Below are 72,089 nucleotides of genomic sequence, written 5' to 3' on the forward strand. Positions count from 1 at the left end.
GCCAGCCCTTTATCTCACTATAATGATGCGTGTAACAATAGATATTCATTAATTACGAAGAAGAATTAGGAATTAAACCAGAAGGCCACAGGAACTACCTTGGTGTTATCATACTGTAGAAGGATTTGAAAGTCAAGAAGATCAATACCTGTAGTTCATCCCCCATATAAATAATAATAAAAATTAAAATTACAGGTAAGCAAATATCTAATTCCATTATTTGGTTAAGCCACATGTCCAGATCATATAACCTAAAAATATAAAATATATTTGGAAAATAAAAGTTCTTTGTAGGGTTCCTAAATCCACATTGAACAGAGCTTAGGGCTCTCCCAAAGGATATCACAGTGAAATGAGAATTTTTCTTTAGTCACTAGAAATTAAAAGCCTTGCAGAGTAAGCTGAGTGATAATAATTGTTGACGATATGACGATTTGAATGTAGGTCTCACCATTATGCTTAAAATAGAAGTATGTGACTGGCTTGCAGCTATGCGTTACTTTGCTAGGAAGGCCAGTCCTTTGCCTGATGCATAGCTTGAGGTGATTATGCAAAAAACCTCCAGTTAGCTCTAACACCACTCAACTAGCCCTGCGGGATGGGGCCTAAAGGCTACTGCTCTGGACAGTTTGATGGGACTCTAGTTTATGCCTTGGTGTTGGAGAGCTGACCACCCATCCCCATACGATGAGGCTGATGCAGTTCCATTAAAACACTAACGGCTCCCTCCAACCCGACCTTCCTCTCCAGTCACCATGTGTCATTCCCTGCCTGGAGCTGTGAGAAACCACACTGCTAACCTCCCTGCTACGGAAAGGGGTAGTCCATTTCTGCCTCAAATTAATCCTACAAATGTAAGAAGATGACATTAAAACATTTACTCATGGAGGCTGCATGAAACAGCCCGTACCCTCAGGGTTTACCAAGGGGAAAAAAAGGGCCAGTGTTCCCTGTTGGCAGAAGTAGGTCACATAACAAAGAATAAATGTGGGGTGAGCTTCAATCCTGTTCATTAAGATGCCCCAGAGGGGCAAACAGGCACTAGTGGAGAGAAGTTGAAGATATCAGGAGATATCTGAGGGCTGTGGAAGTAAGAAGCAACGGGCCGTAATGGAGATGCCTTCACCTGGGTCAAGGGAGCATGAAAAGAAAGGCCCTCAGGGATGGGGTTCTCTAAAGAACCATAGCATAACTTGAACCTCTGCCAAGCCCACAGACCACAAACGCATGAGACAGTTTCAGTCACGTGAAAACTTCCTTCTCGTTCTATACTCAGACCCTGGAAAGGTAGAAACAGATTCCAGCAAGCGAGAAGGAGGAGAGGATTCCAGCCCCCACCTTTGAAGCCACTGGCCCTTTCCCCTGGCACAGCCTAACTGGGGAGGGAGAAGAGTTGACTCCAGATCTTGGAGTTTGATATTTTATGGGCTGGACTTTTGGAATAAAGATTGCATTTAGTAACCGGAAAATTTTAATCCAGTGGCTCCAGAAGACAAAATAATTGATTTATGATTATAAAAACACCTTATGTTTTTAAATATTTGGTTGGCGCAAGTGTTTGTATTAAATTTGACCCATTCCGAGAGAATAGAAGGTGCTCTGAATCCACCTGGGGAATTTAAAAGACGGTTTTTTTTGAGAACTTTTGGAAATGCTACAGCAGATTTAAAAATTTAAAGAACTTTATAAATTTCTTTACAAATTTAAAGAGAAAAGACAAAATTTATAAATGTGTAATGTTTGAGTCAACTCTCAAAAGTAAGAATTTGTCTTTCGTGTCTTTCCTGATGCTTGTAAAGTAGTATCTGTGTAAATACACATTTGCAGAAAGGAAAGGCAGAAAACAGAGCGAAAACAGAGACAGCTTTGGGATGATGACGGCTGGAAAGAATGACAGATGTGAGTCCTCTGAAAACAATGGCATCAAAACTGTGACTGCAGTCACGAAAAACCATGAGGAATACGCAAAACCTAATTTTGTATCTGAAGATGTTGTGTGTTCTACCAGACAGAAAAAATGTTTAAATAAATAAATAAATGCAATTTACTCTTATGATCAAAGGTTTTTAGGACTCAATGTAAAGACATTTGACTCACTTAAAAGACAATTAAATATGTAATTCAGTCAATCAACTGAGATGAGAGTTGCAGAACTGAAACATGGACAAGGGCATCACAAAGCCTGCAGCCCACACACCACACAAAGCTCCATGCTTAGGAGGACCCTGCGCTTTTTGGAAGTTCTACTCTCGCCCTCTTGGTCTTGAAATTCTTAATACATTTTGAAAAAGAGTCCTGCGTTTTCATTTTGCCCCGAGCCCTACAGATTTCGTAACCAGTCCTGGTGGTAAACTGTGCAGCTTTAAGGACAACGCTATTGATAATACATAAGGTAGGAAGATCCACATCATTGACTTGCAGCAAGGCCAGTGGGCTCCATCAGTGTTGCTAGCAAGAAGTCAGGAAGCATCCGGATGGTATTTCTGCTATCATGGAGTTCGTCTGGACAGGCATCCCCCAAAACACTTCACAATGACATCATAATTTCCTTAGTAGTAAGTACCTTTTAAACATGGGAATTTAGAATTAAATATATAAATCAAGATGATCAAAGAATTTAAAGAATTTGGACGTTTGATAATTTAAATATGTATAATATTCAAGAGAATTTAGCCCCTGAGACTTAAAGGACTATTGTACAGCATAGGGAATATAGCCAATATTTTATAATAACTATAAAATGGAATATAACCTTTAAAAATTGTGACTTACTATGTTGTACACCTGAAACATATAATATTGTAAATTAACTAATCAACTATACCTCAATTAAAAAAATAAAGTCTTTTTAACAAGAAAAAAGAAGAACAGACTTGGGATTACAATTTGAAAATTTGTAACTGAAAAATTAATTTACGCTTTAATTATTATGCTAATTTCATATGCATTATTGAAACATTTAAAAAGATCTAAGACTCACCATATCCACAGATTAATTGGGTTTAGAGTCCTTCAAAATAACTATTACTATCTGGTAGATTTAGAAATAAAATACTAAACAGGTTTCTACTGTATGGCACAGGGAACTATATTCAATATCTAGATATAACTTATAATGAAAAAGAACATGAAAAGGAATATATATATATATATGTATATGTATACAGATGACTGTAACATTATGCTGTACCCCAGATATTGATGCAACATTGTAAACTGACTATGCTTCAATAAAAAATTTAATTAAATGAAAAGAAGAATATTAATGGAATTAGCTGATTATCGCAGCTCTGTTTATACTTAACGTTTCCATATCACAGTACTCTCAACAAACTTTTGAAACTTTAACATGACTCTTGATCAGTGGTGACAGCATCTAAATTTTGCACAGAATTTTGGGCATAAATGATATACTATGGTAATTTGGGAGATGATTTGTGAATCTAGACCCAAAGCTCTTTGTAAGGAAGTCTCTGTTAATTATCCACATTACTAACTCTGCTATGATAGAAGGTATAAACATCTATCACCAACAGAAAAAATAATAATAAAGTTTGTATAGTCAAGTTTTTTTTTTAAATAAAAAAGTTAAGCTCTTTAAAAATTGAAATAAAATACAAAAAAACTTAAAAAGACAAAATTTTAGAAAACTGTTTGTTTAGCTTTATTCTCACATACTTATTTGAAAAACCAAGTAAGCCTCTGAAAAATATTTTCTTGATACAAAAGAATTTTTGAGAATCATACAATAAAAACTCACCTCACGAAATCCCTGGGACTTGGAGTAATTGTGTCCATTCATTCATTCACTCTTTTATTTAACAAATATTCACTCAGTGGTGTGCAAGTTATACAATGATAAACATGTAGAACTGATCACACCCTGATGTCAATTAAGTACTGGTTTGGAAAGTTAAAAGTTATCATGAACTTGGCTTGTGGGTAAAATGAGCATATGTCCCTGATTTCTGGGGATAGCCAGAATAACTAGTAGGGCAAACATTTTCATGTTGAACAGAACAGAACCTTCATCCTAATTTATGCCTATTGTTCTAGCATACTTACTAATAATTCCATTTTTATACTCAAACTTTGGATGGTAAAGCACTTGACTTTGCCCTTCTGTAAATGACTTTAAGCCTCTAACCTAACAAAGCGACAGCAGCACACACATACTTCTAATCTAGGGTAGCCCTGTCCACTACAGATAACGTGGCCCACAAATGTAACTTAAAATGTTTTAGTAGCTACATTAAAAAGAGCGAAAAAAAGTAGGTAAATTGTAATAACATGTTTTATTAAGCTCAATGTATCCAAAGTCCTATCTTTTAAATGTATGACAATAACCTCATCTCAGTCCTCAGTATACACATGTGGCTGGTGGCTACCACATTGGAGAGCACAGATCTAAGCCTTTGCTTCCTCTGCCATGGCTTTAACTTGTACACCAGTAGCTTCACCGCACAAAAGTACTTTTGCAGTGGGTAGAACCGTAAATCTGCCCATATCAGTTGCCTTCAACAGGTAGAAAACCTGTCCTATAAAGCTTTCTGTGGCCAAAAGAGTTCAATGTGCTTCCATTGGCTCTTTCTCCACGAGACCCTACCATACAGACGAGTTCCTAACGTAGTGTTCTTTGTGAGGCAAGCGTCCATCTTGCTCAACAGGAGATATAAATTTCGTGGTAATCAAGGAGATGAGGCCGTGCGGGGCTGCTAAACTAGCTGAGAGACATTCACAAACCAAGAGAGAAGGTCGGCCATGGATTCTCTCACTGTGTTGACTTCCTCAGTGAACATTGGCTCATTATAGCAGGCTATTTAGAAATCAATCCATCATTGTAGGTATAGGAACGCCTAAGTGTAAGTTGCATACCATTATGTGCAATTTTGTTTCTGTTCTCTAGTCCCTGAGAATGTTGCTAAACAAAATGTTGCAGAATCATCCAACATAACAGGAACCACAGGCTCCCAAGTGGATTCGAAGGAATCAGGATAACCTAATTCAGTCTCTCCCCTGATGTCCTGACCTGAATGTGTGAAATCCTGGGAAGCAAGAAGCACATCCCAACATCTCTGGCTTCTCTCCTTCCCACCCTCCAAAAAACAAAAAACTACAAAGGACTGTCTAATATTTGTCTAATATTTGGGAGGGCACGCTGTGTATGCATGCCAACACTTCAGTCCCATGATCGAAGTATCTTGGCATTATCCCTCATTTCCACTTTTCACTTTAAAAGAGACAATGTAGTACAGTCATTGCTCTTTAAATAATTCCACGGGAGAAAACTTCATGGTAGAAATCTATGAATGCAGCTTAGAGGAAACCAGCTCACACCAAATCTCCTGCTGGATCCTAAAAACGTTGAGAAAATTTGCATCGTATCATATATATGTTGATGTTAGTGGACAGTGTATTTCCTCAAAATGTCTGAGGAAAGTAAAGTTTTATGCACAAAATTTCTCTCAGGACAAAGAACACTTAGGTTTTTTGTGTGTCTGCTATTACCCCTCAATACCCTTCTGCCTTCAGACACACATTCCTTTATTTAACAAACAGTCATGGTCGTCTTATCACATGCCAAGCCCTGTGCCATGTACAGAGAAAACTCTTTATATGAAATATAGCTGATGTCTTTCTTTGTAAAGTGTGCACACAAGTTTATCCAGAGAACTGCTGGTTAAATACTTTCCACCAAAAAGATGGACTATAAATGCCTGCTGAATCAATGAGGAAAACGTGGTGGAAAAAAAAAAAATACAAGTTCGTGCATAGGAGAAGTGTAGAGATCTGTCATTTTAGCCACTGTTTCTGGAATGTCATCCCAGTAATGAAGTGGTGACCTCGATCGGTGACGTCGGTATTGGTGCAGTGAGTCCAAGGTAAACCAGGATGATCCAAGACGCACGTTCAGGGAGTAACTCTCATGTTTGCTGAGAACATCGAAAGGGGCCTCTCGAGTGGCTTTTGTCCATCCGTGGGGAGCTCAGGGGGCGAGCAGTCTCACCCCAGAAAATAAGGTGAATGAAACAGAACAAAATGTTTAGGAAGATTGATATGAAAAAATTCTGGGACTAGCACCAGCCTCAATGTCTGTAGCTAAAAATGAGGAGGGCTATGTCACTTGGGTGGTTTTCAAGATGGATTTCTGATTCCACAGCTGAGCCACTGTCCTACATCAAACATAAACATCTTCTTTGCACATTGGGACTCTGAATAAGATTTCATTTGCAAAAACAGATATTTCTACAACTAAAAAAAAAGGAAATTGGCAAGCCTAGATGATTTCTTCGTTTTCATCATATTTTTAAGTCTGCATTTCTAATGATGAAAAAAGAAGCAGAATCTTTTGACCAATCTTTTGTTGAACTCATAATTATATCAAAAATGCCTTTTTTCTTAATGTATAATTAATGAGAGGAAATTATAGTCCCTCAATAGTTTAATTTAAATCATTGTGTGAACTATTTCAAATGAATAAAAACACCCGTTAGCACAGCCTTAAGTGTTGAAAGCAGTTAGCTCTGTAAAGATAGGTATTCATTAAGCAAACATTTAGCCTGTCTAAGCTGGAGTCCCTCCAGAATGAGGTGTGACTTTCTCCTTAAGTCAAACTTAATTATTTAATGGGGCAATTTAAAATAGTGGATGTTTTAGATTACGACTTATGAGGTATGAAGTTACATTACTGAGCAGCTACGTATCTTTCAAGGCTTCTTTGTGTCCATAAAAGGTAATGAGATTTTCTTGTAATTTCTCTAGCCAAAGCTGTGGAAGAAAACTTAACTCAGCCTTCAGAAAACGAAGGCATTTATTTTGAATAGTATGAAATTTTCATCGGTTTATCTGTCACTTTTATCTTTAGGCAGCAAAAAATCTCATAATTAAAAAAAAAATCTTAATTAAACTACGGAAAATAAATGAGCTGTATCTTTCTGAGATGACAAGTTGAATGACAAATTTACTTCGAAGTCGAACAAAACACCAAACACTGATAAAATTTAAAACACGCTTTTACAAAGATATTGTTTCCAATGTTTCATAAGATTTTTAAACACACGATAAATATTGACTGACTTCTCATTATAAATATTGGAGCTTATTCTTTCAGACAAAAAGAAAAACAAGCAAATATTTATCTGAGACACAATGGGCAGGAGAAGGAAGAATTGAGACTTTTCTCCAGTCTTTACTCATTGTGCTCTGCCTCTAGCTTGTATTTTGAATTCTAAGCCGTGCTTCCTTGGTGAAATGGAGTTGACCATTTTGGGTCAGAATCATGGCTAATTGATATACTTCATCAGATGGTTGTTACAACAGATTCTCCTGATAATCCAATTAGTAGGACTTGGATCCCCATCTCACTGCAAGTCTTTCTTTTCCACCAGTAATACTTTTAAATGTAGCGAAAGCAAACCCAGACTACAATGAGGCATCACCTCACACGGGTCAGGATGGGCAACAATGACACTAGTGAGACTGTGCTACCAACCTGCCCCGAGGTAACTTATCCAGGGATGGAGACGCCTAATGACCTGGGATGTCACTTTTCTGCCCTGAGAAGTTGGAATTTGATCAGAAGGACAGAGAGCCTGAAAATGTTAGAACCACGTCATCTTATTGGGGGAGGGGTAATTAAGTTTATTTACTTATTTATTCTTGAAGGAGGTAAAGAGGATTGAACCCAGGACCTCCTGCTTGCTAAGCATGCACTCTACCACTTGAGCTATACCCTCCCCCCAGAACCATGTCATCTTAATTGCAGTTTTCTAGACAAAAATGCTCAGAAGCCCTGCGCTTGTGGTCCCTGGGGGACTCCTGCCCTTCTCCATGGCTGCTTTCCGGCTCTGCCTTCCTGAGCGACACCCGTGTCCTCCCCCGAAAGCTCATGTTGCTTAAATTAGTCAAGTTCACAATAAAAGGAAACTTTACTAATACAAATTGCAAAGACAAAGACTCTGATGCGGGGACAAACCAACCAGAGGGAAATATTGTAAGACAATTAATATGTTAACAACACTGAAGAACAAACTAAGAGTCAAGATATCCAACTGCAAAGAACTTCAAGTTAATTGTATTAGCCAGGGTTCTTTGTAATATATATGTGTGTGTCTGTGTCTGTGTGTATATAAATACTTATTGTAATTTATATATAATAGATTTATATACAATTTATTATATATTCATATAATATAATTTAATTTATGTTTATAGTAATATCAGTTTTGTTTATAAATATAAAAATAGCTATAAAATATTTTACTTACAAATAAAGATGTTTACATATTTCAATATTTCATATTTCAATATATTATATATAATATATTACATACAAAGAGATGCTTTATTGTAAGGAATTGGCTTACCTAGTTATGGAAGCTGAGAAGTCCCAGTATCTGCAGTCAGCAAGCTGGAAACCCAGGAGACTCAATGGTGTAGTTCCAGTCCAAGCCCTATTCTCAGGCAACAGAAGACAGATATTCCAGCTCACACACTGTCAGCAGAGAGGGAATTCTTTCCTGCTCAGCCAGATATCTGGTCACCCCATGGCCCCATCACGTTGAGACATAACATTAACCATCACATTGATACCTGTTGACCGTCTTGCTAGAAATGCTTGAAAATGAATCTGAGGCTCAGAAGGTGTTGGTCTAAAGAAATCCAAAGCTGAATTTAAAGATTCTATGACTCTATCTAGAGTGTTCTAGTTAAGGTTACTATGATTTCAGAGGGAAAAAATATTCAAAGTATTTGAAATTAAAGGGAAAGGGATGGAATTTACCATTAGGACAATAAAATAATAGCCAGATTTCATGCATTCAAATTTAGAAGTTCCAGCAGAGACCACAGGGTCAGCTCTCACCTCTGTTTTTCTGTCATAATTTTTCTGCATTTCTACTCTATCCCAACTCTCTTTTCCACTGACACATCTTGCTGGGAGTGGGAGGCAGTATGGCTGGCCTGACCCACTATCTACATGACCCGTCAGCCTAAAATTTCCATCATCCTACGACACCCACTGTGTGTATCCTCTTGAGTAACCTTTTAACTGATTTGCTTGATTTTATTCCTTGCCTCATATTCCATGTTCATTCAGAAACCATAGAGGTGGAAAAGCTGACCTTGCCTCCACCCTCTCTTACTGTTCCCTGGCTTAAAAATCTTCTCACGGTTCCCCCTTTGGTTTAGAAAAAAATCCAAACTCTGTACTAGGGTCAAAATGTGGTGCACCTGTCTCTTTCTCATGTTTCAGGCTATGGTCCAAATGTCACCTCCTCCAAAAACCTGCCCTGATCACAAAATCCAAAGTTGCTCCATCTCAGACTTTCTGACACATCATTAGTTCACTTTAGTTTATAACTATCAAAATGTATCTCATTGACTTATTTCTTCACATTTATCATCTGTCTCCCTCTACTTGAATGTAAGCTTCCAGCAAACAGACATCTCGTCTCCTGATCACCATTGTATCCCAAAAAACCTAAAATGGTACCTGTACATAAGATTTTGAGAATGAGTTAATGAATGAAATTCCCAACATAAAGGTTGTGATTAATTCAATCCAGCTCAGGACCCTTGGTCAGATGTCAAACCAGTCTAATCATCCGTGGCCTTCAGGGCAGTGAATCATGCTCTCAAGCTTTCAAAGTTCTAGGGTGAAGGGTTACAGAGGCAAGGTCCCTCCTTATTGGAACATTTGCCACCATGTGTGCAGTCCAAATTCTCTGTGGGATCATGAGATATGGGAGATCATGTGTACTCTGCTACTTCTCTACAAGTAAGATTTTCTTTATAAAACAATTTTTAATTTGTACTTGTGGTTCTAATGGGTCATCAGTGGTGTCACTTTGTGTCACCCTTAGATCGGGACATTGGGATTATATAATGAATAAAGTATACATTTATAGAATTTACTACTAGTAATTATTATATGATACCAGTTATTCATGGTAAATTACTCCTTATAAAGTGAGAAAGGATGTTCTTTTAATCCACGTGAATATTTTCTGCTTGGAGAAATAAGGGGCAGTAGAGTCCTGGGGTCAACCCAATGGGCTCTACAGCCTCCAGGACATGAGTTCAAACCCCACTTCTGCCAGTTATGAGCTGAGTCACCCTGAAACTTCCCCATCTCTGTGAGCTTCTTTTCCTTATTTATAAACCAGTGACAATAACAGTGCCTACCTCAAATGACTGGATAACTAGAAACTACTTCAAAGGGGGCCTGTGTAGAGTAAACATTCAATAAATTATTATCTGTAAAGATTTAAGAGAGAGAGCCATTCATTCCTTCAAGAGTAATTATTGAACACCTACTGTGTGCTAGCTAACATAAGTTCTGTGGATACATCTGAAATTAAGATATAGATCCATTGTTCTGAAAGGAATGACGTTAAATAAAGATTAATTTGCAAAACTTGAAGACAGGAAAGGGAAGTTGAGGGGCCGCTCAATTTAGTAGAGGGTTGCTTTCCAGGAAAGAGATGGCAATATTATAAAACCATGTTTCTCCTTCAGAGATTCAGTTTAAAGAAAATTACTAAATAACATAAAAAAGATTCCTGCCCAAAGAGATACAATAATGGAAGACATGAGAGTCCTATTGTACCACATTAATCAGTGGATGATATTCATTAAGTGCCCACTGTATACAGAGCCATTGTTTAGACATTCAGCTGTTTAAGGCTGATCTCTGATCCTTGATGTTAAAAATGGTACATACTGCATTTGTCTGCTTGGCAGTCCTTATTTCTTTTAAGTAATTTGCCTTCTCTAGTCCATTAGCTCTGAAAAGTCACTCAAAGTCCAATCAGGGGACAGAAACCACCATACAGTTATTTGAACAAGAAAAGTTTAAAATAAAGAATCATTACCTATAGCAGGGCATTGGAGTGGTGACAGGAGTTTAGCTGGTAAGAAGTAAAGAGAACTGCAGAGGATTAGGAGTAGCATATTTAAGAAGAAGGACTGCCCCCCATGTAGTAGGTTGAGTGGTCATGTACACCCAAAGCCTCAGAACGTGACCTTACTTGGAAATAGGACCTTTGTGGATGTGATTAATTATATAGAATGAAGTCATATGGATTCGTGTGGGCCCTAAATCTAATGACTGGTGACTTTTTACGAAGGCTTTGTGAAGATGTACACAGGATAGGGTGCACCATGTGAAGACGGAGGCAGAGGTCCAAGTGATGTAGCTACCGGCCAAGGAACACCCAGGATTGCTGGCAATCACTGAAAGCTAGGACAGAGGTATGGGATGGCTTCTTTCTCAAAGTCTCCAGAAAAGACCAATCATGCTAATACCTTGATTTCGGACTCCTGAGGTCCAAAACCTTGAAAGAATAAATTTACATTGTTTTTAGGCATCAAGTGTGTGGTGATATGCTATGGCAGCACTGAAAAACCAATTCACCTAGAACTGAGAAGGAATGACCGAAGGAGAGCCCCTCCCCCACCCCAGGGCTGAGATCCAGACCTTGCTGGGGAGGTCAGAGCTGTGGATCACTGGATGGCAGCGAAGTCATTGTGATGTCTCAGTGGTAGAACTCGCAGCAAATCTGCCTTCTGGGATATTGGAAAAAGGGAAAGCAATGCATAGGTGGTACCTTGCCAGAAACATTCTGTTATACAGTTTTCTAAGAGGATTGCTAGGGGATGTTACCAGCCACTGAGTGCTGCTGACTGCCATGCATTGGAGGAACCAGGTGTTGGAGAAGTCATCTGCCCTGCAGGAGGTGGGCACTGGAGAAGCTGCATGTGTTATGAGATCTGGCTGTTGGAAGAGCTGCGACCTACAGGAGCCTACTGAGCTAGCACGCACAACAGAACATGAAAGGAGAGTCCCTGCTTACAGTGATGTACTGCAAAGCTGAACATGGTGCCGGCTGCAACAGGAATATATTTAAAATCCTCCACTCCATTTTCAAAGAGCAGGTAATGAAGTGTAATGAATTTGGGTAAACTGATAACTGGCCTGGTTGTCAATCTTGTTTGTTTTTTGTGTTTATTTTTGGTTGGCTTTGTTTTTTTATTTGTTTATTTGTTTTTACCCATCCCTTCCTGAGCCACAGAAGTGAGCACTTGGAATCTGGAGAATCATTTGAAGTACAGACATTGAGAGAGAGAAATTCCTTTTTCTCTCTGTAGTGTTAAAACTAAAGGATGTGAATCTAGAACTGTTATAAACCATCTTACATGATATATAGAGAGAATCTACCAGCAAAAATAGCAGTACAAACACAAGGAGACTCTGGAAAAAACACAGAGGCTGTACCCTAATGTAACACAGGAGCCCCTGAATCCAGCCTTAACCTAAAGCTAATTTACTCCCCAAATTTCTACACAGTCCCACTCTTCCAGTGTTGGAGTTGAGTTTCTAAAACTTTAAGCAGAATTATCCTAACTACCAGATAGCTACCTATAGCTGTTAGCTAGGCAGCAGTAGGGAAGGGCTGGGGTTAAATTAAAGTGTGCTTGGTTTTGCAGAAACTATTAAAAAGCAGAAAGTTCCAAACACCATGTTCCAAAGGGGTTACAGTGCATTCCAGTCAACAAGATACCACAACATGAACAACTAAGCACCTACTTGCTTGCAGCTTTTGGCAATGTAGAGTAACCTTTGCTTCATTATAATAATCATGCCAATCCTTTCATGAATATGCATGCCCCCAGGCCTAAAACTTCCCTGTTCCAGCCCTCTGGGGAGACAGTACGTTGAAAGCTATCTCCCGGTCTCCTTTATGCTTCACAAGTACTAAATGCCTCTGCTTTAATCAAAAGCACGCACAGTGTGTTCGCTGCCTCTGCACCCCAAGTGAGGGACCCACTGAGTCTAGTAACTTGAGGCAGGTGTAGTACCCTTGGCCCTCTCTCCATCTGTATTGGAAGAGTATGTTCTTTGGAATCAAGTGAATTAGGGTTACGTTCTGTACCTCCATTTATCAGCTGTTTGCTTAAGTGAGCTTCAATTCTACCACCTCTAAAAATGGTTTCATCATTTTCATGGCATTGGAGAAAAAAAGAATGTTGAAATAATGCCATGTGATGCAGACTCGCAGACTTAGTAAACAGTCTTATGGTTACCGGGGAAAGAAGGTGGGGAGGGATAAATTTGGGAGTTTGAGATTTACAAATGCTAGCCACTATACATAAAAATAAATTTAAAAAAAAGTTTCTTCTGAATAGCACAGGGAACTATGTTCACTATCTTGTAATAATCTCTAATGGAAAAAGTATGTAAGCAAATACATGCATATATATGCATGGCTGGGATTTTGTGCTGTACACCAGAGATTGACACATTGTAACTGATTGTATTTCAAGTAAAATAATTAAGTAAGTAAGTAAGTAAAAAAGAAAGAGAGAAAGAGAGAAAGAGAGAAAGAAAGAAAGGAAGAAAGAAAGAAAGAAAGAAAGGAAGGAAAGGAAGGAAAGAAGGAAGGAAGAAAAGAGAAAAGAAAAAAATGCCACTTGATCCTGTCAGTTCAATTTCCTCATTATTACATTGAAAATATCAGCTTACACAGTTGCAGTATTAAACCACACTTCTCCAAGTTTAAAGGGTCAAAGTATATACTTGTAGGAGATTCACTTAATACAAAGATGGACTAAAAGAGATGCTTCTGTACTTTTTTAATGCAATTCCTTCAGTTTAGCCCGACACACTTTTCCCACTCTTTTGAAAGCTCTGGCAATAAATACTCCCCCTTCTCCAAGGTCTCAAAAATCTGGAGAAGGCTCTGCCCACTTGAATTTCTTAATCGTCACAATAATCTTTTGAGGTACAGAAAGCTAGGAATTGGAAGCTAGGACAGGAAGGCTTATGTTTGCACATACCCTTTATTCTGAGGAGTTTATTGACTCTTCAAAGGTCAAACAATTCTGGAGAAGCCTTTTGACCCTTGGCCCCACTCCTGTCCGCAGCCGACTGCATGGTTTCCTCTCATGATATAGCAAATGTTTTCTTTTTCTCCCAACCTCCGCCATTGCCTGCTTTAATGTTATTACCACATGGCTTTAAAAAATGGCCAAGTCTTCTCTCTGCACAAATCCAGACAGTTCTTGGAATCTGGGCCAACTCATTTGGGTTTTTTTTTTTTTCTAATTTCCTTCAGTGAAGTTGGACATTGGGGGCATTTAAAATCTAACCCAACCATGTCTTAAAGTATAAAAATCCTATTGCCTTTTATGTAATCAGCCAATCTAATTATAAACTCTATAAAGTTCCTTTTTTCCCCACTCTTAAGAACCCTCTTAAAGGAAGGGTTTGATTTTTAAGTGTTTTGAATGGCTTCCCTTTACAATTTCCTTACGGTGTTTAAGACTGAAAAGCTTTGACAAGTACCTGATAGTGTTTGCATTTGCAACTATGTAGTGGTACCAACAAGTCTCTGGCTTTAAAGATAAGCAACAGTACTTACTGGATTCTTGGGCAGTGATAAGAATAGAAAAACAATAAAGACGCAAGCAACCCAGACATTTTTCCAGTTTAGTTGCTAAGAGAATCTTATGTGGTCTACAGAACTATTCAAGGTGGAAGAGGTACAGTCTGAAAGAGTTGTTAAAGAATTAAAAAAAAAATGGAGATGATATAATGAAAATAACTTCAAAATAATTAAGATCCACATAAAGACAAAATAAGCCTGCCCATCTTAACCCCAGGTGTATTGCCCAAAGTTGTGTTTACACGTTGGCTTGCACATTTTTCTCTACTTTCCATTTTACAGTGTTGAATATACACTTAAGTCACATCAGAATGGTGGTCTTTCTCTTTGCTCTTTTTACGTCTATTCTCATCATTTTTATGAAACTAAAAACATTTTCTTAGTAACTGCCAACCAAAGGGCTTATCTACTGCAGATGGTGGCATTTATAATTTCATAAGGGTGTTGGCAAGGTTGAATTTTCAGCTGCCCTTAGGCTCTTGTAACTTGTGCTTTTGGATTTCTCATCTAATTTTAATTTCTAAGTTATGATGATTAAACTGTACTTGCACAGTACACGTTCTCTTTTTTTAACCTGGTGTTCAGGTCGCATTCTTCAGACATTATCCTAAATGTAAAAGCAGCAGATGACATTTTTTTTTTTTGAGATGTCAGTGAATGATGAAACTGGTAATATTAACATTTAAAAAAAATATACTAATAGTATATTTAGTGTATTAATAATGATATCAAATTTTACTCAGATCCCTAGAACAGAACTTTTATCAGTGATCAGATATAAAGTCGTATATATAAAATACTCCTATTCAAAGTACTCAAAAGTTCCATTTTGTTTCCCACTCGCCATTATTTCCCAGACCATCCTTTTGCTATACCATTAAGTTAATCTTTTGGTGAGATGTTTTTGAACCGCATAGCACTATTGGAGGCAATTCATACATGTATTCATCCAACAATATTTTTTTGTTCTTCTATTTGTAGAACAATATGACCTGCATTAAGGAATAGGTAAGCATCTGTCAAACATATATCTTGGCTTCAAGAACCTTACAGTCAATCAAAGATAAATGTATATCATTAACTATGATACAAAGAATTAATTTATAAATGCTATATACAAAGTAGAAAGAGAATTAACTAGCTGGGAAGAATCTTGCAATTCTAATTGGAAGAGGTAATGTGGACAAAATTAGAAGATTGAGTCATGTGTGTATTTGAAGGTAAGGCATTCCAGGCTGAGGAGGTCACAGAATTTAAGTTAGTTAGGCAATGGTCACATGCTTCTGCGGACAATTAGATCACCCACTACTTTGAAAATTCTAGGAGAACAGACTGTTTATCAGTGTATCTTTGGTGTCTAGCCATCTGGCATGTTATCAATCATTTATTTAATGAAAGAAGGTAAGGCAAATGAGTACTAAGATTGGAAAGACAGACTGAGCCAGATTGTAAAAAGCCCAGAATGCTAACCTAGAAAGTGTGGATTTTATTTACACGTGGTAGAGGTGTCTATGAAACTTTTGTTAGCAGGGGATGTCGCAACCAGCACTTTAAGTTGGGAAGATACACGTGAGAATAATGCCTAAGATGCACAGATGTGAAGAGAAGAGAAAAGTGGCAACTACCAATGTACATGTTTTTAATATGATGGAGGAGGAAGTTACTTAAAAAGCTCTGGGAGAGTAAGATAATCAATAGGCTATTTTTCCTTATAAAAGTGGTTAGAAAAAGGGTCAGAGCATGCTTTGTTGTGCTTGGAGAGAGAAAGTCCAGATACCAGAATTGAAAAGCAGACGCTGGGTATAGCGAGAGTAAGAGACAATTGTTGTGTGTTCATCTTGTTTTCCACTGTGTTTTTGTAGCACTGACTCAACTAATCTTCACAACAACTCTGTGAGTTATATGCCATCATAACCTTCACCACTGAGGGAGGGACACGTTCTGTCTGAAAACTGCCCAAATTCACACAACTAGTAACGGATATAAGCTCTGGTGTAGGAACTCCCGTTGGTGACAGTCACTGGATCTGTATCTGCCTGAGATTCTCCCCATCAATATTCATCTCCTCAACCTTGGTTGATTTCCATAAACCCCCAGGATTTTAGTTTTTTCATCTGAAAATGACAGAAGGAAAGTAGATCACCTCTTATCTTGTATTCGGCTCAAATCCTCTATCCTTCATTAAGAGATTCCAAGGCTCAGGTGACTAATTGTGAATGTTGAAAATACTTCCCTGTGACTTTTCACTAGGTCCCAGTGTGTGCAGATGGAGCAATCCCATCCCACCATAAATCACCCTGAAGCTGTCTGGATTCCCTTATTTCTGGATTTGTGTAGAGTAGAGGGAAAGTTGAAAAAGCAAAGTGACGACAACAAAAACCTTAGGAAAAGGAAAAGAAAGAAGAAAAATGGAAGAAACGAGAGAGAGAGAAAGAGGAAGAAGAGAAAAGAAAGGAGAGAGGGAAGTCCTAGAGAAAGTTAACGTCTGGATGATCTCAGCATCCTTGGCATCCTCCTGTGCCTCCGAAGGGGAAGAGCTTCTGAGGCTGGGCAAAATGAAATCATCTACATAACACAAGATGCTTAACTCAGAGCACCCTGCACGGGGCAGGCAATCGTTGTCTGTTACCACCACTACCATTATCATCACCATTAGTGTCCTCATTATTCTTGTTGCTGTCTCCTTTGCCTTTTGAGACCTCTTAAGATAAAATTTCCCACTTATTTTTTCCCCTTCTTCCTCTGTCTTGGTGTCTTCTATTTCTCTTTTTATTTTTTTCTTAAACCTAATGTTGTTTTCTTGTATTTACACCAATTGGATGGGTGCATTTTGGGGATGGTATGCTGATTTAAATCTGATTCTGCTTCATTTTAAGGATTCCTTGCTCTATAATCTTAAGGCGAGGCATTGACTTACCCTCAAATCCTAGTTCTGTACAACAAAGATGTTTGCCTTGACCTGAAGAAGTTATCTCTAAAATGTGAAAACAGGATTTAAGACCCCTTGGAGAGTTCCTCTTTCCTTGCCTTCTGCTGATGTCAATTTCTAAGGCTAGGTTTCTATGAACTGAAGACCTGACATCTCAGGAAATGTGTCACTTTTTGAAGAGGACTGAAACGGATGATGGGACATGCCACTTGCTTCACCCTTTAGGACGGGGTCATTTCTTCCCCTGGCTGCTGACAACACACCATCTGATTCCTTCTTCCTTCTCTGGGGGCTCTTTCTTAGAGTCTGCCTGCCTCCAATGACTGAGGATCTTCTGGCAATAAGAGCTCCCAGACCCCTTATCTCAATTCCAGACAACTTTGAAGCATCAGCTCAAGGCGCCTTCTGTCCACTCCTGCTCCCTCATCTTTCTTCCACAGGTGCTGGTCCTAAGAGTAGGCTCCAATAAGTGACCCCCCACCCCCATTTTTGGCTTTGGGTCTGTTTCCTAGTCAGCTTGACCAGCAAACGTTGAGGATTTGGAATGACCTCTAAAGTTTCTGGTTTTCATTTGATACTGAGAGCGAAACCACAGAGAATCAAATGTAAAAAGAAAAAAAAAATGGTGGTCTGGCTGAGAAGTACCACTAGCCTTTGAAAAGAAATGCCTCCTGAGGTTATGCAATTTTATAAAGTGTGCTTCCTTGTTCCAAATGAAGTCTTGAAACTTGCCAGATCATCTGAAGCAAGTTTGAAAAACAAACAAGTTTAATGCCTGCTCATCATTAATCCAATATTCCGTGAAACCAGTCTTGAATATATTAGCTATCAGAGTAGAGTTTATTTATGAATAAGATCGCGGCAAACACCCCCAGACTGGATTGATTCATCTTGTTTGCAGAACTCAAATAGCAGAGCCTCAAATTACACCCAAAGATAACCTGAACTTTGATGATTTTTCACCATGAGGTTTCAATTAATTTCACAAAGGGTTGTTTCCTGGAAGGTATAAGATGTAAATGCGTCGCCTGCAGAGCAGTTTGCAGCCATTGGACTCCTGTGAATAACAGACAGTCCGTTTCAACTTGGAATTTACAGATGACTTCAAAGCACCAATCCTAGCATCGTCCCCTGCAAATTAGACCAACAGAAATTCTGTTCCTTTACTGGAATTACAGAGACACACGACCTTTGTAAAAGTAAAAGACTCTTGTATTCAGAAGCAAAGAAAATGAAGTATCCGTTTTTCGACATCCTGACCTATTGCCATATGCCCTTCTCTCATTTCAGGAGTCCTGTTTTGCCATCTCCAGACTTTCTGGATGTCCAATTCTAAGAGGGCTTTCTGAGACCTTCCTTAAGGTAAAGACTCATGTAAGAATTTTTAGACCTCGCTGAAAAAGGATAACCAATTAAAAAATTAGCATTTCAAAATTCACAAAGATGGAAATGGAATATGTTTATTTAAAAATAAAAAGATCAATACAGTCACCATATAAAATAATGAATACACTTAGACATTCTTCAAAGGGCAGCAGATTCAAGAGGGTGTTGTCTCCAACTGTTCCTTTCCAACACTCAGGAAGGGAGAAAATTTTATTCCCAACTGATGTTCTGCCTCAGTCATTTCAGCCATCGAGATCTACATTTCAGGATGTGCACAGACATAAAACAACCAAGGAATTTTAAAAACATATCCATGTATAGAGAGCAGGCAGATAAGATGGGGTGAATCATACGCTCTTGTCTCTTAGCTCATGTTATCATTTTAAAACATATGAAATGGTAACATCAAATTATTGTTTTGTTTTGCTTTTTTTTCCCCTGCAAAGTAACCCTGACATTCCTGCCCCTCCCTTTTCCCTCATCCTCTACTAATTATTTTAAGATCTGGCCTTTGCTAAGAAAACAAGCAAATGTGGGTGAGGCTCTGTGGAAAGGGATTTTATATAAAACAGACCTTCTATTCTTAGGAAAAGGAGCAGCAGCATCTTTGAAGCGGCCCTGCAAAGGTGAAATTCTTTCCACAGTGAAACAAGGCAGGCTATCGAGTGAATAAAGGGAGAAAGTAGACAAGGGTCAACGACATTTACTGAAACAAGATGAGCCTGAGTGGAATCCCGGCGATCACTCACAGAAAGAAGCCCCCCCAAACCACACGTATCGGGCAACCTCATGACCCGGGGTCTGCTTAAGGGAGTCCTCTTATCAACTTGGGGGTCCCTTTGCTCTGCTCCACAGAAGGATTACAGCTGATAAGTTATGACAAGCCCCCAGTGGAAACGCAGTCATCCAGGAAGGGCATCACCTCTTTTGGCATATGCGTTCACATTACTTTGGCACTTACTATTATCATTTAAATGCAATCTCACCTTAGAAGGGAAAAAAAAGATCCTCCTATTTGCTGCCGACTTAAGCCTGACAGAGTAAATGAAATAACCTATTAAGGCTTCTAAATGAGAGGCTCCAGGTCTAAGAGGCAAGCTGGCTGCATTGCAGAATGCAAACATCACATGCCTCCCTCAGTGACATAACCTCGTTAAACTGTGGGTAGACACACACACACACACACACACACACACACACACACACACACACACACACACACACACACACATTGAGGGAGGCATGAGAAAAGGACAACAGTACATTCCAATCCAAAGAGGAAGGAGCCAGTGCGTATCTATTTTTTCAGACATTGCTCAGGATCTAGAGCAGAGTCACAATGCCATGGCTTAGACCACAGCTATTTACCTTTCTTACCAAGAACAATTTGGTGAGTCAGGCAGAAATGGTGAAAAAAAAAAATTCTGATCAATGAATAAAACCTGTGAAATTTGACCTGTAACTTAAAACACCACATTCTAGCAATTTTTCCTTTCTCCGTTAAAAAAATAAAAGAATTGTTCACTGGTGTCCACTAGGGAGTGGTCCCAGGACCCCCGTGGATACCGAAGTCCAAGCATGTTCTAGTCCCTTATATAAAATGAAATAGCATTTGCATATAACCTATGTGCATCCTCTGTATACTTTTAAATCACCTCTAGACTACTTATACCTAATATGATGTAAATGCTATGTAAATAGTTGTAAATAAAATGCAAATGCTATGTAAATAGTTGTCTGAATGCAGCATGTTCAAGTCTTGCTTTTTGGAACTTTCTGAAATTTTTTTCTGGATTTTTTTCCATCTATTGGTTGAGTCTTTGCCTGCGGAACCCACGGATATGGAAGGTTGACTGGAATAATAATGCCTTGTTTCCTTTATCCTGACCCAGTGATGGGATAGCAGGGACTAAAGGCATGTAAACGACAGAGTGACCAGCCATTGGTCTCTCAGTCATGGAGCAGAACACGCCACGTCTGTATGTAGCATCTCCGGCAGTGCTGGGGCCCCTAAACCTGGGTTCTCACCAACCAGGGGACCAAAACACTCCACACCAGCTCTGTAGACTGAAACAAGAGAAGGGTGGATGCTCTTGGGACCAGCAGAAAAGTTATCTGAGGCCACTTGAGCAGCCCTTTCTTTTATCTTGCAGGCAGAGCATGGGGTCATTTTTAATATCCTCAGAGTGCTCACTCGTCATTAGGATGACGTTTCGTTATCTCTCAGAGTCTGAAGGCTTATTAGCGAGTTCAGTGGTTTTCTAATCACAGAGTAACCGCTCGTCAAATGTGGCTTTTCTTCTTTTTTGTGTCAGTTTTCCAAAGTTAGATTGTCTTGTCTTCCTCTTCCTGTTCAAAGATGTATTTAAGGAGTCCTGTGGAAGATGATATAAGTGTCAAAAGATAGATGGCAAGTGTGTATTTGGGTGTCTACCGTGTGTAAAGCAGCAGGTATAGCACAAAGGACGTTCTAGTACTGATCAGAAGAATAAAGAAACTGAAGGCTGACGTATTAGCCAGCTAGGGCTGCCGTAACAAAAATACCAGAGACCAGGTGGCTTAAACAACAAAAATTTATTTCCTCAGAGTTCTGGAGGCTGGAAGTCCAAGATTAATGTACCAACAGGATTGACTTCTGGTAAGACCTTTCTTTCTGGTTTTTCATGTGGCCAACTTCCACCTGTGTCCTCACATAGCCTTTCCTCTGTGCACGTGCAGAGAGAGAGAGGGCACTCCAGTACATCTCCCTCTTCTTATAAGGATACTCGTCCTGTGGATTAGGGTCCCACTTTTATGGCTCTTTGGGAGTTAAGGCTTAAACAAATACAGTAGCCTTGGGGAGTTAGGGCTTAAACACATGAAGAGGGGGGCACACAATGCATTTATAATGTTAAGATAGTGTGTATTTCATTTCCCTTAAAATCTCAAGACCCTATTATCTATTAAAAGGTGCCCCCCTCCTCCAAAAGTGTTGAATCCTTGCCCACAGTACTTAAGAATGTGAACTTATATAAAAATTGGATCATTGTAGATGTCATTTGTTACAATGATGTCACTAGTCAAGATGGCCCATAGGGTGGACCTTTCATCCGATATGACTTCTCATAAGAAGAGAAGAGACACAGAGAGAGAGACAGGAGCAGGGAGAATACTATGTGAAATCCTACAGGTTTCAGAGAGAGTGTGGCCCTGCCAAAACCTTGGTTTCAGACTTCCAGCCCCCAGAACCGTGAGACAGTGAATTTCGGTTGTTTTAAGCCACCCAGCATGTGGTACTTTGTTACTGCAGTCCCGGGAAATTAAGACAGGTCCCAGGGTTCAAACTTTGTTCTTTTCTGTCTATACTCACTCCCTTGATATCACAGCCAGTCTCACCATTTTAAATACCAACTATGTTTCAGTGACTCTCCAAGATGCATCTCCTGCTCCACTCTGCCAGTTGCATTTACAGTAAACAGCTTACACTTTAGATGACCATAATTAACTTCTTGTTTTCCTCACTAAACTGCTCCTCTGGCTGTTCAAGTCATCCAAACTGTAAGCAAATCATATTGGCTCACACATCACATCTCTCCAGACTCTGCTCCTTTCTCATCACATTCACAGCTAGCAGCTCGTCCAAGGCACCGCCATCCACTGTGTGGGAACCACAGCATTGTAGCTGGTATCCCTGCTTCTGCCCATGACTCCCACGATACCCACCATCAGAGCCAGACTGACCTTCTGAAAAATAAGTCAGTTCGTACAACTGGTCTACTCAATATCCATCATAGGCTCACCATCCCACTGATGGTAAAAGCTAAATGCTTTCCAGTAGGCCTTAGTGCTGTTTGCCTGCACCATCTGCCCCCTTAATCTGTCAGAATTCGTCTACTACTTGCCCTTGTACTCACTTTCTTTCATCCACACTGACCTTCTTGCTGTTCTTCAAACACAGCAGGCACAACCATCTTCCCCCTGGCTTTTCTTGTTGTGTGGAACCCATTTTTTCCCTCTGCTCTTTAAAGTCTTTGCTCAAAAATCTCTTTTCAAATGAAGCTTACCCTGACTGATCTTTCTAGTGAAATAACTAACATGCCCTGACTCTTTCCTCTTCACCCTTCAAATCCAAATCCTCCTTGCTTTGCCGTAATTCTTTTATCCAATCACTATACTTCTAATTCTATTGACTGATTTGGTATAGATTTTTTTTTTTTTTGGCCTACTTTTCCCAGGAGAATGTCACCCCAGGAGGGTAGGGATTTCTGTCTCTTTTATAATGTGATGCCTCACAGGAGCCCAGAATAGTGCCAAACACATGTTGGGTGCTTGATAGATGGCCAATCGCAGCTACTCTTCTCATTTGCTTCCAGTGTTCAGACTGGCTCAGCGATAGTCTCTAGCTGTAACATGTACTTTGATTTTGTAAATTACAATTTGCCTTACCTGTTCACATGCCAAAATGAATTCTATCCTCTAGCTACAAAAATGAAATCAATTTACCTGAACATTGGCCTCGTAGAGTGGTAAACAACTTGTTGCTTGAAATGGAAAAGCTGAGTTCCAGAGAGCCCAGTGTTAGTCTGAGGGGACACTCAAGGACAGAAGCCCTGTTTCCAATTCCTTGTGCCATTTCCACTTGCGAATGTGGGATAGCTCGTGGATGGGCAAATCTGCTGGCATGTGGTGTGTCCTTGTAGGAATATTTGCATCCCCTTGCTCTCTACTGGATCCGTCCCGAAGGGAACTTTTGTGTGCTTCTCATTTAATTGGAGGCAGGCTTGGCGTTGTGACTAGCTTTGGGCAATGCCACGTAAGCATTGATTTTTAGGGTTTTGCGGGGTTCTGTCATCTTTCATTTTTCTCTCTGCCACAGGAATGCCAACATGCCAGGTGAGTGCTGCCCCCCACCCCGGATGCTGGCATGAAGAAGATGTGGAACAGAGACCACGTTAGGCCTTGAGCTACATGAAGCAGGGGTGGGACAGACGCCTTCATTGCGGTCAGCAAAAACTGACTAATGGCCGTGTGACATCTACGACCACTAAATCCAGTTTTGGGGGGCTTGCTAGGCGCCAGGAGCTTGGCAAACATTACTTTCTTGATTTCACAACGACTCAGTGAACGGAGTATGAGAATCCCTTTTTTCTCAGGAAACTGAAGTACAGGGAAGTTAAATTATCGGAAGCGACACGGCCGGAAAGTGGCTGAGCCAAAATTTAAACAAAAGGCTGTCTGATTCTCAAACATGAGATCTTAGCCTTTCCATTAACATTTGATGTTGATTAAAAATAATGATAATGATAAGTACCCTCAAGTTGAAGTTCGTAGAGATACAGGCAGAGATTGAAGAGACAGTAGTTAAAACCCAGAGATCGGCATCAAGCTCCTCTGCCGTCCCCTGCTCAGATTTTCCAGAGAAATCCGTACAGTCTCTGCAAGAGGGTCTGACTGTTCACATCGGCTCAGGCAGTGATCCCAGCATGGGTGGCCGGGGTCTTGGTTCTGTTTGTTTTACAATATGTTAGAACATTGCCAGCTAACATTTTTAAACTTCTTTTTTTTTTTTTTTCCTTTTCAGCCAAACCAATTCCAAATGTTTGAAATGCTAAATTGTGGGAAGAACTAAGAGTAACCAGCAGTACAGATTTTTTTTTCCTTTATGAAAAATAAACACTTTGAAGAAAAGCAAGATTCATCCCTTTACTCCAGTGGGGAAGTGTGGAAGCCAGACCCTCACCCATCCTAGACACCATGGTACAGAAAAGAGGGGTTTTTTTGTTGTGGTGGTTTTTCTTTTTGTTTTTGTTTGTTTGTTTTTTCTAGATATCTTTAGACATTGGATAGATAAAATTACAAATGATTCCTAATTTATAATGGAAAGTGAGCAAGTCTCTATTAATTAGAAATACTTTTAGTTGTAATAACAGGAAGTCAATCCATTTCTTCACTCCCCTCTGCATCTCTGCCCTTTGCCGTGTGACCCTGCACTGCCCTGTTAGTGTGGGTGGCATCTGCTTTCCTTGTTGGCTCACGGGCCTTGCTTCGGCCAACAGAATGAGGGAGGGCCCACGTGCCAGCTCACAGCGTGGACCTCGGGGAGCCTGGCTTGCTCCATTTGTCTTCTTGGCTTCTCCTTCCATGAGGAGGACATGCCTAGCCTAGCCTGCTGATCTCAGGAGGAGACCAAGGAACGTGAGGAAACACGAGATCCACCCAGTCAAGCAAGCCCAGCCCAGATTAGCTCACCCCTGGCTAACCTGCACGCTCCTGAGATAAATAAGTAAATACTGCTTCTTGTTTGTCCTGGAGACACTGTAGCTGTTCATTATAGGACAGGAGCTGATTGATACACCAACTCAAGGCGGCATCAGTGAGAAAGGATGTTTATTGGGAGGGTAGGAAGGTAGCTCATAGAATCTCAGGAAGAGTGGTATCACGGTCAAGGGGGAAGTATCAAGGTCACAATGTGAATCTGAGCAGTGACGTTAATGGACTTTCTCTGTAGGGCTGCGCCACACATCTCTGTCTCTCGGTCATTTACAAGTTCTCAGAAGAGTCCATCTGACTGGCCCAGCTTGGCTTGCTTGACCTCCTCTTCTCGAGCAGTGTGGCTTACTGGCTGTGAGAGTGCCACTCCTCTGTGGCCAGCAGTTCCAAGACGCTAGTGACTGGAGTGATGTCCAAAAAGGGGTCCAACCCAATTGATCTAAAGAGAAGAAAAAAATGTAATTTTATCTAAAGTTTAGACCCGAGCCTTGCTCTTCATTCTTTGTTTGTTTGTTTGTTTGTTTTTTGTTTTTTCTTTATTGGGTGCAGGGTGTCATTCAGTGCCTTGTCTGAAGGAAAGGGTTATGAAATACTCAAGATACTTCAAGCCAAGGATGCCCCAGAAGAGAGTAGACTGTATTCAGAGTTCTATTCCAGTAGTGTACCTCAGCTGGGCATGAATTCCTTGAGCAGAACACTCCCCTAAGGATGTGTCCACACCCCCTTTCACAGCTAATCTACCAAAATTAACTTCGTCTATTAGTCTCCTAAGGCTCCCAGAACAAATTGCCACAAACTGGGTGGCTTTAAACAGCAGAAATGTATTCCGTCACAGCTCTGGGGATGGAAATCAAGGTGTCATAGGGCCATGCCTTCTCTGAAATCTCTAGGGCAGAATCGGTTCCATGACTCCCTTTTAAGTTCCAGTGTTGCTGGCAACCCTTGGTTTTCCTTGGCTTATAGATGAATCACCAGGATCTTGGTCTCTGTCCTCACATGGTGGTCTCCCCTCATGTGCCTGTGTTTCTGTGAGTCTCCTTTTTTTTTAAAAGGACACTGGTTATATTACATTAGGGGCCCATCCTACTCCAGTGTGACCACATCTTAACTAATTACATCTGCGAAGACCCTATTTCCCAATATGATGACATTCTGAGGCTCTGAGAAGGGTGTGAATTTGGAGGAGAAGACATTGAGGACATTATTTGAACCCAGTACACCCAGTATAATAGTATCCTGGTGTCTAAAAGAATCTCAGAGTCCATCATGTCGTATTGCTGTCTGACCATTAATTCCATCATTCTCTCTTGAATATCTTTCATTAAGATTTTTCATTAATGGAGTGTTCAATTCCTTGCCAGGTCTAATTTTTAAAGAGCTACTTTTTAGGAATTAATTCAAATATCCATCAGTATTAGATCAATAACGTATGCAATGTTCATTTAATGGGATACTATGCAAATATTAAAATTATGGAGACCTGCGGTTATTGACATATAAAACTTCCACAACGACCTGTTGAATAAAAGACAGGTTATAAAGCAATGTGAAACAGATCAATTTAATTTTTTTAGAGATACATGTACAAGTATATTTTAAAGAATAAAAATTGAAAAGGGTTGAAGTTATTTTTGGATGCTGAAATTAGAGGTGATTTTTTGTTTGTTTTTCAAACATTTCTATAGTATATGATTTTTATTTTTGAAATAATGATAAAGCATTTTAAAAAATGATTGCAAAATTATGTTATTCTTTATTTTTATTAGAAATGTTCTTTCCAGTGACTTCCACCGTCTTTTCCCTTCTCAGTCTGTGACTTCAGAGTATTGTGAAGTAACATCTTTATGAGACTTTAAAAATCCCCAGTAAGATGTTATTTTCAAAAAATAATACAATTTATATATTTCCTGTTGCCCCATTCCTACCTTTACTTGCCTACTATAGCAAATACAAGATCTTTAGCCTAGCAGTGAAGGGAAGTCAATGGACATGATTCTCAAGGGCCATGTTTGATAGCACTGGCTTCTTTAATCCTTTTAATAATTAAATTTCCAATTTAATAAGCAGTTTATATAATATTTTGTTTGAATTTTTGTCCACAGTGATATTAAACATCTTTTTTTCATGTTGATTAATCACTTTAAATTCCTTCTGTGAATTACCTGTAGTCCATTTTTGCCCTTCAAAAAATAAACTGATTTATAGGAACTGTATTCTGTATAATAACACCATCTTCAATAGATATACATATTTCTATGTAGATACACACATACATGTAAATTCATACAGTCATTTGTTTTTGTCTGAGTGTCATCATTTAAAGTTTTCATTTTCAGATACATAAGCCTGTAAACGTTTTCTTTGGAGTTTCTGTTTTTCCTGTGTTGCTCAGAAAGAATTTTCCCTTTTCCAACATTACAGATAGTGTTCTTATGTTGTTTTCCTGTAAGTATATCTTTGTTTTAAAGACCTAGTGAATAAGGTAAGAAGCTTATAGCAATCTGTGCAAAGCCCCTCAGTCTTGCTAGTTCCCTTTTCAAGTCTTCAGGGTTTGTTGTTTCATCGTATCACAGGCAGGGAGTGGACAGTGGGCAGCTGAGATTCGAAGACCAGCCGTCTAAATACTAGCCAATCACGAGGAACTCACGAAAGACGCTGAGAGATCCTGTCTGTCAAATATTTTCGGTCACTTTCACAATTTCCCAGTTGTTCATTCTGGCTAGAATCCACCTTCAGTAAGATAGAATATTGAGAACATCTTTGATAAGCTATTTCATTAGGGAGACTGTGTTCATCAGCACATTCATATGAAGTCCATATGTAAGAATCTGTATTAAATATTGTCACCTGCAGTAGACAAGTGGCATTAAAATCACCATTATATGCAATAACACATAACTTTTTCTGAGTGACGGCTAAAACCTTTAACAGACTTAAGGCTTAGAGCAGTCTATGAGGAAGGGATTCTTAAATTATTACTTCCTTTTTCCACACACACACACGCAATTGTGGCATACAGAGTTCAGTTTTCCCACAATCCAATAGCTGGTAAACAGCAGAGTCAGAGTCAAATACACATCGTCTAAAGGAGAAAGCAAGTTGTACTTATTTTAGGTGATATACATGTAAACGATGGTAACAAAGTCCAGACTACACCGCCGATAATGGAGAAATGGTGTTTCTATTGCCTTCTATGAACACAGTTGACCCATTAGTGAGCATACAGAGTTCACACTTCCCTACCGAGAGTCAGATGGTTAGAAGGTTACAGGAAATTACCTTCTACAGTACAAACTAGGGAAGGAATTAGCATTTCAAAGCTGCTGTGTGTCTGAGAGGGAAATCTCTAGGACAGATCTGCACCTCACCGCACAGCACGAGCTGCTGATTGACAGTCAGGGAAATAAACAAGCATGGTGGTCCTCAGGGGCTTCTCACATTATACCAGGGAAATCACTCCCCCATTCCGTTTCTACAACCTTGTCGCTCCGTTCTGCCAGCTCCTGATCCAAGCTTCCCCGTGTTCACGAAGCCTTAACACACCTAAGTTGGATCTTGTTGGACCATTTGTCCAAAAACAGCAATGAGGGCTGTTTTATAATTTTGATTATTTATATGTAATATTTGTCTAACTGTTGTTTTATAAAGCACTTACCCATACATCTCTTCATATAAGTTCTGAAGATAATCCTAGAGCCATACAGACAGAAAAATGATACTTTTCATTTTATTGGTGAGAAATATTACATAAAAAGTCCTTTGACAATGTGAAGGCAACACCCTTCTCCAGCCCTGACTCATAATGCGAGAATCTTGTCAGCAATGGCCCAGGATGAGTTTGTGAAATCCCTTTGCCTTTGACTGTGTTCCCAAAACATTTCCCCTCAGAGCCTCTAACTCTAAATTCTGATCATTTTCTCATTAAAACACAAAGTCAGTTCAACACAAAGTACACACACACCACACACACAGGAGTCTCTTGAAATGTGTAGTTTTACACATGTGATTATTTAAACATCCTCAATGTGATAACTCCAGGAAATACACTTTCTCTCTACTCTCTTAATTTAAGCATAATTTCATTACCGAGGATAGTACTCAGCAAACAGTGTCCATTACAAACATGAGAAGTTGCAAAGACACCTTGGTCAGTATAATTAAGTTTGAATGTTGGCAAGCCAACTACTCTGAAGTGAAATTCTCATTTGAATGCATAGTCCTGGTTATTTTGCTTTTAAAAAAAGTGTTAGTCCTGTATGGTTTCACCCCAATAGGCAGCCTATCTGATTAATGAGCAGACGTGGCAAGGTCGGTGGGTCTATGCAGAAAAATGGCGAGATACGCCACTTGGGAACATCAGTTCTGTGCCCTGTGGTCCTGGAACTCCAACAGCTATTTCTAAGGATAAGGGTTCCCATCTGAGGCACGCAAGGCTTTCTAAGGCACAGCACATCTGCGTAAACAGTGCCTGTTCCCCTTCAGAGTCCCTGCCTAGAGGTCCCATCAGTTTAGCTGGTTTTCCTTTGATGTGATGCTCACTTCGGCTGCTCCCTAACCACATCCCTTGTTTAGAGCTCACTCCGTCTCAAGAGGAGGGGCCGTTTGGCAAGCGTAGGGATTGCTTTGTGGCAGAGTAATTCAAACACTCACACAAACTCTGGTCTTTTTCCCCTTCTTGCCCTTAATAAGAAACGTTATCCAAACTTTTTCTTAATTAGAATAGATCTAGATTCTTAAGTAGAAGATAGCTAATTGTGATTTAAAAATTTTTTTAAAACTGTCACTCTTTTTGTCTTAACATGTAGTTTGGCTCTAGCTTGTTTTTATCCTACTAGTGACCAAACTTGCAAAGACAAAATGCAATGACCATGAGGTTTTGGTATAGAAGTCTACACATACATACATGATTGTTTTAGGTCACTGGTCTCTTAAATTCAAATGCTGTTTAAATACCCTGCATTCATACTCTGCTTCCTTCACGATGACTGCTTTTGATATCTTATTTTACAACCAGCTGTTTTGTTTACCCTTTTGGTAGTAACTTGTAATGAAAAATATGTGTGTATGTGTGTGTGTGTGTGTGTATATATATATATGTGTATACATATATGTATATACACATATGTATAACTGAATCACTATGCTGTATACCAGAAACTAATACAAGATTGTAAATCAACTATACTTCAATTTTAAAAATGGGAGAAAAAAAAAGAAATGCAGTCCGTATGGCTAGAAATTTTCCATTAGATATATATCTGCTGCTGTGAATACAAGACTTAATATGCATTCTGTGCAAAACCAGGTTAAGGTGAATTAGATAACAAGTTGATTCTCTTCACTCTCCAGGAGAGTGCCAATGATAATATTTCTGGAGTGGAGGGAGAAATGAAGAAATAAACATGCTTCTGGAAATTTCTTTCCCAGCCCCGAGCAACCTAAAAACAATACATTTGGTTAAAGCAGAACATCTATGCCTAGGAGTCAGCAATCTTTACAGACGAAATCTTCACAGACACCAGAGTTAGATTTGGACCAGAGTAATGTAGAGCTAGTCTTTGTATATTTTTTTCCTTCTTTTTTTCTCCTATAAGGATGAATCAATCTTTTTTTTTTTCTTAAGCTATGGCTAAAATGTGCTGAATACAATACATTGTCATTTATCACCAGGGTTTTAAGAGATTGCTGTTTAATTCATGGTTAAAGTATCCCCAGGGCATTGTTCACCCACACAATGAGGAAACCTGGGATAGGATGTGATGTCAACGAACAAAGAAAGCTTTTACAGGCCAATTTCTCTAGCTTTATCTTCCTACATACATCTATATCCATATCTATATTTACACCTGCACTTATCAAGGAATAAAGTCAAGTAACACTCAATCATGTGGTAATAGCATACTTTACGAATGTGACAGTGCATTACAGCAAGTGTTATCTGCACAGGTAGATATACATTTCCCCCGCAGTTATGTCCTTTCTTTCAAAGAACTTCAAATTTCACTTTAAGAAATGGCACATTAACCTGTTTATCTTGAGACTCCTTTCTGTTTTGCTGGTGCAATTTCCTGGCGTTGAACATTGGCTCTGAGCAACAAGAATGTGTCTTCAATGTCCATTTCTTGGTACTTGCTACTCGCTTGAAGGCGTTTGTCTGGGTGATTCTGAAAAATTACATTAACTTTCTCTGGGATCATCAGATTTTTCCGAGCGAATTTTGTGTTACTTGATTCTGCTTTCCTTTCAGAGTACAAAGCGTTTCATCAGCTTTCAGTAATTTTTTCAATGAAATTTATGGGTTGAAGAAAATGAGTCACCCAGTGGGTGCTATGCAAGTAGCTTCCTGTGAATTCTTACGGCCAATTATTTCCAATGTACCAGTAGATCATAAATCTCAAAGGCCATAAAAATATTCTTTCTCAAGGTAGTCTCTGGTCTGTAAATTCCAAGGAGCATGGCCTTCACCTCAAATTCTAAAAGTCATTTTTTTTCCTTCTTTTACTTTTTTATCATAAATGATTTCTTAGTGTCTGAGAATTGTGTTACTGAGGGACAGTGGCAAATCTTGAAATTTTCAGTGTTTCTGCAAAATGTAGACATTATGAGGAGTGAGCTCTATCCAAGCTTTGTTTTCTAAATATCTTTAGGCCTCCTCGGTGACAGAACTTCAGTTACAGTCAAGGGAGAAATAATTTATGGGGGAAAAAAAAAATAAAGGGTGGAGAAAGAAGGAGAAAAAAAGAAAAAATTCTATCCTCGTTGCAATGTTATACAAATAATCAAGGTTTATCAAAACAGTTACACATTCCTTGAAAAAGTATGTGTTTTTTAATTTAAAATTTTCTGAAATAAGAACACACCTTAAATCAATGTGCATTTTCAATGTAGCAGTGTTTCGTTTTTTTCTGACAGACTTATTGACAAGGAGGTAGCTAAAAGACAACATCCACATACAGAGGAAGCCAGTGTTCTTCCAGTTCTACTTTCTCCCTAGACCTGACCACCAACTGAGGTAAATAGAATGTTAACACATGTCTTGTGAGCCTGGAAAGCCAAGTTCAATATTTATACTAGTACACGACATTGAACTAGGAATCTCATAATCTAGAAAGGAAACATTTAACAAGGTAGTAAAGGTGATAAACTTCACCCCGGGAGGTCGAGGTGAGGGAATGGATCCCTGGTTGGGACACAACACCAGAAGAGGTGCAACCCTGGTAAGGAAACCCCTCCCTGAGTAGGAGGCTGAATATACATATCTTATTCTGGAATGTTCTTTGTTATATACACATAATTGACAGAGATCGTTCTCATTGTCATTTCCAGTTGATGTTTTTTTCACAAGGGAATTGAAGTCAGATCATTAAAGTAACAGAATAGCTCAAAAGAGTGCTCCAACCGCAAACCAAAAGATTTCGGGCTTTCTTTCAAGAGTGAAGTTCATGTCTCAAAATTCCAAGTGTCTGAGATAATGTACAGTAGCAACCACAAAGAAATCACCATTGGGTGAGTAAAGACACTGGGTGGAACAGAAGCTAAGGCTCCATTGAAATGTGCAGATGAGAGAACACTATCAAAGATTTTACATATTGGGTTACCTTATTGACTGTTTCAAAAGCCTCACTTCTCAGTCTGATAAAACTTTAAAAGGCATTTTGAGGGGAAATTTTCAATCTCAGGGTGACTTGCAGACATGAAATAACCCAAAGGCAGCAATTATTCTTCTATCCTTATTTACTTCATTTCCACTTAACCAGTTAGAGTGCTGGCAATTAATTGCCAGTTTTCTGATGAGGATTATTTAAGGGTTTGCCTTTTCAGCCATCATTTACAAATAGATAACTCTGGGGTAGTTAGTGTGAAATGTGGTTCTAAAACTTAGCAACAGTGGAGGACATTTACGATCATTTTAATATGCAACATTAAAAATAATTTCCCTCCAAGAAAAGGATATAGAAAATATCAAGAGAGGTTGTAGACTTGCTGTTTAAAAGCAAGATAGCAAAACAGTACGAGGGTATAGTGCCTCTTTATTCATTTAAGTTTTTGTTTGTTTGTTTTGCTTTATATTTTGGTAATAGATGGGGAGGGGTAGCCGGGTGGTAGTTTAAATCCCGGGATTCTGAGTGTGAGTGTTTGAACCACTTCACCGGTCTTGTATCTTTTCCATTGTTGAGTACAAGAACCAGTCACTAATTCTCTCTAGACTTCAGGTGGACGACTCACGATAATAATACTTGTAGAAAGGAAAGGAAAGAAGAAAGAAAAACAAGCAGGAAAGCTAGCTTGGCCCTCACATCTGGCCCTATGGAGCTATTCTGTTCTGAACGGCTGCCAGTTGAGAATCAATCTGGAATCCCACTGGCTAAATTATGAACTGCCAGAGGCAGGGCTGCTCTACCCACAGTGCACAAAAATGGGTTGCATCCTGGTGAACAGCACTCCTTAAAGCAAAAGTGAGGTAGAAGAATTCTGGACCAACTGGAGAGGGCGTTACTCACATTCACACATACCATCCCGAGACTATGTGTAAATCACCACTGATACATCATGTACAATGACAGTAGCCACGTAACAGAAAGAACAAAAGAGTAGAAGTTTGGCCACTGTAAGATGCGTGCCCATCTGCTGCCTAAGTGCACATTCTAGAATGTTATTGTGGGTTAAACATATGGCAACTCCTAAATGGGAAATAAATGAATGTGTACCAAGGAAATGGAGGACCAGTTTCTCAACTATAGCAAATGCTGGCTGAAACACAGGGAGCCCTCCCCTCAAAGCAACTTTGTACTAAAAAAAATAAACTTCCTAAAAAAAATAAACTAATTAAAAAAAAATCTAAGAAAGAAAGATCCTGACTTTCAAGTTAATCATGGACTCAGTGGCAGCTGTGAATACGAATTACACTGATTATCTTTGCAATGGCATTGATCTCATCCAACTCTTGGACTCATAAAACGAGGCTGGACTAGTATTCGTGTGTGTTGAAGAATTCGGATCTTTCCCATGTGGCCTCCAAACAAAACCAAACCATTACTGAGCGCCTGCTCTGAACAGGCGTTATTCCAGGCTCTCAGAGAAATGAGTGACTCCGTTAACAGTGCTGTTCCTGTAACGCTTACATTTAAGTAGGAGGAAATTGAAAATAAGCAAAATAATTCCTCTGTAGTGTGTGAGAAAGTATTAAGTATCAGGAAATAAGACGGAAACAAGAAGTCTGGACTAGAGACATCAGAGTCTCTTTAGCCCTGAAGTGGGGCAATATCACCAAGATGGCAGAGAAGCCATGGAAAGTAGACAGAAAAGGGATTTGAAGGAAAAAAAAAAAAAACAAAAAAAAAACTTGGGAGTTTTAAAAATGGAAGATGAAAAAGAGATGAGGAGGATCCAGCAAAAAGAAACTGAGAGCGAATAAAATGCGATGGAAACAGCAGCCCTTGGCGTCCTGAAAATCGGCTGAAAGACTTTCGAGGTGGAGGCGACGCCCATCTAGGGCGTAAGCCGCGGAGGGGTCAAACACAGCGAGCACAGAGGTCAGCAGGAGACAAACACGCTGCAGTTATATTCAGTACCACTGTGGTCGCTCCATGACCCCAGGACAGAAAGATGAAGATATAAAACAGAATGTGAAGCCAGAGCGAGTTTTGGCTGGATTTTGCCCAAGAATGCACATTCTTATGGTAAACTGTCTTGCATTTCTGTCAACATGTGCGCTGATTTATCTTGTCTCTTGCCTCTCCCTGAAATGCCGTTTGCCTCTGGAATAACTCCTTTGAGGGACTGTACCCTGCTATTTCCCTTCTGTCTACTTGCCTAACTGTCTTCCTGGCCCGGCACTCAAGCCACGGTGAGCAGGACTATGGGGCCCTCATGTTTGTTTACGCCAGACCTATCATGGTGCCTTGGACAAAATAAGGCCCCCTGGGATGTATTATTGGAAAAGGGGAAGAGGGGAGAAAGGTGGTGGGAGGAAGGAGTGAAATGAGAGAGACAGAGGGAGAGCACGCGACCAGAGGAAGGGAGGGTGGGGAGGAACAAAAATAGTTTTGTCCACTAAAATTGGCTTTCGGCCAGCTTACACAGAGTTGAGACATCTGGAGAATTCTTCAGAGAAACCAGGAATGACACTGAGAGCAACACACATACTGAAAAACTGTCCTCATTCCCAGCAAATAGCCATTTGTTATCTACTTTATAAGAGTTCCCCTGTTAGCACTAGAATTAATCAAAGGTCAGTCCAGGGGGTCCTTTCAAACTCCCCTCAGCACTTGGAAGAGGGAGTGTTTAATCTCAAATATGTAAGTTTCCCTGGCAACAATGCTCTGATGTCACGCTAAACTCTTGTCATTGTTTTTATTCTCAAAACAAAGTCAAGGTCTTCTCCTGAGAGGCGTTATGAAGTTGGGAGCTTTAACTTCGGTGACTGAAGCTGAGTAAGGATAAGAGTAATTAACGATGCTCGAGAAGGAATAAAAGCAAAATTCTGCTGAATAGGTCTGCCAAGTCAACTTTCTCAAAGGACTTAATAAACAATCCCTCTTGTGTCTCATCTCCCCCAAACACTCTCCCCTTTCTTGCTAAATGTCTGAAGGAAGAGTTTCTCCATAAAATCCAATAAACCACTTTCCCCCTTTTTCTTTTCTTGTAGAAATTTAACAAGTATCTATGCTCCTGGCCAAGGGGAGGCACTATAATAATTATCCTCATCCCACATCTGGAAATGTTTCCTTCAAAGCACTGATAACAGCATTCACGCGTCTTCTACCTAAAACGAGTTTACGTGCAAGTTCCTAAGCGATGGGCATGACTGTCTAGAGAAATGGGAATAAAATACAAATGAGACCCCTACCTATCTTACACCTTCTCAGTCCTCATTTAGAACATCTACTGAGCATTCACTTAGCTTAGCCCTGTATGCTTAGCCTCTTTCTATGCAAAGGGAATAAAAAGTAGTCCAAACTTTGCACAAGATGCTGTAGATCTAAATATTCACATACGGTTTGTAAGTTGATCATCGCCATCAATTTCATGATTAACATCATCATCATCATCCCAGTAAGTCATATTTGTTGATCACACACTTTGTGTTGGGCAGCACATGATGATTATTAATTCATTTTAACTTTCCCAACATCCACAATTTGTAAAATGAGAAAACAAGTTTTTGGGAGCTGAAATTCAAATCCAGGCATTGCAACATTCTCATTCACAGCTCCACATTTCTTTCCAAGGTAAAAACTTGGATTGTGAAGTCAAACAGACCGAGTTTTTGATCCTGCCTCTACCATTTATTAATTTATTAAATTTTGAACCCTGGACAGGAAAAAAAATGTAGACTCTAATCCTAATTTTTTTGTTTGTTTGTTTGTAAAATGAGAATTAAAAAATAATCAACCGTTGGGTTGTCTTGAGGCGTAAGTAAAAGTTGTTCTGCAAAGGACATCCCATAGTGCCTGACACACGGGGGTACTGAGTAAATGATAACTATTGTTACCATGATTACTGATGGTCTGATAACTCCTGACTGACAAAGTGAGCTTTGCAAATGATCTCTGCTTTTTTTCAAAACATGAGTCAGTCCTTCCATAATTTCAGGGCTGAATTTGAAGTCATCAGATTTCACTCCCACACCCCCCCACAATCCATTTTCATCTACTTGTTCCAAACCTGGCATGTAATGCATTTATTTCATGAAGCCCTTCCTTCGGCATTAAAGTGACTAATTCCAACTACTTTAAATTTAAACTGGTTGACACATTGATTTATAATTGTTCCTGTACAATTACTCTGTCTAAAAGTGTTTTCAACAAATAAATGTTACCAAGTCTCCCTTAGAAAAGTCACATCTGGATTTTCTTAAATTGGCAAAGAGGGAAGACTCCCCAGGTGAACAGGGGCTAGATTATATTATATATGCCTTGGGATAGAAATTGTAGGAGAAAATACATGGGAATAACATATAGCTTATTCTCAAAAGGGCTTATAATGTATAATAAGGGATTCAATAAAAATAATCAGTATTCTATTAAAAGGCAAGTGTTACGGGAGATCTAAAAGGGGAAAACTTCTGGTCAGCAAGATGAGCCACTCTGGAGCAGAAAGTGCCTGGATTTTAAAGACTTATGGGTCTGTCGTCCTTCTGATGGAGGTATTATTCATGATACGATCTGATCTAGACTAAGTCACTGAACCTCTCTGAACCTACAACTTTGCATCTGAAAGATGGAAAGAGTGAGACTTTCCTTTAAGATGATGTGCTGATAAAATAAGGTCAAATGAGAAGCTAGATTGGAAAACACTCTGCCCACTTGGTGTAACGAGCCCTACCCAGCTCCTTCCTTTCTTCCCCCTCCAGTTAACAAAACAAAGTACCCACAGTTGACCCAATAAATACTTAAATGGGCAGATTATTGGACTTATTAAGAACTCACTCCTCTGGATTTTCTGAACTCTCAGACTTGAAAGGAACACGCAGATATTGCCTAGCTCAATTACGGTGTGCTATCCTGCCCTTAACTCTTTGGGAAGCTCACTCAAAAAGGCAACCAGATGAAAATTTCATTCATATTGTCTGCAAAATCCTTGTTGAAGGAAATTTCTATTCTGTCCCTCAAAATGCTTTAAATTAATGCTCATCTATAAATGGTGCCTAGAATTCGAAGCCAAGAAAGTGCTTACTCTAAAGAGCTAAAATACTCCTCTTTATCTGACATGTAAAGAAATGACTTACATGGTGATAGGACCAAAGGTGGGGGGCACTGATGGGCTGTACCCCCCAAGCTCATCCTTGGCATCCACGTCTCTCCCTTACAAAGCCAGCCCTCCAGAAACAATCCTAATGACAGTTCCTGATGTGCGAAACATTAGTCTTACCAACATCTTGCAAAGACTAAAAAGAGCATCTTTATAAATCTCATTCAGCGTCTTGATCTATAACCAATAATTGAAGTAAAACAGTCTGCTTTCCAGGCAAATACAATTTTAAGACAGTTCTAGCCTCCCCCCAAACCTCCCAACCCTTTGTTCCAAAACTGAGGAAATTTTAGTGTCACACATGGATATAAACCGTCATGTTTCTACTTCTTACTCCTCTATTAGGAAGTTTACAAGGATTTTTTTTTTCCCCAACCATTGAAAAGATTTTTTTCCCCCGATTTAAGTCAGAATCAAATTGCACAGAATCCCACAAATCTCTGAGCTCCCTCTCTCAAAGCAACAATCAAGTTCATCTTTGATGGAGAAAATCTCAGAAGACTGTTTTCTTTCTTTTTCTTTCCTGCCCCAGTGTAGAATGTTAAGACTTTCAGGTATCACTCCCATAAATAAAAGTAAGCGTAATTTAATGCTCAACTTAAGTAACCAACTTGTCTCAGCTTCCTGTTACAATTACTCATTTATTTTTAAGTCTCCTAGACTAAATAAATGAGTCCTTATGATAAGCCAGCTCGAGTCTTTCTTTTTTGTCAAGTGGAATTAAATTAAAATACATAAAAGGAGGATACTGTAAAAGACTAATAGAAGTTTAGAGTTGGAGAAAATGTTAGAAGTCATCTAATATAATCTTCAACTTGATTTACGGGTCCATTCTAAAAACTCTTAAGTTAGTTAAGGGTAAAGGTCCCACCATTTATTTTATTTTGTGCGTCCCCACAGTGCATGAAGTTCACCAATCCACACACAATGGCTCTCAATAAATATTTCTGACAATTGTTGAAACATATTATATATAACCTTGTTGGGCCCAACCTGTCAGTACCTATTGGTGAATATAAATTATTTCCTGTGCTGAGTATCCAACTTTGTAAACCTTAAATACTGCATGTTGGTGCTCAAACTAAGAGTGGAAACTCCTCAGAATTTACTAGATCACGGAGGGCGTAACTCAAGAACAGTAATGTTACTTTAACGTAGCAGTCTGGGCATTAATATGACATATTTCTGCTATTAAATTTTAAGAGGTTTTAGGAGAAAAGGTTTTAGCACTGGGTAGAAGACATTTTACAACATCTGGTTTGGCATTTCAAGAAATAGTCCCCAGAAAGTCCTGCAGTCCACTCGTGAAAAATGGGAGAAAAACGTCTGGTTTTCCTGTGACCTCTACTAAACGAGGAGTTTCATGTAAGGCCTAACTCACCTGTTTCTGAGTCAACTTTCTAAATCGCAAAATGCAGAGAAGAATATAAAAGAAAATGAGGGAAGCGGAATGGGGTTTCAAGAAATAAAAATGAAAATATTGGATTCAAGAGGAGCTTTTCACGACAAGTTAACAGAAATAAGATACTTACTTGAGTCCATGTACAGTACTCCCTGTCTGAACACAACACAGCCCACAACAAACAGAAGAATCTCCACAAAGCCCTAAAACACAGAAACAACCCCCCAGCCTTCAAGGGTGGTGAACTGGGATATTCTCACTTAAACAGATGAGAGGTGGTCACTTATCACACTAATCAGAACTTCAGTATCATGTATAAGACCTTAGCTCACTGAGGACTGAATTTTCACTAGAGCAATATTTGCATTGCTAGGGTGCTTAGCCCAAAGTAAATACTAAATAAACTTTTGTGACTGAATTGAGAGAATATTCATTTGTTTTTATTATCATTTTTGTTTGTTTCTTTATCTCCCTTTTACTCTGATGGAAATAGCCAGCTACTAGACTAGACCTGCATTCTAAGATTTTTCTTAGGATCCAATGGAGGATTCTTTTATAGAATTAAATATATCAATAATTTGCGGTGCTTTGTTATTAAGAAGCAGCACAGTCAGAATGCCCATCCTTCAAAAGTCCACAAACAATATATGCTGGAGAGGGTGTGGAGAAAAGGGAACCCTCCTACACTGTTGATGAGAATGTAGTTTGGTGCAGCCATTATGGAAGACAGTATGGGGATTCCTCAAAAAACTAAAAATAGACTTACCATAGGATCCAGCAATCCCACTCCTAGGCATGTATCAGGAGAGAACTTTAATTCAAAAACATACATGCACCCCAATGTTCATAGCAGCATTATTTACAATAGCCAAGACATGGAAACAACCTGAATGTCTATAGTCAGATGACTGGATAAAGAAATTGTGATATATTTATACAATGGAATATTATTCAGCCATAAAAAAGAATAAAATAATGCCATTTGCAGTAACATGAATGGACCTGGAGATTGTCATTCTAAGTAAAATAAGCCAGAAAGAGAAAGAAAAATACCATATGGTATCACTCATATGTGGAATATAAAACAAAAGAGAAGAGAAGAGAAAAGAAAAAAGAGGACACTAATGAACTCATCTACAAAAAAAAAAAAAAAAGACTCACAGACATAGTAAACAAACTTATGGTTACTGGAGAAAGTGGGTGGGAAGGAATAAATTTGGCAGTTTGAGATTTGCAAATGTTAACCACTATATATAAAAATAGATAAAAACAAATTTCTTCTGTATAGTACAGAGAACCATATTCAATATCTTGTAATAACCTTTAATGAAAAAGAATATGAAAACAATTATGTGTGTGTGTGTATATATATATATATGACTGGGACATTATGCTGAGCACCAGAAATAGACACATTGCAACTGACTGTACTTCAATAAAAAAAATGAAAAAAGCAGCCCAGAATAGTGGTTAATTCCATGAGTCCAGAACTAGACAAGCTTTTCTTTATTAATTGAAGGACCATGGACATATTTAATCACTCAGAGCTTCAGTTTCCTCACCTGTAGAGACAATAATACTGAATCCTCTCTCACACGGTTGTTCTAAGGATTAAAACATAATTCGCATGAGTGTTTCACTGGCCCATTTCTAAGAGCATAACAAATATTAACTAGTTGTGTTATGATTGTTAATGTGAAATAGCCCTTTGAATTGCATCCTCTAAATATGCTGTATGTATAGATGTGTTTGGCACTGTTTCTGCTGCTGCAAAATAATTTTGGAAAAAATTCATTGACTTTGATCATATGTGGAACTTTAAAAAGTATAATTTCTGCCTGTGTGTTGTCAGTCCTCAATCTCAAAACAAACTATCAGCTAATCATTTTTCTAACGGGTATATTTCAAGTGATTCCACTGGTATAATGTTAGATATTCAAAGAAGGAGTTTAAACATCTGAAATGTGTCTCCACAGGTGCCACTTCCACTTTTTACATGAACTCAGTTTCCTCATTTATAAAATGAGTACGGCGACATTTACTCTACAAACCACGTCAGGTAATTTCGCAGACTGAAGCAGATTATACGTGTGAAGTCAGTCTGAAAATACAAAACGTCTTATGCATATAGGTGTCTATCATTAATCAAAATAAACTGGTCAATAGGTGTGACTTTATTAATTTAATGTGCATTACTATTTCCTTTTATCCAAATTAGACGATTCACAAGGACTGCTTGCTTTCTTTTAATTCTCCCAACAACATATATTTTATTGAGCAATTAGTACATGAAATGGACTGTCGTGTGCAAATTATATGCACTATGAGGTATTAAATGTATATGAAATTCTGGCAAAAAAAGAATTTAGAAAACTATATACTATATAATTATAAAAATGGATGAAATAGACTGTGGGGATGTGACAAGATAGACACCCTACATTATAAATTATGCAGAGAGAAATCTCTTTCATACAAGCGCATACCCACATGAAAAGCTCTGGAAGAACAGAGACATTTCAGTAGCAATTATTTTTAGTCTTGGGATCATAGAGGATTTTACTGCACGTAGAAAACAAAATTGTAGCCTGATTTCATTTAAACTGTAAACTTTTTTGTTTAAGGATAAGAAGAGTCCACTATGGAAAAAGATGCAAGACTGCTCTGTTTTAAGCAGAGCTGAGAATTGTGGAGCTGATGTCTCCGGTTCACCTTTTGCCTCTGTGTTTCAGAGAAAATCTGGGCTCTGGTCTCTGAAGGATGCCGTTGGAAATCGCCAAATTGAGTTCTCCTAGACAACATAATGGATTCCCTGCATAAGGGTTCTTTCGAAGAAAACTGAAGATCGCTCTTGTTCAGCATTACTTTGACCATTAAGAAACTAGATAACATTATAGTTGTTATGGTCAAAATTCAGGTACATGAGAATGACATCTCATATTTGTATGACCTTTTGAAATTAAAAAAAACCTTTCACATCCATTGTCATAAGAACTCTGTGAAGAAGATGCATTTTCTTTTTATGGTTGAAGAAAAAATATGTTTTAATGGCCATTAGGTGGTAAAATCTGAACATAAATCAAAACCTTTATTTCTAAAGCACCAATGATTCTCAGTAAGGCATACAGTCAACCTGCCACATGGTATTTTAAAATATGTGGTGCTTTTTATATTGTCATATGGGTTAAGGGTGTCAATAGCATCTAGGGCCAGTGGCCAAGGATGCTAGAAGCCCTGCAATGTACCAAATAGTCCCACATAATGAACTTTTTTTTTCAACAATATGTCAGTAGCTACCTACCCATTGCTGTTGAAAAATAACTTCCCTGTATTGGTATATTCTGTAATTTTTCTCAAAATATCATATCACCAAGTGGCTTTATGGGATTCGTAGAAGAGTTTGCTCTATGCAGAGCTGAAAATATCACAGTGTGTTCTTCCTGATACATCTTCTGCTTCTTATATCACTCTACTGGCAACAGAGAGTAGGAAGGAGAGAGGGAAGACAGGAAGGAGGTGAGGGAGAGGGAGAAAGGATAGAAGCCGACTGATGAGAGGGAGAACAGAGAACAGGGGAGGCAAATAGAAGGAAGCAAGCTGAACTTAGTGATACACAAAAGAGAAGAGGGAAACGGACTCACATGCCCTTCAGTTGAAAGATTGTCCCCGTCCATCCTCCTTAACTCCCCCACCCTTAGTGATACCCTTTGTTAACAGAAAAGTTATTGGCCTGGAAGTCAACATGTTGTAGCCCCAACTTCACTGTTAAATATCCAGGTGACTGGCTCCATGTTGCCAGGAATGCCTATAGTTAGAGATGAGAGGAAAGATGGACTGCAAAATGTCTAACATCCTTTCTGTACCTAATACTCTTATTTACTTGCTCTTATGGGAAGTGGCATCTCTCACTCATCCATTATCTTGACTTTTCCTCCATATGCTTCTGAACTTTTCTCACCTAACTATGAAGAAGAGCCCAGCTGCTCAACTGTTTACAATCAACTTTGAAAGCAAGGTGATTTGGGGCAGATGGCATTTACCCCACACTGACTTTAAGTCCTTTCAGTTTCTGCAGCTTCTTAGTAAAATATATGAAAAACCCATTCACAGCCTTAGCACACCACCTTGTAACGAGTCATGCAATATTTTAATATAAATATTTGTATACATTAATATAAATATTTTTCTGAACCAAATGAATTCAGACTAAAACATTCCAAAGAGAAGGCACATCTCAAAGAATTATCCTTTGACTATTAGTGTTAAACATTTATTTGTCATTCTAGAAAAAGAGAGTCTGTTTTATATTGGTAGATTGGATGGATTCTTTGCAAATTTGGATTTGTGCATAATAATTACTTGAACTAAATCTGATTTGTTGCCAAAACACCTACTGACTTAGTATATAATGCCCTTGGTCATATTTTAATCCAAGACAAAACAACAAAAACAAAACAAAAAATGAAGCTTTGTCTATTTTTTTTTCTTGTACCTCCTTGCTAAAACGATATGTAAGGAAATGCATCATTTGTTTTGTGGTTTATTGGCAATGCAACCATAAGTATGTCTTTATCTCACCCTCCTGGTCTCACCTTACTTAAACCTGCTGAGTATTTCCTGCAATCTGTTTTATTTATTGTGTTCAATTGGCAAATGAGAGGACTAATTAGTTTATGCATTAATTACTTTTCCATCTGTGATCCCTTTTAGAGACCCAAGAACAGCAATGGCAGGTAATTAAGACTAACTATGGCCCATTCCCTCCCTGCTACTTGGTTTTCTTTCTCATCCACATGTTTCTTCTTGCCAGATATGTACAGGAGAACCATACCTTGAGATTAATTTAATTAAATTCAGATCAATTACTTATTCTGGTTCTCAGTCCTGGTTTACTTTAAGCACATGATTGTTATCTACAGATACAGAACTAGTTATAGATAGTCATTAACAAATAAAAATCCATTATGTAATATGTAAGCTCTCTCTCTATATATATAAACAAGCAACACAGTTATATGTACATAATTATATATTATATGTACATATTTTATTGCTGATTTTAATCTTTTTTCTTTGAGAAAAAATACATTTCAGATTAAAGTTAAAGAAGAGATTTTGATTTTTGAAAACAGTTGAAGGAATAACTGTTCATGATAATCCATAGTTTCTATGATCTAAGTTTAAGATGTTCATTTTTCTCAAAAGCAGTGTGTGTGTGTATGCAGATGTCAGGGTGCATATGGATGTATTTGTGCTTGTAGAGAATTGACTGAGACAAATTATTATTTTTGTTTTATTAATTTCCCCACTTAAGAAAACCAAGAAAACACTAATGTGAATCCATCATAAATATTACAAGAAGAAAATTTAAAATTCTCAGTGAAATTGTTTTCATCCCTCTTCTGGTCACATACCTCAGAGTAAGAGCTGCTGAACTGTGACATGTGCCTTCCGGAACTTTTGTTTCACCTGGTGAGATGATGGAGAAGGGGAGGGAGAGATACAGGCATACATCTCTAACTATACACCTATGTTCATGTTGATGTTAAAACTTGGTTAAATTGCCGGAGACCACTGGGAATAAATCTGTAATCTAACTAAATCGATTTTCTTGACTCAAGGAATCAAGAGCAGACATCCCAGAGGAACCAGGGGATGCTCTTGACAAATGAGAGGAGGGAAATCTCTAGTGTATGGTTTGGGTGCCCACTGAAGGTTTTGGGGGGAACCTAAAGGAAGCTGGGATTGGTTCTGGACTGTTTGCTGCTTCTGCGGTGGGGTTAGGAGAAGTGGGGTGCACTAGGGACTGGAAGCTGTTGAGAGGTGGCAAAGGTTAGCTATTGGGTGTCTTCCTAGAGATGGGTGTACTAAAGCAGGACTGGGGTATCGCTAGAAGATAGCAGCTGTCACTCAAAGAGGGGGCTCTGGGACATTTTCCAGTTGCTGCCTGACTTTGGGAGAAACAATGACTCCTGGTATCTCTGCAGCTAACTGGGTCTGATCTGTCCTACCACCCAGACTCATTTGTTCTGTTTCATGCAAGCAGATTTTCACCACTCCTTCCCAGATTTTCACTCTTGTGAGATGCATGCTATATATACACGTGTGTGTATATATATATATAGTGTGTGTGTATATATATATGTATATATATAGTATACTATATGTAGTTTTACTTTAAAAAATAAGAAGTTAGGTCATATTATTTTGTGCAATTTATTTTTTTATGTTTAGCAATGTGAATTCACTCTCTAAGTCAGTATATAAACCTCTATGGCTGTTATTTTTAATGGCTATATAATATTCAGGTATAATTTAACCAGTCTTCCACCTAATATTTCCATCAATTACTTTTAAATCCCTCTGATACAGATACAGTATAATTATTATTATATATCAAATACACACAACAAAACACATATGCATCTATTCTTAAACATTTCAGCAAGTATTAAATTATATATCTCTAGGAATAAATTTCTAAATAAAAGGATAGGTATATTTAAAATTTTGATTAGGATTACCCTTTAAAAGTGTGGTAGCCATAACACTTCTAGTAACTATGAGAGTGATTCTTTTCCCACATGCTTCCCAGTATTGGCTTTTATAAATTCTTTAGTTTTTTGGCAATATAATAGGTGGAATTAGTATTTTATTATTATAATTTGGATTGTTTGTTACTAAGAAGTTTAGCATCTTTCCATGTTTACTGTACAACATTTATATATTTTTTTAGTCACTTGCCTTTTATATCCCATTAAATAAACTTGAATTCCATAGAATTAGTTTCAATAGCCTCATTATTACTTGAGCAGTAGAGAAACGTAAATGGTCAACTAAGAGAATGTCAGGTGAAACGTTGAAGTGTTGCTTCTTTCTAGTCTCTCACCAACCAAGATGCCAAAGCAAGTTTACTGTCTGTGACCAATGCTGGGAGCAACTGTTCTAGGCTTGATTCCACCACTGACTTTTGGTACAAATTCAGTTCCTCCACTGCAAAGCGAATTTGCAAATTGTCTTTGTCCAACAGAAAATTGTAAGATAAAATAATATTAGATGTATGAATTGTTTTGCTGATGAAATATTTTAATTATTTAATTGTAGATTCCATTTAGTTACCATCTGTTACCATCCTACACATCTAATTGGAAGCTCTAAAGGTCTCAAAAGCCATTTCATATAAATGGTGTAAGGAATTTCAGATCAAGTTATTGGCGATGGTTTCCTTTCAGTTTCTCACGGTTTTAGATTATTTCTTCCTGCTCCCATTGGTTGATTCATATCAAAGTATCTAAAACACTCAGATTTATGGAGTAGGTACCCTCCAAACAGGTATAAATTAAACAGAAGCTTCTTTTCAGAGGTAAAAATCCTTCTCTTACAAACATTACAACTGATTAAGAATAATTATTGTTGGAGAGTTTCCAAATCATTAATTCCCCATCTATTTTTCAAATCTCATCATTTATTTCCATTACTCTAGGAGCTGTTTTGAAAAAAAAATTGCTGCAATTTACGTCAAAGAGTTTTCTGCCTGTGTTCTCTTCTAGGAGTTTTGTGGCTTTAACTCTTACATTTTGGCCTTTAATTCATTTTGAGTTTATTTTTATATATGTGAGGAAATGTCCTAATCTCAATCTTTTACATGTAGCTGTCCACTTATTGAAGAGATTGTCTTTTCTCCATTGTATATTATTGCCTACTTTGTCATAGATTAATTGACCATAAATGTGTGGGTTTATTTCTGGACTTTCTATCTGGTTCCATTGATCTATGGGTCTGTTTTTTGTGCCAGTACCATACTGCTTTGATTACTGTAGCTTTGTAGGATAGTCTGAAGTCAGGGAGCATGATTGCCCCAGCTCCATTTTTCTTTTTCAAGATTGCTTTTGCTATTGGGGTGTTTTGAGTTTCCATACAAATTTTAACATCTTTTGTTCTAGTTCTGTGAAAATGTCATTGATAATTTAATAGAGACTACATTGAATCTGTATATTGCCTTAGGTAGTATCGCCATTTTAACAATATTGATTCTACTCATCCAAGAGCATGTTATATCTTTCCATCTGTATGTGTTGTTTTCAAATTTTTTCATCAGTGTCATAGTTCTCAGAGTATAGGTCCTTTGCCTCCTTAGGTAAGTTTATTCCTATGTATTTTATTCTTTTTGATGTGAGAGTAAATAGGATTGTTTCCTTAATTTCTCTTTCTGCTATTTTGTTGTTAGTGTATAGAGATGCAACTGATTTCTGTATATTAATTTTATGTTCTGCAGTTTTACCAAATTCATTGATGAGCTCTAATATTTTTCTGGTTGTGTCTCTAGGATTTTCTATGGGGGTATCATGTTATCTGCAAACAGATATAGTTTCACTTCTTCTTTTCCAATTTATATTCCTTTCCTTTTTCTTCTCTGATTGCTGTGGTGAAGGCTTCCAAAACTGCATTGAATAGAAGTGGTGAGAGTGGGCTTCCTTGTCTTGTTCCTGATCTTAGAGGAAATGCTTTCAGCTTTTCACCACTGAGTATGATGTTAGCTGTGGGTTTGTCATATATGACCTTTATTATGTTGAAGTATGTTCCCTCTATGCAAAATTTCTGGAGTTTTATTTTTTTTTATCATAAATGGATGTTTAATTTTATCAAAAGCTTTTTCTGTATTTATTGAAAAGATCACATGGTTTTTATTTATCAGTTTCTTAATGTGCTGTATCATATTGATTGATTTGCAGATATTAAAAAACCCTTGCATCCCTGGGATGAATCCCACTTGATCGTGGTGTATTAAAGATTTTTATATTTAGGCCTATTCTGACAATTTGTAGGAAGCATTTTACCTATGCCATTATTTTTCTGTGTCTTTCTAATAGGATATATGGACAGGATAGGATCAGTTAAAGGAAAACAGTTTGGCAAATCCTTGAAAACTAAACATGCAACTAAGTGTTCTTAGGCATTTGTCCCAGTGAAATAAAACATTATGTTCACACCAAAACCTGAATGAAATGTTTATAGTAGCATTATTCATAATGGTCCAAAACAACAGAGACAACCTAGCTGTCTTTCAGTGGATGAATATGTAACAAGAAGTGGTGTGTCCACACCATGAAATACTACCCAGCAATAAAAAGGAAGGGAATATTGATGCATGCAACAACTTGGATTAATCTCAAGGGAATTATGTGTTAGCTGGGGGGAAGCCAATTTCAAAGGTTCACATATTATATGAATCTATTTATATAACATCCTTTAAATGACAAATTACAAAAATTAACAGATTAATGGTTCCCAGGGCTTAGAGATATGGTGTCAAGGTCAGAAGGGAGGAGGATGTGGCAATTAAAGGTTAATTTGACGGCTCCTTCGAGTGACAGAGCATTTCTGTGTTTTGGTGATGGTGGTAGATTCACGAACGTGTATGTGTGATATAATTGCATAGAACTAAATACACACCCAGTGACTACAGGTAAAACAAACAAAATCTGAGTAAGATCAGAGAATTATATCAAAGCTGGCATCCTGACTGTGATATTCTCCTACAGTCTTACAAGATGTCACCCTTGGGGTTAAAAGGATACATGAGATGTTTTTGTACTCTTTTTTACAACAGCCTGTGGATTGACAATATTCTCAAAGTAAAATTTTGATTACATTTTTGATTGCAAGAGGGTGACCTCAAACTTGACAAAATGATAATCTTGCCAGAGACGAAAATAAAATTGTTTTAAATGGGCACAATTCTTCCTTTACTCCAGGCCTATAAATGGGTAAGTTGAGGATGGTGAGGACATTAACCAATACAAGAACATTAATATTATACTTGTATGCTGTTGACAAACCCAAAGAGAGAATGTGTATTTTTGTGTGCACGTGAATCTGGGGGTGTGAGCATCAGGGGGCCAGTTATTCAGGAAGCACAAAGGGAACAGAAAAAAATGTGTCCTGTGGATGTCTGGTCCTGTCCAGAGGAGTGAATGCACTCTCCAGCCAACATAAATATGTGCAGGCCAACTGGTAAACATATCTGCTTTGTGGGAAAAGTGCCTTAACTTAGCTTTCGAAAATTACATTTCTGATTATAAAAGCAGTAAGTACATGTAGAGAATTTGGAAAATCAGAAACAAAAAGAAAGGTGTTTAAACTGACCTTACAAACACTATTTTTACAATATTTTGTTATACATTTAACCCCCACTCATCCATTAGAGATTTGTTTCAAGACCCCCAGTGGATTCCTGAAACTGAAGACGGTACCAAACCCTATATATCTATGTTTGTTTCCCATGCATACACACCTATGATAAAGTTTAATTTATAAATTAGGCACTAAAAAAGATTAAAGACAATAACTAATAATAAAATAGGACAATTATAATAATGTACTGTAATTAAAGTTATGTGAATATGGGCTCGCTCGCTCGCTCTCTCAAAATATCCTGTACAAATCAAATGCCTTTTCCATCTTAACTAAGCACTTACAACACACTGTGGTCACAATTTTTGCGGTTTGAGGTGTGACAGCAAAACCAGCACAAATTTCTTTTTCCTTCTTCACAATTTTACAACTAGAAGAACCGTTCTTACCATACATCTTAGCAACCTCAGCATATGATTATTTTCTTTTCTAAGTTGAGAACTTCCCCTGTTTTAGTTAAAGGAAATACTCTTGCACTTTGGGGCCGTTATTAAGTTAAATAAGGGTGAGCTGAACACAAGAACAGTGATACCTCAACAGGAGATCTGACAACCAAGAGGGCTACTGAGTGACTAACACGCAGGACTCGCTGGACAAAGGGATGATTCACATCACGGGCTGGACAGAGCAGGACAGCTGGAGATTTTATTGGGTACTCAGAAAGGCTTGCAATTTAAAATTTAGGAATCATTTATTTCTAGAACTTTCCATTTAATATTTTTGGACCACAGTTGACTGTGGGTAATTGAAACTGTGAAAAGTGAAACTGTGAGGAGGGGGAGTGAGTGACGACTGTATCTGCATATTCTTTTGCATAAGTACTTTCCCCGACATGAAAGTATTTTTTTAATGTTATTTGTAATGTTTGTATGATGACTCCCCTTATAGAAATACCAGAATTATACAGTTATACACTCTAGAATTAAGGCAACTAAAATTTTTTTAATGTTCCCCATTCCATGAGTGTGGGCTGCACATCGTGATTTCCTTCTAGATTACAGCAAATAAAAGGGGTTAAATGCATAAGAAGTGGAGAAACCAGACACACACCACCTCAGCCAGGTGATCAAAGGTGACATCCATAGTGATGAGTCACGTTACAGTATCTATACTTGATATGATGTGAAGATGACACGTCACCTCTGTGGTCTTCCTCACAAAACCTGCCAGCCTGTTACGATCATTACAAAAATGCCACCCGAATCCAGTGGAGCTTGATTCACCAAAGTGTCTGACCAGTACTCTCGAAACTATCCCGGTCACCAAAAATGCAGGGCAAGTTTAAGAAATTCTCATAGCTAAAAGCAGCCTAAGGCAATAGGACGATTAAATGTAATGGGTGTCATGGATGGGATCCTGGAACAAAAAAGGACATTAGGTAAAAATTAAGGAAATGTGAAAAAAAAATGTAGATTTTAGAGTGATGTGTCAATATAGGTTCATTTATTGTGACAAAGTTGCTATATTAATTGAAGATGTGAACAATACCTATCATACAATTGTTCTCTGAGTTTAAAACTTCTGCAATCAAAAGCTTGCTTAAAAAATAGTGCTAATGAAGAACTTTTTTAAATAAATATTTTTCGAGATTTTTATGTTCTTAATAAAAATGGCCTGAAAGAATATCACTTTTTACCAGAGCTTTGAACTTTTGCATTGTTGATACATATTAACAAACCATATTTCAAAAATTTATGCTCCCTACACTTGTAAAAGTTGTGTAAGTTCATTTATCATCACACTTACAATGTGTATTTAGAAATAACAACAAAGTCTTCCACTCCATTTCATTGGCAAAATAAATCAATGCCTCAATTTAATTACTGTGTCTTCTTTTATCAGTCAGGGTAGCTGTGTATTAAAATACCTCTTGGACATTTGTATTTCATAATCTATAAAACTTTATTTCTTTTATTTTTTCTCAAGCTTTTGTCTTTTGTTTTTAAATCTCCCCAAGCACATTAAGGCTATTAACCATTTGTTACTTTTTTTTTTTGCAAAATATTCCATATTTAACTTCTAAATGCATTTATGGCACTTTATGAAGCACAATGATCTTAAATTTATGTACAAGGTTAATTTGTAGAATTTTTGTAATTATAAAACCACACCTCATCCTTAAATTGGGTAAATTTCCACCCATCTTGTTCTAGTGGCTTTGGTTTTATTTATTACATTTTCTCTGTAATTTATTTATATTTCTGTGTGATTCATAGAATTTGTAATAAAAGGAGTTAGCAACTTAACAGCGTTATTTTTAAATAACACTTTGCTTTCTTACTGAATCCACCTCCTGCTTTGTTACAGAGTAAGTTCATATGTTTGTCTATTTTGTGAACATCGATGGGATTTTTTTGTGCCAATTCTGAAATGCTTTAATTGTTATAGTTTCATTATAAATGAATAAAACTGATTATAAATAGTGTTATACTTAAAAATATTTCTCTGTAACTCTCAAGAATTATTTTTCTAATCACAACTTTATATTGTCAGGTTCAAAAAAAAGTCACATTATGACTTTTACTAGATTTGCATAAAATCTAAAAAAAGAAGGATTGGCTTATCATATGCAATTTTCCCATCTGTGGACTTGGTATTTCTCTCCATTTTTAAATCTTATTTTACATCTCTCAGCAAAAATATTCAGATTAGTTTATTTCAGAAGAGTTCTTGTTATGATGACTTGCAAGCATTTTTGTTGTTGCTCCTGTTATGAACAGAAACTTTTCCCACCGATGTTGACTGAGTGTTGATTACATAAGACATCTATCAAGTTCGTACCTTTATTACTTAGGTAGATAAAACTGAATTTACATCTTAGTTCCAATAGTTTGATTCTCTTGGATTTTCCAGAAAGAAATTCTTGTCATATATAAATAATGATGATTTTATATTTCCCTGATATTAACCATAAATATTATTTCAATTTCCTGCTTTATTGCTAGACAGGCTGTAAAAATAGTGAATAATTGTGGACATCCTTTCTCTGATTTTAGTGGAATTGCTGCTATATTTTCAAAATTATGAATGATCTTGTATGTTGACTTTAATAATTATGCTGAAATGCTTTCTACCTTTTTCTCTGCCCTAGAAAATCCCATGGCAAAGTTTTAAAGAATGTGTGTCTACAATGGCCAATCTAGCATTGTCAAAGGGCTTACAGTTCCTTGGTCAGGTTTACCTGCCTTGGTGCCTTTGTTCAGTGTATTTCTTCCACCCAGGATGGTCTTCCCTGGTAAGCTCCCGTACTTCCTTCCAAGCTCACTTCTGCATTACCTCCTTCATAGACAGCTGCTTCCCTCCCCCAGTCGGAGCCTAGAGGACTTCCCACATGGGCTGGAACACCTTATAAATAGATCCAACAATGCAGTTAGCACATAAATCTGAAATTGTCTGCCCATCTGCTTCTAACCTACAGCCTCCTCAAAGGAAAGCACTTCATATTATTGAGCTGCATATTCCCAGGGACAACCACAGCACCTGACAGAAGATTTTTGAACGTTTCTAGAGCAAAAAGTTACCCTGATGATGCTATGTTAGAATCCTGAAGGTCAATGGTAGATATTATGTTCCATTTATTATGTATTTCCACGTTAGTAGTTACAATTTATCCCTCTTTATATAACTTATATCCCAAGTTCTCACATTAATGAAAGAAGTTTCTATTATTTTAGTACTTATAACATGGTAAGGGCTTTGGAAAAATAATCAAATCCTCATGACAAAGTAATAAAGCAAGCACGATTTTTTTTTTTTTTTTTAGATTCTGCATATAAGTGAGATCATACAGTAATGGTCTTTCTGTGTATGTTTAATTACACTTAGCATAATGCCCTTAAGGTCCATCCATGCTGTTGCAAATGGCAGGATTTCTTTCTTTTAATGGCTGAGGAATATTCCATTGTATAAATAAGTGTGTATATATATATATTTTTTTCATTCATCTATTGATGGACATGTAGATTGCTTCCATATCTTGGCTACTGTAAACAATGTTGCAAAAAAATAAGGGTTCATGTATCTTTTCAAATTAGTGTTTATGTTTTCTTTGGGTGAATACTCCAAAATGGACTTTCTGAATAGTATGGTAGGTCTATTTTTTTTTTTTTTTGAGAAAATTCCATAATGTTTTCTATAGTGGCTGCACCAATTTGCATTCCACATCTTCACCACCACTTGTTATTTGTTGTCTTTTTGATGATAATATTCTGACAGGTGTGAAGAAACAGCTCCCCATGGTTTTGGTCTGCGTCTCCCCGAGGATTAGTGATGATCAGTGCCTTTTAACGTACCTGCTGGTCACCTGCATGTCTTCTGTGGGAAAATGTCTGTTCAGATCTTCTGCCCTTTTTTAAATTGGGTTCTTTTTGCTGTTGATAAACTTTATGATTTTGGTAAGGAAAATGGGGTTTCAGAAGGTCTTTGTGAATTGGAGAGCTTAGAACTGAATCCAGGATTTTTTGTGACTTCAGAGCTTGATTCTGGGACTCCTCTGTGGCACACTCTTCCACTGAAGTAAGGCAAATTTTATCACCAAGCAAATGACTTTTTTGGGTTCACAGTGTTAACCTGAGCCAGAGATGACATTCCCAGAGTGAAGTCCAGAGAAAACCTCTTGGGATGTGAGAATGCTCAACTCAAAGGCAAAAAACATTCACATTAAAGATGTTCTTTGGGATTATATAGAAATATCACCTATCGGGCTCCAAGCAAAAAGCTGAATTAACACTGAATCAGGTTCACTTTGAGCTGTACCACTCAAAAGACTTTCATTTATGAGGCTAAATTAGTGGCTCAAATAATTTAAAAGCATTTCTATTTTTTTTCAATTTCCCTTTTAACCTTAAATATGTGCATGATGATTGAAATAAACTTAATTTTATTGCCTTTCCAAAGCCCATACTAGAAATTCTGAGTAGATATTTTAAAACCACCATTCCAGCTCTGAGAGCCCACAGACTTATCCTGGTCATTCAGAACTGACATGATATGGGAGTATGAGGCTGTGTCATTCAAAGGAAACTTATCTCATCCCCTGAACCACTCTTGTTCTATTATGTTTTTTTTTTAATCTAATACCAGTTAAATGGAATTTTCTTATTTCAGCGGATCTTCATATTTTGATATTCTCAATTTAATCTCATGTCTTCTCCTTAAGCTGTTTTTAGAACAAGTTGGATTTTCTGCCAGTTAATTAACCTAAAAGCCCTGAAATACCACTATTTTTCAAATGTGTTTCATTTTTCCATTTTTACCGAATAACATTTTCTCACTAACTCCTTCCAGTACCTCTTAGGTCCTGACAGAACTTCGCTGAAATTTTAAATCTTTGCTCAATTGTTTTATTCCACCTACTCTTTGTTAAAAAATGAGGATACTGCTCTTGAGGGTCATTTCACATCATTTTTTCTCTAGGATACGATGTTCTTTTCCTGTTTTACCAGAGCTGCCTTTCTTATACTTGACTTCCATACACCGGTGACGTCTAGTATCCTACTTAATTATTACCCACGACCTGGCAGAGTATCCTCATAGGAACAAAAGATTTGTCCTGCCTGATCAGATTCACACTCGGTCCCAATCAGCTTTGCCTCTCTTAGCAGAGCTAAGGGATGACGTTTAGCGTGGGGAAAACAAGGTTCAGGGAACGCAGGGCTTATTTAAATACATAAAAGGCTGTCTTACAATAGATGAAATAGGCTCCTTCCATGACTCAGGACAGCTGATCAAGGAACAATTTAGAGGGAAGCAGTTTTTATCTGATAACATGGAAGAACAAAACGAGCTATCAAAGATGCAGTGTGCTGCCTCCGGAAATACCATTCGCCATCACCGATGCTTTCAGCCCACTGGGACAGACCACTGTTCCGAGATCCTTGCCTTTGAGGAACGGATGAGTCTGAACACGGCTTCCGCCCAGCTCTGGTTTCTGCTTGTCTGTGCTTCTACCCCGTTCCCTCTGACTCAGATCGGAGCTCCCCACGCGGCAGGCTGAATGGTCGCAGCAAGCCCAGGCATAATGACCCAGCGGAGAGAGTGTTTCTTTTTTTTTTTTTTTTGCCAGTGTCCATATTTCTTCCAGGTAAAGACTTCAGGTCCTGCTTGTTGGTTGAGCTCACTTCTGGAACCAGTTTTTCCTGAAGGTAGCTAGGGTAAGACGGCTGGGATTTGCCGAGACTGGTCCGTACCTGCCCCTGGGGAGGAGGAAGTGAGGCTGTGATTAAGAGGCTCCCAGGAGCGGGGCTCATGGAAGGAGGATGCCAGGCAGACGAAAACAACATAGACCAGCACAGAGACAGCAGAGTAATGCCATTTCCACACAGATCTGAAAGACTAGCGTTAAAAATCACTTCTCCTTAAGAACTGTCAAATACTCAGTTGCTCTTTGGGACAACAATAATTCAGAAGCACTCTTAGCATCTGACGTCAAAGCATCATCATATTTGCCTAAAACATTTCGGGTGTGAGAATGAATTCCTGTCTTTGTTTACCTGAACTCCTTTTTAAAAATGCTTTCCAGTTTGTATGGCTCTGTGCGCCACATTGGGTCTACTGGACGTAGACCCAAGCCCAGGAGCCTTTCTCTAAAACCCTGAGCTTCTGCTTTGACTCATATCCACAGATCCTGGGCCAAATTAGGGAAAACAATATGCAAGCCATCTGATTATTTCTGTTTTCTCTGCTAGGAAATACAGCACTTTACTTTCCATTGAACAAAGGACTGATCAAGACGCAACACTCTTAGTGAGAGTTCAGAGCTTTGGCTGACACTTAGCAGATGGAGAATTGGATAAGGCACAGTGTGACAAAGCTTGACTGGAGGTCCCAGGGCTTCTGGTAAGTGGCCAGGTTGAAAGAAGGGCAAAGTGGTTGAGAAAGCTCGAAAGAAAGCCGTGAGGAGTATTCAACACAGCAGCTCTGGACTGATGAGTTGGTTTCTCTTTCTTTTCCTTTTTTTTTTTTTTTTTTTTAACGGACGGTTAAAAGGGAACATTTTTGAAGAAAGTTCCAATTAGCTTGCACTGAAAAGTGCCAACATCTATATTTAAGGCATACAAGAGAGCTACCAAATCTGTTAATAGTTTCATAGGTATCAAGGTATGGAATGAGGGTAGATGACTTTATTTTAATGGTTGATAATGGTGTCAGCCAAACACAGGAAGTTTTGTGAATATAAAATTCAGTGACGCAGGAAGCATCATTTGTTTACTGCTTTTGGATCTATCTCCTAATATAAGAAACTGTTAATCCATTAAAAGATTCTCTTTGACTTGGTGATTGGTAGATAATACATAAACCCTCTTAGGTTCTTTTTCTTGCGATTCATTAATATTTTTATATTCATGCACTTGTTGAAATTGGGGGCTGGCTGTGTGTAGGATGGAGGAAGCATGATGTCCATGGAGATTAACATCATTATTTATTTCTTTGTTTAATTTAAAAAAAAGTCCTAATAAGATTTTATCCTTAAAGGAAGGCAGGACTAACAGAGCACAATTACGATTTTGGTGGAGAGGTCTATAACTGTTATTTTAGAAAGCACATAAATATCGTCGAGGACTCTGTCTATCTAAGTACTACTTTTGTACAATTTCGTTTTTCAAAGTAATAGACTCAGTATCCTTCAGGTACTATGAGATTCCCACAGGGGCTTCAGTGGCCCGCTTTCTCATAGGGGTGAGCCTCTTAAAATGACTTGACCACGCTTTCATGAGAAGGCCTTACACAAAACCTTAGAAATGCTTTGCCTCATGGTATTTTGTACTGATCTGACCTGAGTTACCCAAGCCTTCACCCTTTTATTGCAGGGTAACACAGATGTCTCCTGAGACGTGGCTTTTGTTGCGTTCAGGTCATATTCCATACCAAAGCTGCCAAACATAGTTGCAGTGATCCCGGGGTTTAGTTCTACTGGCATGCACGTGAAGAAAAACTTGATTCATAGCCTCTGAAATGCAGAGGGTTCAGGGGAACCGAATGGCTCATGCCGGACCCACTGGCCTGTAGCTGACCTTCGTTTGAACAAACAATTATGCATAATTCATGGCATAATATTTGTGATTGGACATTGCAAACAGGATGTTCTATACTCTTTTTTCAAAATCCATATAATGTTAAAAGTTTTGATATCCCCTAATTTGATAAGGAGTCATAAAGTTGCCCTTAATTGGAAATTCCTGAAAAGATGGAAAAAGATTTCTAATATTTAACCACAACCTAAATTTTCCTGAATATTTTGTCATCATTGAAAGTACTGGGGTGGGGGAAGGTGTAGCTCAGTGGTAGAGCGCATGCTTAGCACGCACGAGGTCCTGGGTTTAATGCCTCCGCCAAGTACCTCCATCAAACCAACAAGTAAACAAATAAATAAACCAAATTTACCCCCCCCCCAAAAAAGAAAGTACTACACACACTGAATTCAAATTAGTAAATGGAGAATTTCCAGCCTGCCTAGGGTAACTACAGATACACACACACACACACACACACACACACACACAATTTTATAGTATTTACTTTTTCTCTCTAGTCTTTCTATTCAGTATACCTGTGAAAGTAAATCCGTATTACTACATGTAGTTGTAGTCTGTTTATTCTTTGTGCTGCATTCTATTCCATTTTGTGCAAATGTACCAAAATATACTTGTCCCAATCTACCACCGATGAGCACCTGGGGAGCTGACAGTTTGTGCTGTCGGCCCGTTTTCCCGGTGAGCGCCTGTGCACATTTCTGCGGGCGTCTGCTTAGGAGTAAGTTGCTTGGGTTTTAGGATGAATGTATGTTCAGCGTTAGTAGCTCTCGTACAAGCAGGCCACTCAGACCAGGCAAACTTCCATATTAGATGGTGCAGCAGAAGTCCCAGGCTGTCTAAACGGTCGCCGTTCAATCTCCTCAATATAATGTATGCCATAATCCCAAAGATTACTGAAGAATAAAGCGTTCACCTCTTTGGGCTCCCATTTCAGCGTCACGTAGGCCTGAGACACAGAAGCCAATACGTTAACGTGCTTTTGGAGGTTATTAGACACTGATCTCACGTGTTTGTGTGGGGACATTGCTAAGTTTAGGCCTTTCATCTTCCTTAACTAAGTTAATTTAGTTTCTTTTTATTCCAATTGCTTTAAAAATTCAAAATTTGTGTAAGTGCAATTGATCGCAGAAAAACAGAAAATGTAGGTAAAATAAAAGAGGGCATTTAAACCCTGTGACTTTTCCAATTTACAAGTTTAATTAGCTATCTTGAAATCCTTAAAAAGCCAAGGGATCTCCTTTGCCTTAAAATACACTCCTTAGTCCTCAGCACAGGTCATGATCAGATCTCTGCCTCAATGCTTTTCATTTCTGTCTGCCCTCATACTCTGTCCCACTTCTATTTCTAGGTGTATACCAGGCTTTTTCCCATTCTGAGCCTCAAACATCACCCTTCCCCATTCCCTTCCCTTCCCATAGACCTCAATGTACAAGACAGGAAAGAATCAGAGAGGGTAAGTGACAAGCAAATGTCACACAGAAGAGGCAAGCTCAAGCCCACATCTCTCTCCTTCCAGGCTGAGTTAACCATTCTACCCTATTAATCTTCCTTTTCCTGGTAGAGTTTCCCCAGGCCTCCCCAAACTGGGTAAGAGGTCTTTCCCTTTGTGTTCCAATAACCGCCTGTGGACGTGACACTAACACGTTCCACTCCCTTGATTAACGTATTACTCCAGTAGATTTTAAGATATTTCTATTATAACCAACATAGCTCCAGGCAAGTCATTTATTGTCTCATCACCTGTTTTTATTTTTTCTGTTCTTTACTCTCTGAAATTGTATCAATTATGTGCTTGATTTTTTAAAATTATCTGTCCCACCTTAGGAGCACTGGGGGTTTTCCTGGCTTATTTCCCCGGCACTCACAAGTGTGCCAGGCACATAAGTAGACCCTCGATGAATAATTCAGATAAATAAATAAGTAACAGGCACCAATATACTGAATGAGTAAATACACTGTAGAAACCCATATTTGTGTTTCTTGCTAAGGCCCTAGATTTCATCCTCATGAAAGCTCAGACAAATCATTGAAGGAATGAGATTTACATGGTGGTTTATTTTTTAAAGAAAATAAACTATAGTCTTCTGTCTCTCCAGAGGCCCTACTGAATGCTTATTTTGTGGGTCAATATGTGGGAGTCATTTAACATTAAAACGCTAATTACTAAGTGAATTCTCTTTGAGTTGGCATGCCTTTGAAATCCATCGGGCTTTCTGACTGTGATGAAATCCATCCGTCTGGCACTGGGCATTGGCGTTTCCAGTGAAGATCCTGAACTAAGAGGCATTCGAAGTTTCATTAGATGTGGAAGAAACTCCCTCATTATGAAACTACCTCAACTCCTGTCTGCCTGTTGCCCCAAATCACTGGGCAATGTGGGAGGCAGAATCTGTGGTCTTCAGTGGAACACAGAAATTTACGTTGCCCCGGGGATTTGTCAGTGTCCCCCACGTCATGCAGGAAAGTGGTGAAATAGCCCATTTCTTGCTGGCGTTGGCATGGTGAGCGCATCTCTGCAGCCAGTCATGAGCCTGCAAAAGCTTGATAAACAACAACGAAGAGAAGGGAGCGGGACTGTTAGTTTAGGGAGGACACTGAAATCATCTCTCCATGTAAAGCATCACGCAACTAGTGATGCCAAGATCTTCTGTAGGAAGCAGAGGATTGCAAACAACCATTGTAAGCACCTATTTCCAACAGTACAATATTATTCCATTACACTCATCTCTATTTTACAACGAAGTCTCTTTTTATCTTCAACTTTGCTGCCCAGCCAATAAAGCAAGGCCAAAATAATTTAGTTTGGGGTTTGGAGTACGTTGGATGAGAAAAGAACAATAAAACGAAGTAAAAATAATTCACCAAGTAGGCAATTGGTTGTCAAATTATTTTCTACCAAATATTTTCAGTTGAATTTTGACAAAAACTATTTTAAATAAGTTATTCTCTTATGTAAAGTGTTTATCAATTCTATGGCTCACTGGACTAATAGGCTTTTCTCTTACAGATTTTCAGCAATTCTAAGTTAGCATGGAATCTAAAAGTTTGGAATTAATATAATCATCTACACATAATGGGACATTTGAATTCTCATGATTTATTCAAGCACTTAACCATCACTGAACACCTGTTCAGTGCTTGGTACTATATTGCAATTTGCAAAGATAATATCTGATTCCTACACACACGTGGTAGGAAAAAGATACTAAATAATGTACAAGACTGTAAGAGAGACTCATACTGTGGTATAAATAAAGTAACATTCGAATCATTATAAAGGATTAGACTAACAGACAAGCCTTCACAAATGAATTGGTATTTGAGCTGAGTTCTAAAGGAAGAAGAGAATTTTTCTATATGATAAAGTTAGGAAGAGTTTTTCAGATCAAGGGTTAAGACACAGATTTCTGAAAGAGAATGGCTTATGGAGGGAACCAAAAGTGGCTAATGTGGCTGAAAATGAATGGGTGTGTGGCGGCAGATGAGATTTAAACAGTAATTAGTGATTAGGCTGTGAAGAGCCTTAAAGGCCACACTGATGAATTTAAATTGTATTCATTAGATAAGGAGAAATGATTGATGAATTTTTAAGCAGAGGTTATTAGTTGTGTTTTATATCATTTTTAAAAGTAAAAATAAAACTTTGGTTATTAAATAAAGACCAGCTTGTAGAAATGAGAACTAACACAGGGAGAAAGGTCAGGAGGTGAATGTGGTCCTTCAGAGGAGCGATAATGAAGGCCAGTCATTCTTTTTGCTTTTTATTTTATATTGAAGTATAATCAGTTTACAACATTGTGTCAGTTTCTGGTGTACAGCACCATGCTTCAGTCATACATGAATATACATATATTCATTTTCATATTCTTGTTCACTGTAAGCTACTATAAGATATTGAATATATTTCCCTGTGCTATACAGTATAAACTTGTTTATCTTTTATATATGCCAGTCAGTATCTGCAAATCTCGAGTTCCCAGTTTATCCCTTCCCACTCCCTTCCCCCTGGCAACCACAAGTTTATATTCTATTCTGCGAGTCTTCTTCTGTTTTATATATAAGTCCATTCGTCTTTTTTTTTTTAAGATTCCATATGGTATTTTTCTTTCTCTTTCTAGCTTACTTCACTTAGAATGATGATCTCCAGGGCCATTCATGTTGCCGCAAATGGCATTATTTTATCATTTTTTATGGCCGAGTAGTATTCCATTGTATAAATATACCACAACTTCTTTATCCAGTCATCTGTCGATGGACAGTTAGGTTGTCTCCATGTCTTGGCTACTGTAAATAGTGCTGCTATGAACATGGGGGTGCAGGTGTCTTTCCGAATTAAGGTTCCCTCTGGATACATGCCCAGGAGTGGGATTGCTGGATCATAAGGTAAGTTTATTTTTAGTCTTTTGAGGAATCTCCATACTGTTTTCCACAATAAGGCCAGTCATTCTTGATGTAAGTCATATACAGGCCACAAAAGTTCTGCCAGAAGAGCAATTATTCTCAGAGTTACACCAAAAATCTGAATTCCGAGGCAAACAGCTGAATTTTCCTAGGAATGCTCTAGTCGCATTTTCACATTCCAGCACTGCTGTGGGACTCTCTCATACTGCATAGGTTCCTGCCAGCAGGTGAGTCCTCCAAACCAAGAATCTCTCCAACCACCAGTACCTTAGGCCAGCAGGTCTCACACACTAGCAGGTCTCAGAATCACCTGGAGGGGTTGTTATAACAGGTGGCTTGGCCACACCCCCAGAATTTCTGATTCAGTAAGTCTGGAGTGGAGCCTGGTAATTTGTCTTATTGACAAATACCCAGGATGCTGCTAGTCTGGGGACCATACACTGAGAACAGCTAGTAGACAAAACTGTAGAGAATGGGAAGCTGTAAATTAAATAAATAAAAGAAAATCATATAATTCAACAAAAAATGTAGGGAAATTTTAGAAAAAATTTTCCTCACAGACTTCTTAATGGGAGAACCAAATGATGAAATAGCATGACTATCCAAAGCTAGAGGCTTAATTCATAGAATAATGTATCTATGGCTGAATAATATGTAATTACCACAGATGATATTGTATAATAATATTTAAAGAAAGGGCAAACTAATAGGTTATAAACTAGGATTAAAACTGTGATCTTCTGGTAATAAAAATTTGCCTCTGCGTGTATAGGTTACATACTTAGATACATATACAGAACAAAGACTAGAAAGATGTATTGCAAATGTTACCAGTGGTCATCCCTGAGTGGTGGAATTTATGACTTATTTTATCTTCTTTAGATTTGATGTGTGTTTTCCTAACATGTCAATAAATACAGCCAACCTTAGGCTCATAAAGGTATTTTTAAGATAAAATATATACATTGTTTAATAAATGTTAACTATATTTGTTATTTTGCAAACACATAAAACAATGTCATTGATCAAGAAGTGAGAAGCCCTGGGTGGGAAAGTCTGGGCTGTGTAGCCAGTGATGGGAGGGGCAGGTCTTTGGTGCCAAAGCCCAAGGGCCTCAGAGTTGCAAATCAGAGCAAACAAAGGCACATCCAACAGCAATTGAGTCTACCTGGCTGAACAGATGCTTCCCCAACAAAACAATGCCCTTAGGCACTGTCTGGAAGTAGGTGATATCTTGGCAGGCTCCCTGGAGGCAGAGTTTAGGGGTTGAGACCCCACCCCTGAAAGTATGAAAGTCAGCTGTGTCTGATAAAACAGGACTAAATTTGCAAATCAAAACCACAATGAGGTATCCCCTCACACCTGTCAGAATGGCCATCATTCAAAAATCCACAAACAATAAATGCTGGAGAGGGTGTAGAGAAAAGGGAACAGCTGTTATGGAAAACAGTATGGAGGTTTTTTTAAAAAAACTAAAAATAGAGTTATCATGTCACAAAGGTGTTTTTTTAATATTGACGCAGGGTATGCAATTGCATCGTTACAAAAGGAAGGGAAGCAAAGGACAAACAACTTAGATCGTAATCATTAACCCAGCGGGAAACAGAACAGTCATTTTGACTGATCAAATTTTGCCCCAAAGGAGTGACTATATAGCTCTTTGCCGCATTAGGGACATAGAAAGACCCGAGACAAAAGGGAACCCATCTGAGTCAAACTGAACTTCCATCCAGGCAGCAGAATAAAATCCCCAGGGGAGACCTTTGGAGACAATCAACCAAACACACGCTCATGGTGAGTAGCTTACCCGCACATCCAGAGGAAACAGGAAACACTCGAGGAAGGGGCCAAAGGCACTGGAAATAGGAAACGAGGCTCCCTGGAGGAAAAGAGATGGATGCATGGGAGAGAGAGAGAGGAAAGGGCAAACCACAAAGTCCTGGGGGAGATTTAAGGTTCTTGTGGGACTTCAAATCATGTTAGCTTGACTTTCACACAAGATTGAATTTAGCTGCCAAAAAAATGAATCTACTCTTTCTTCTTTTTTTTTTCTTTTTTTTTTTCAAAATAGTATTAAATTTATTTCAACAGGCTGTCGGAACTATTCAGTTTCGTTATGAGCTGATGAAAATCCATCATTAGCCAATGACAGAGCCTGCCTTTCCCTCACTCCAATTTAAGGTCTGAGTACAGCAGCAGTGGCACTCATGTCAAAAGGCAGACGCCTCACTGCAAAGCCTTCCTCTGCGAAGATTAAAACTTGGCCTCTGTTTCTGCAGCCCAGAGTCACCCATCAGCAAACCCGCTCTCTTGTCACCTTTCCCAGGGAAGAGCCATTCATTCCATCAGAGAGGTGTGTATATGACCCTGAAGTCAGACACACTCTGCCTCTGATCTCATCTATCCCCACAGACTAATCAGAACCAGACTGGATCTGAACTTGACCCAAAGGCCTCAGGGAGGAGTGACTGTTGCCTGTGACTCATTCGTGACCTGAAGTGTGCTGCTTCTTTTTTGCCTTGGAGACTTCACGAGGGTTTTTTTTTTTTCCCCCAAAAATCTACATCCTTCCTCTCCCTGCCACTGTCACCATATGGCATTTGTAAGTCTGCTCTACCAGAATCTATAACAAAATTCAGTGTTTGGCACATACCTTGGAAGATTTCGGGTGAGCTAAAATGTGGATAATCCATGCCCACTGTTTCGAGTTTCTGGAGGGAGGACCAGACAATCTGGAGTTTGGAAAGACTCCTCAGGTGATTCTGATGCAACTAAATTCTAAATGCTGCTGAGGAAATGATAAAGGATCTGAGTGTCCAATTCAGACAGTCCTACGACTTGCTTGTTTTGTGAATTTGGGAAAATTACTCTCTTAGAACCTCACCTTTCTCATCCATAAAACCAGGATGACAGTACTTGAATTCCTACTACAGTCATGCAGTTCAAGTATATGTAAGCTTCTCAAGCTCATAGCAAGTCCATAAGGGTTAGTTATTATTTATCATGATGATAATAATGTTCTTTATATACATAGCAGCTTGGTGAAAAAAAAATGATGGATTTAGGAGTAAAGCTGAATTCAAATTCCAAATTTGGTATCTGTGGCTCTTAAGAGCCCAGGGTTATTCCTTTTAAGAAAAGTATATTGATTGAGTGCCTCAGAGGTAACGGGTACTATTCTCAATCCTGAGCAGATAGTGAAGCATGAGATAAAAAGTTGCTTGCTCCCCTGGTGTTTCCCATCTAGTAAGGAATTAAGTAAATAACAAAACACCCACAAAGAGACATACAGAAACATGCACACAGATATTGAAAAGCCTATGGAGAAAGTAAAGCAGGTATTTGGCTAGAAGGTACTAGAGCTAGGTGGGAGATAACTTTGGATAAGGTAGCCCAGAAAATTCCTAAGGAAGGTTACATTTGATCAGGTCTTGAATGAGAAGGAGGCAGCCACGTGGCAGGTCTCTGTTCAAGCCCTCACCCCGGCTTATCGCACGATGTTAAGCTTGATCGCTTGCAACATTTGCCAGGTTTCTAGTGTCAAGTCACCACGTTCCCCCACCCATACTCTGTCCTGTGGACGTGAGTGACCCGGTTCCGTCCACTTCCTTCTAGTGACAGTGGCCTAGAAGAAATCGCATTCAAATGACAACCAAACAGGAACAGTTCAACAAGAAACGGGTTGGGGATAAACCTGTAGAGCAAAATTCCCACCCTGAGTTCCACTTTGGAGGATCTTAAATTTACCTAAGATAAGCATCTTGACCGTATTATCATTCTAAAACCTCAGACAAGCTATTTTCTGATCTTCCTGAGGCTCGTTAAAGTGGAAATCCTTGTCATTCCTAAGGCTTTTGTATTTCTGCCCATCACGTCATGTGACATGATTTGTTCCTCCGCTCAGTACTTACTCAGGACATAGTTGGACAAACCTCAGATATGGTCTTCGCCACAGGTGCATCGGCCCCAGACTAATCATCCGATGTCACCTGTAAGCACGGCAGAGACCAGGTGCAACAGCCACAGTCAAGAAAAACTGAGTCAAATTCACGGAAAGCAAAAATCTGATGATGAATGTGTTCATACCTGTTTGCTCATAGTCCCAACCCAGCCCTATAAACTTGAAGATTTTCAAATAGCTTTTCCCCCCAAACTATCTATTGAATTATGTTTTAGAAGTCCTAGGTCAATGGCTCTCAAGCTTTGCTTCCTGGAGGACGAGTTAGGGCACAGATTGCTGAGCCCCATTTCAGAGCTTCTGATTCACTAGTTCTGGGGCAAAGTGCAAGAAGTTACATTTCTAGCAAGTTCCCAGCTGACACTGATGCTGCTGGTACGGGAAGTGTACTTTGATAACCACTGTCCTAGATACATCATTTAATTCTAAATCTTTTTATTAAAAAAATTGAAAACTCTGGTTTTGGTATTTTAATGAGCTTAAGTTTTCATAGGCTATAGTTCTTAAAAAGATACATGTGACTGAATGATGTTGGGGCTCTGGGGTGGTGGAAAGGCAAAAGCTCAGTCTCAGTCTGGGGGCAGCTCTCAGACTTGGTGTCTGAGCTCACCGCTGGTCTAGCTGGGGACTACGCTGTGATGAGGTTCAGGACCCTGCAGTGTGACAGCAGTCATTGTGACCTCCCCCCACTTCACCCTTCTTCCTCCCAACAGGTGGCCATCACCCTTCTGTAAGAGGTGCCCTCCTCATTCCCAGAGGAAGAGAGCATCCTTATCTCTAAAGACAGAGAAACATCAAGAAGAATCCAAACAAACAGAACTTCAGAGCATCCCCAGTTGGCTGCAGTTCCTTCGTACCCCTTACCAATCCTATTCCTACAAAATAGGCAGACTTTGCAAGCTTAGTACAAAAGTACACAGGTCTGTCTCTGTGGCTTTTCATTTCCTAAGGAAGTCTCCTGTGTCACATAAAACATGACTCAAATACATTTGTAAGCTTTTCTCCTGTTAATCCATCTCTGTCCTTTTCATTTTCAGATCCGGGCGAGGACCCTCAGAGGATCCAGGGAAATTTTTCCCTTCTCTACAGCAGCAAATGCCTTGCAGTTCAAATTCTCTCTCTGCCCCATCCTGCTTCCTTCATGCCCCGAAATGTGGGGCTCTCCGAAGTCCTCTCCGACATGTTTTCTGCACGGAGGTGTGGGTCTCAACCTAGAGATGACACTTGATCAACACCTGAATGGGTGGTGACAGTTTCATGCGTGTTTTCTGGTGGGTGTTCCAGGCTGCACAAACAGACTCTGAATTCCTGCCACCCTGACAAGAAGCAACTGGTTTTAATCAAGGACTAAATCAATATACGTTCACAGATCGTCCTAGTTTGGCTCCAAAGAGACTAAGTTAGAATTGTCAAGTGGTGGTACTATTTTTATTCATATATATCTCTATACATATGATATATAAGAGTATATATACTATATATCTATATTTGATATATATGAGAATACATATCATGTATTGTATATATATACACATATTTATGTACATATATGTGTATATATGTATCTAAAAAAATACATATCTCCTGAAAGAAAAACAAGATGCTTTTTGCATATTCCTATAAACTACTTCCCTCCACCACTGACCTTACTCTGTATAAAGATTGACTCGTTTAATCATTCACTTTATTTAAAAAAAAAAAAGAAAGCTTATAAAAATATTTAAATAATATATTAAGCAAATGGATTGATTTTTTTTAATATGAAAAGCATTTTCATGTTTTAAACAACTCTTGGTGTGTAAATGCCTGCCCTAGTACATATATTTGACTATTCGTTTGGTTGAAGAATTTAGTTTGTGATTTTTAATTGCATTCATATTCATCATTTGCCTTTCAAAGCTATTTTTGTCTATTAAAAACACTGTTTTATATGCCAGCCAGCATGACCTGTGTGTGATCACAGATCCCCCTCGAGAAGGAGTTGACCTCTGCTGTTCTTTCCTTTCTCAATTTTTCCCTGAAAGCAGGTGTCACATCTGTCACTCACTGGCCACAGTAGACCAGGCTAATGAAAACTTTACATGACGTCCATGCGGCACTGCCTCTCCCCCGTGAAGTCGTCTGATTTGTTTGTTACGTGACATCGGAACAGGGCTAAGGAGGGCCACCACTTTTGCACGAACACCAGCCTAAACGTGTGATGGCTGGAGAGCATGGTCTGCATTTGTTTGCATTTCCCACCGGCTGCTTCCATAATGGGGGTCCACGTGCACTTGTTGAATGATCTGAGCAGTCAAGGGAAGGCTCTGTGGACACACTGGAGGGGGGCAGTTTAGGGGGCTTAGCTGTAAGACCACAGGAAACAGGTAATCACTGATGATTTGGGGAACAAAAGGTTGATTGTACCCTCTTCCCCTTGCCACCAAAATTGTACTGCCCTGTGGCCCCTCCTTCGCGATTTGCTTCAAGTTGGCTAATGGTCATCTAATTGAGGTGAGCACCCAACAAGCATGTTTAGTATTTGGGAACAGTTACTATGTTATTCTCCAAATGAACAGATTCTAAGCATAGAAATTCCATACTTTAGCAAGGCACTCGTCGTGACATGACGGGCTCTGAGAGGCAGGGAACTGAGCTATCGAATTGTCTTTGCTAGTCTGTTCTGATCACAAACCAATATACGCACTTAGGTATTTCATCCAAGTATTGATATCAGCCTCGTGACTGTTTCCTAATAGCACTCCTTAGTGGCCCTGCAAACGGCCAACTGAGTGTTAAAGGTTGACATGGGGGGAAAGTAGCTAACCCTCCTTCTAATGCCACTAAGTAGGATAAACCTGTTCTAGGATGGAGGAAACTTACCTTTGTTTTCCAACTTGCTTTCAACGTAACAGTTTCTTAGAAAGAAGACTACAAATGACAATGGAAGGCAAATAGTGAATCTTGAAAAAAAATGAATTTTTATTGCAATTTGGAAGCAATGGTTATGGTCTGAGTTACATACTGGCAAAAAATTAACACAAGTACTACAGTTAGACTTTTGCTGTAACCAAAAGGAAAAAAAAAAAGGCTTGTACCACTTGTGCTAACCAAATCCAGGCAATACTGCAGTAATAATCGGACAAAATGTGACGGTTCAGAGAGCCTGCCTACTTCCATTTGGATTTAATTGTAATTTATTTGAGAACCAACTCTTTTCCTGCCCAGATATTTTTCAATGCTTGTTGAATTAATCTTTTAAGAAAGGGTCAGCAGATATCGATAGAAGCATTCATCAAGGCTGATTTTCTCACACTAGCTATCATATTTGACAAGATTTGTGTCAGTTGAAGTTGTCTATCCAACCTTCACATCTAGCGAGAATAAGTTATAAAAGCCGTCCATATAACCCAACCAATTTAGAAAATTCTTCTTTTACAACGCACCCCATTTTAAAAAGTTCATACAATATAGTAGAGCGTGGCCTGAGCTGGGCCAGGAACCAGCGACAGGAACAGAGATGACTCACTCGCCCAAGCTCTCTAAGCCTCTACGGCTTCATTTCAAAATTAGGAAGACTAAGAGCCACTCTAAGGTCATTGGCTCATTTCAGAGAAATTAATATGAATAAAATGTTTGACATATGGGGCAAGACCTGTGAAACTACACCAATACAAGTCTCGGAGAATCTACCAATACTAAGTTTTCCATAACATTATAAAACTAGAGAATTTTGTCATCTACAAAAACACACATTTTGTCAATTTTTACTTTCAGGCATTTCTCACACACAGGAAATCTCCTTGTAATTACACTTCTCTTCTTGAGCATCGAGTTTCCCTGGTGTCCTGGATGAGTTAGTGGTCAGTGAGGAGGAAGGCTTGTCTTCATGATAACTAAACAGCTGAAACTGGTCTTATTGCAGAAAACGCATGAAGCTTGGTGCTCTAAATGTTTCAAACATCCTGATGGCTTGGGAAGTATCATATGGAATTTACTTACTCCATCAAATAAAGTCACCAATACATTGTTTTCCCAATGGTCTCATTCACACCAAAACATCTTGAAATAAAAGTCAATGTCAACACGTAACAGTTTTTAATTATTTAATATTTTAATGAGGTATAATTTTGTAGCCTTTTGAAATATTCAGTAATTTGAAAAATTTCTTAGGTTGAAGACTTTTGGAACTTCTTTTTAATTAGAGTCCAAGAATGATGCCACGATTACCAGGTTATCAAGTGATGTTTCCAGGAATGAGGCATCCGATTAAGCCAATTTGTCCCATGGAATATAAGTAAACTTTTGAAAGGAGCTGTTCAAATTTATTTAGTTCTAAAAAATTTCGTTTGGGTGAATCTTAAAGCTTTGGAGGCAAGGGAAAAAGAAATACTCTTGTTTCATCTTTTTTTTTTTTTTTTACCCTTAAAATGCATATTCCCTTAGTTGTGTCTTCTTGACTCTGATAGAGATGAGGGTGAAAGGCGGTTACTGTAATTTTACTATAATGAGTAACTGTGATCCTTGCTATGCTAGGGAATAGAATAAAGCCTTACCATCTTATTTTGGCACGATTCCTAGTGTAAAGGACACTGAATGTAACTTTTCCTGTTATCTTCAGAGTATCGTCTGAAAAACAGACCAATAAATACCTAGTACTCACCAGTTCCAAAGTGTGGTGTTAGCTTACCTAGGCATAAGATTAATTTGTTGCTATTAATTTTAATGTTGTTGTTGTTGCAAAGCTTGAATAGAATTGTTGGTGCTGCTGAGACTGAATAAACCAGGGTATGTGGTCACCTTATTCAAGGATCATTAAAATCTACTTTTTGCAGCCTTTTGCTCATCTTTCATGTTGGAAATATTATACAGGGTGACTAGAGCTGGAAAATCCAGAGAAAGAACTACACTGGAGCAACTTGCAAGCCATAAACAGCAAGGCTAAGGGGCATGTTTTCCACAAATAGCTGAATTTGGAGATGGAAAGCCAGTAGGAGCCAAGACAGCACCCACAGTGTCTTAACTTCCTCTCTGTTTACCTGATTCATCCCTCTTCCTCTGCCCTGGTTTAGCTGATTTTCTTTCTCTTGGCAGATAAGACAACCATCCCCCAGCCGCGGGGTTCCCACCTCCTCTGATCGAGAGATGGGCTGCCTCTAAGTCTCAATCCTAGTTTCCCAGGAGAAAGAATGCGAGAGGCCCAACTTAAGTTTCATGTCTGTGCCTATCTGCCAGAGACATTTATACGTGCGTGTGTGTGTGTGTGTGTGTGTACATGGTTGCCACAGACCCAGCTCTGTGGGCAGGATGCACAGTTCTCGGGGAGAAAGCACTCTTGTGAGCTGGGCGTAGTACCTCAGGTGATGTCCGCAATATGGTGCATGAGCTTCTCCATGGTACCACCACAAACACTATCATTCAGGGGTGTTGTGTTGCGTGGTAAGGATGAATCCACATGAAAGTCAAGCACAGGCTCAGCCATGTTTGATTCATATTATCCTTTGCATCGCTTTCCATAGGTACACAGATGTGTAAACTGCCCTGCCAAATTGCCTGATGAAAGATCGTCTCGTCAAACCCATTCAGCCTTTTGTTTTTCTTCCATCTCAGCCGATTTCTATGCTGTGGTTATTTATTTTTTTTTTCCACATGATTTAAGACCACAATTAATTTAGAAAACATGAAAAATATTTCATTATTTTATTTCCACTTTAAATGCCTTTATTGTAAGCCATATGTAGGAATGAGCGATGTGATCATTTGATTTCCTGAATGAGAAGGCTCTTTTTTTTTTCATAAGCTACTTCAGTCTGTATCCAAAAAGAATTGCATTAGTCCATTTGTCAGAAAGCTTCTTTTCCAAAAACCACTTAAACTACTTGTGTGCTTTTATTAGCAGTGTTCACAGTAAAGACAACCTCAGGGTCATTCACCTCACCCGGATGCTGCTCTGTAAACCCACAAGTAGCCGTTACCTCTGGAACAGAAGAGGGTGCCCTAGAGCATCGGCTTTGGTCTTTTATTTGGAATAACACCTTTGCGCATGTCATTGGGCGTTCACGTGGTTCTGTGTAGACCATTGTCGAAACGCATCGACTTTCTTGGTTCTGCCAGTTGAGTTAGAAACCACCCAAGCAAAGACTGGACAAGGTCACCCAAGACGGTTCATGTGTAGTGCGACGGTTTGAGGCGAGGGAGTTTTTGTAACTTGTGAGTGCTAAAGATATTTCCAGCCATGATGGATGTGTTCAAAAGAGCAGTTCATTTTTATTTCATCTAATGGTGATTTGGGGCATATTAATTCAGCAACCTCGGTAATTTGAGACCCTTCAGCGGCTGTGAGAAGCTGGAGAATCCT

This window comes from Camelus dromedarius, chromosome 5, assembly GCF_036321535.1.
Source record: "Camelus dromedarius isolate mCamDro1 chromosome 5, mCamDro1.pat, whole genome shotgun sequence".
Lineage (NCBI taxonomy): Eukaryota > Metazoa > Chordata > Mammalia > Artiodactyla > Camelidae > Camelus > Camelus dromedarius.